The sequence below is a fragment of the Hemibagrus wyckioides genome, linkage group LG02 (genome assembly GCF_019097595.1).
Source record: "Hemibagrus wyckioides isolate EC202008001 linkage group LG02, SWU_Hwy_1.0, whole genome shotgun sequence".
Classification (NCBI taxonomy): domain Eukaryota; kingdom Metazoa; phylum Chordata; class Actinopteri; order Siluriformes; family Bagridae; genus Hemibagrus; species Hemibagrus wyckioides.
The window spans coordinates 12,768,115-12,840,203 of record NC_080711.1 but is presented as its reverse complement, the minus strand read 5'-3'; the positions used below and the strand labels follow the sequence as shown (position 1 = coordinate 12,840,203).

Genomic DNA, 72,089 nt, shown 5'->3' with positions numbered 1-72,089 from the left:
TAGAGGTCATTCATGCACTTTCTCTCAGAGTACTTCCTCAGGAAATTACAGCATGGTAAATTGTTCTAAATTTATTCATTTGCACTCTGCATACGCTCTCTATCCAGTTTATTAGGAACACTATACATCTGCACTATCATGCAGTTATCTAATTAGACCATTATCTGGCAGCAGTGCAATAAGAAATGTGCTGTTAAATGTTCAGATCAAACATCAGAATATAGAAAAAGTGTGATCTCTGTGAATCTAATTGTGCATGAATGTTGGTACCAGATGGGCTGGTTTGAGTTTCAGAAATTGCTGATTTCTAGATTTCTTGTTAAACAGAATGGTGTGACCCTAAAACATTGAGTGTGTGAGATATGGTGAGTAGAAAAGCATCTGAGGTCAACTAAGGGAATCTGAGGCTATCATGGACACAGACTCACCCGAAGTGGACAGTGGAGGCAAGGTGATGCTCTGAGCACTGGTCTTCTGGGAAAGCCTCGGTCCTGGCATTTAAGTGGGTGTTTATTTGACACCCATCACCTACCTAAACGTCAGCTCAAGATCCTTCATGACAGCTGTATTCCCTAAAGGAAATGGTTTGAGGAAGAGTTCAAGGTGTTGACTTAGCCTCCAAATTTCCCAGATCTCAGTCAATCGAGCGTCTGTGAGATCTGCCTCGACAAACAAGTCTGATCCATGGAGGCTTTATAGGACTTAAAAGATCTGCTGTTAAAGTCTTTGTTTAAGCATGGACTCTTGGACTGGCCTGCAGCTTACCAGCCCCATAGACATCAAGCTGTGATGCACTGTGTGATCTAACACCTTTCTATCGTAGAGCCAGCATTAAAATCTTTAGCATTTTTATGCTACAGTAGCACTCTTGTTGGATCAGACAAGATAGGTGAGTCTTCTCTCCCCATACGCATCAGTGAGTTTGCTCAGTGTGCTCATGGCCCTGTCACCTGTTCACAGGTTGACCTTCTTTGGACCACAAGATCTGTTGTTTTAGAGATCCTGTGGTCTAATCATCAAAAATTTGCCCTTGTCAAAGTCACTCAGACACTTACCCTTGCCCATTTTTATATATAGCCTATACATGACTTCCAACCAAAAATTATGGTTGTGAGGACAAACCCAAAAAACATGATAGTAGTTGTTAGTTGATGCTGGTCATTGTAGACATGTTTTACTTTGGCCCTTAAAGTGCAGTTGAAAGGTTTTCCTGTTGCATTAACTGACTACCTTTCAATTGTTCTTAGAAAGCAGGATTAGAAGCAGTTTAAAAATACCCATCATATATTTAACACTAAAGCCCCCTCTAGTGGCAATAAAGATGGTTTACACGCGCGCACACTCAAATTAATACCTATTTTATCTTTACAAGAAAATTAATAAAATGACACAATTAAAATGTAATAGTAGTGTTCCCACCGGTGCATTTTTCTCACAATAGCAGCTGCCAATATTAGCAGCACCACTGTTTTCCACCCAAATTATTACTATTTTTTTTTTCTAAAGGAAAGATACATCACAGCACCATTGGACATGTAGCTAGCAGCTCCTTTTCAAGTCATGCCTGTCTGCACAAAGAACAAAGATTTTCCTCCACCACACAGAGAGCTGGCTGTCACGACTTCCTCCAAATGAATATTCCTGCAGCAGGAAACAAGGGAGAGAAAGAGCTCAATGCGCCTTTCATGAAAGCCTGTATGCAATTAAGGCCAGTACATCTGAATTGTTAACACACCACATAGTTTCACCTCTAGAAATATTACCATTCTTAATGACAGGGAGCTGAAATACTTCAAAGAATAACGTGGGTGACATTCTGAGCTGAAACATCTAATATTTTTTAACATATTGGAGTTGGTTATATTGGAAAATGTTAACCTGAATTATAAAACCATTCAAGATTCAAGGCTTGAGCACAGACAGACCACTCTTATGTGTCTCATTAGTCACATAAGGCATTTTGCTGTATCTCTCACTTGCATTACTGAGTCTGGGTACATGTTGTCTGGGTTTTCCAGCCCTTTACCTCATGGTAGTCATTATGTATTTAATTAAAAAAACAAACAAACATTTTATTAAGAATATGGATAAGCTTTGGATCTCACTAGTTTACTGTTTAATGCATCCTGTCAACTGGTTGTAATTGAAAGGTTAAGCATGTTACACAATCATTTTAGAAGTTTTGCTGTTTCATGCTACGTGCTATTTGCTAAGAAATAAATCAATGAGCTGTAAAAGACCAAAAGACATTCAAACGTTAATCATTCAAAGTCAATAGCAAATGAACTACGTAAGGAAAGAAACATAGGCTCTCATAGCAAACCAATCAATAAAGAGGTGGTAGGCCATGTTACCATGCATAAAAGTGCATTATTTTCCAATAATAGCTTAAATTGCTGGTGTTAATAAATACAATTTTATGTTCATTAAAGTACTACACATTATATGTAAAACAAAACCAAAACCAGTTATTATCAATTTAGGTTTAATGTTGTGAAAATTCACAAAACAAGTTTATAACGTAACATAATAGAAGATATAAAGTCAATCCTTCACCACAGTCAAATTTTTTCCACTCTCCTGAAGTTAATAAACAGAAATTGCAGTTTTTGTTACCGAGTATCCACAATGTCGTGCATTATGGAGGTTCCCATGTCAGAAAATGTACACTTAAACAGCTGAATAATCATAAGTACATGCAAAACATCACCATATTAACTATTACTGTATGTGGATGTGCTCCCTGTGTAAACTCTTTTTATAAAAATTATAACATATTAGAGGGAGTGCATTAATATGAGGCTGACACTAATGTCAGAGCTATTGTCTATAGATTTTTTATATAATATAACTGCCTAAATATGTACTATAGGGACAAATATATTGTCAAAAAAAAGTAAGATAAATGTCAAGCAACTGTTCCATGTGGAAAATGTGAAATAAAATAATACATAAATTAGTAATCTAAGAGACACAAAGTGCTTCCAAGTATCATGTGCAATCAGTGAAATTGTTTTGAGACCCTAAATAATTTCTTTAGGTAGTCGGGACTGCATTCTGGTTCCTGCCACTGGATGGTGCTGTAGTCTAACTCATTATATTTAATAAACCAGAGATATGAAATCCATGCAAATCCAAAAGCTCTATTACATGAAACTTGAACAACTGAACAATTCATGAAACAAAAAATAAAGACCTTTCAAAATGAAATGAATTGTCGGTCACAGTTCATGATGCATTATGTCCACCTTGTGGCATATCGTCCTTTTTTGAGAACACCATATAGACTGTTCTGTGCAGTGACCCAGTGTGCCCTGTAGAGCTGAGAGTTCATTAAGGCTATCCCATTGCTCTGAGTGTGACGAAGCCAGGGTCACATTAGGGTCACATCTAACATGGACCACCCAGGTCTTTGGATGTCATCTATTCAAAAGAACATATGGTGCAAAGAGGGCCAGAGTAAAATATGTGTGATAAAGAAGGGTAAAATAGTCGTACGGCTGTAGCAGACACAGGAGCCTTTTGACAGTGGGCTGAATGACAGTTTTCAGGGGGTTTTCATATATTGACCTCTAAATGTGCACTGCCATAGGAAGCCTAACTGTAAGTGGACTTGTACAACAAAGAAAGACTTTCAACTAAGGGAGATCTATAGTTTAGGATACCCCTTTGTGTAGGGAGGACACACCGAGTCAGACAGAGACGTTATCAGACACTTCACCATTCAACTATGCAGTACCAATAGCTTGGAATGTTTTAACCCCATTAAATCATGTGGAAATATTTTCTCTTGTCTGTACAGTAGCAATAGCTTTATTAGCCAAGCATGTTTTCACATGCAAGGAATTTGCCCTGGCAAGTGCTCACACAAAGATATTACACATGCTAGAATTAAACATAGAAGTTTATAAATTTGGAGTCAAAAAATGGATATATGTAAGTCTTTGAAGCTGAAGATGACAATGTGAAATATGTAATAGTTAACTTTATACGATGTTTAAAAGAAATCCTTCAGCAAGCTTGATAAAAGATATAAATGCTATTAATTATATACAGTATATGCTATTTATATGTACTTGGAGCTCACTAACTGGATGCATTCTCCTCAGGGGGTCAGTGTTCTGACAGAAATGGCTTAAAGAGCATTCCAGTACTGCTTTAGTCACAGGGTAATATGTAGTTTGTTGGCACAAGGTTGCAGATTTACCTGCAGCAATGAAATTGTTTGGGGTAGATGTGATTGAACTTGCAGTCTATCACCTAATGCGTAACTATAGCCTGTATCTAAAACTCATCTTGTGCGGTTGCAGTTCTGGGAGTTAATTTAATAATGCATATTTCAAGTAGATAGGTAATTAATTCTGGATATTTTGACTTGCCTATGACTTCTAATCATGAAGAAAAATAGGCAGCATACAATTGAAAAGATGATCTGCTGAAGCTGTTAAAATAGAATGTATTTTATATTGCCACAGTTACAAAAATACTCAGAGACAGCCCTAAAACAAATTTCCTTTATTAATTGATATAAAAAGATGGATGGTAAAACTACTAAATAATAATAATAATAATAATAATAATAATAATAATAATAATAATAATAACTCACTGGAGACATTCGTCATCTTGGTATTTTGGCATGTAATTATACAATATATTTTTAAAATTATGTGGACATCTGACCATATTTGCTTGTTCTCCCCTGTTAAAATAACCACCACTCTTCTAAGAAGGTTTCCCAGAGTGTGGGGATGTATGGATTTGTGTTTATTCAGCTACAGGAGCATTACTGAGGTCAGGCACTGATATTGATCAAGAAGTCCTCGTGTGCAGTCAGTGTTCCAGTTCATCCTGAATCTGTTCAGTGGGGTTGAGGTCAGGACTAGAATTCTTCCACACCAAACTTGTCCACGTATGGCTTTAAAAACCTCGCTCTGTGCACAGGGGCATTGTCATGCTGGAACACGTTTGGCCCTCTTAGAGCCTCTGAATGAAAATCTTAATGCTACAGGATATAAAGATATTCTCGTGGTTCCACCATTTTCGCAACAATTTGGTTGGTGTGACGTGATAGTCAGATGTCCACATACCACTGCCTATACAGTGTATGTTACACCCTTCTTAAAATCTTTTTTTCTTAAAGTAGACAGCATCATACTATGCATCATATGGAAGTGAATCAAATTAGAGATATCCTTTCCAGGAAATAGAATAAAAACACTGAGAAACAAGATAAGCTTTCAGCTTGATGATGGTCACAGAAAATGTACACAAGGAAAGCCCTTCATTCTCATCCCCAGACTCTGAGGTATTCCCTCATGCGTGTGCGCTAATTCTCATTAGGAACGTAATTCATTCCACCAGCTGCAGGATGTAGACAAAACATAAGCCCTGAAAATGAGTAATTGTGACTAAGTGAGAGATGAGTGACTAATAACACAGGAATTAAGTTGGTAAGCCATCATTTGTAATGAGCCTTAACAGACAGCAGGTTTAATATGCGGCTCTGTGTGGTCAGATTGCAGGGCTGTTGTTTTAAGCTTGAGCTTTTGTGTTTCTATTGAGGTGTTCTGCAAAAGTACTCTCATATATTAGATTAGCCCAGAATCAAATGGATTTGTAAACCGCAATTATTTGTGGTCTGCGCAGTCCTGACTTGCTTATGTGAGTGGATTTCGGGCCAGAACACACAGATGGAGCATAATCATGAAGGGAATTGACTCTGTGTTTTTCTATCTGATTACTGTTTTCATTCAATTATTTATTTATTTACTTATTTATTTGAAATGTGTGCTCCTAAAATAAGATACAGTGCAATTTTTTTTTTGGTCCCTATGGCCCACATAGACTTACGTCCATATTTAAGACTGTTTAAAAAGACACATGAAAAATGTCGGATTTGAACATTATTTCATCATCTTTAGCTTCTCTTTGGTCAAATGTTCATACTTGAAGGATCTGCATTAGCGAAGAGTTGGCAGTAGTGTTTGATGGAGGGTTTACAGGCACTAAAATCTCTTTAAAAAACAGCCAGTGAGAACAAGACTCAGAAATTTAAGGCAATGTCAGACTTGCAGTTGTGATCAAGTGTGTCCAGCCAAGAGGTGCAGGCTAGATATTTTGGCAAAAGACTAACCAAAAACTAAAAGTCCCAAAAGTAACAATGATTTTATCAGTTCTGATCAACAGTTTTACTGTTTTTTTTTATTTATTTTTTTTATGATCAAGTCATATTAAAAAAAGCCAGGACTATAGTATGCTGTTTAGAAACAGAACCATTGGCTTAATAAATCTCAGAAGGTTATTAATTGAATAAACATTTAATCTTTATAATCCCAAGTAAATGAAGGCTGTTGGAGTCATGAGAACTTGTGTTAACTGGTCCTGAAACCACAGGAGAGGAAAGAGATGATGATTATGATTGTGATGATGATGATGATGATGATGATTACGATTGTGATTATCCTGATGGTGGTTGTGGTAATTTCAAAGGTGTGTTATATTTTCCCAATTGTTGTCATAGAGATAATGAAGCATGTCGTTCCAGCAAAACAAAAATGAATTTAGACTTTTCATCATGTTGCCATTTGCTTAATGCGATATGATTTACACAAGACCTTTAGGCTCTATTTAAACTTGATTTCAAGAGGACATTTAGCTAATTTGGTTGGGCAGAAGCCAAATCTTTATCTCACCCAGTTGGTATTTGTATTATCTTGAAGGGTGTCTTGAATATACTGCTGATATGTGTTTCCTTCAGTGACAAACATTTCTATTACATTATATGTAATATAAAATCTGAACTTTTGAAGAAAGACCGGTGCCTCAGCAGCTGAATTTCTGTGCTATTAGGTTATAGCAGGAAGTTATAGAAAGCAAGTCGTCTGTTTCTGCACAACCACTGTTAAACAAGACTGAACACTTTTACCATTTATATGTTTCTTTGATTGCATTTTGTATCACTTGTATGTCTCTAAAAGCAAATTAGTTTTGTTGATATTTTCATCCATCTTAGGCCCTGACTGTAAGAAATTAAAAATGGCACAAATTCAAACTAGTGCATTTCAAATAAATGGTACAAGAAACGAACCCTGCCCCAAGCCTTTGTAAATTTTCATATAAAATAAATCATACAAATGATGGTAACATGGCATCATTATGAGTTGACTAAAAGATTATGAGTTGTAGGAGGTGAAAGATTGATAGCAGTGAATTCACGGTAGAAGTTCAACCTTTCTTCCTTTGCTCCTGCCATTTCTTCCTCTTCCTCCTGCCATTACAACATTACAGCTTCCCCAGATGAAATTACAGACACCAATTCAATCCTCACAGCATGAAATTAGATCAAAGCTTTTTCTTCTTTTTTCTTTCTTTTTCTTTCTTTCTTTTTTTTTAACTATCAATGTTATGACATACAGGGTGGAGAGAAAATGGTGGCAATTACAGATTCCAGAAACCGTAAGTCATTGAGAATGTCTAATCTTAAGGCAATGTACAATACATGTGTTACTTATTATTATTATTTTTTTTTTTTAGTAATTTATTATTAATGAAAGCTATATGTTTCTAATGTGAAATTGTGAAGAGTCATTATGAAGTTAAAAAAAACATAGTATAGATGTTTCTGGGCACCTGACTTTTCAAAAAAGAGGAAGAATGTAACTGACTCAAGAGATATGTCCATAATGATTCATGAACAAATTGATGTTTTAGGAAAAACTGACAGCATTAAGTGACTTAACCTCTCTGGACATAAAGATGTATCATTAACTTCACAAAGCAGTAATTTATGTCATTTTCTTAATTATGGAGGTTTGAAAGCATTCTGAAACATGTTGGATTTGAACATTATTTCATTATTATCTTTAGCTTCTCTTTGGGCAAATGCTCATACTTGAAGGATCTGCACTAGGGAAGAGTTGGCAGTAGGGTTTGATGGAGGGTTTACAGGCACGAAAATCTCTTAAAAAAACAGCTAAAACTGCCAATGAGAACAAGAATCAGAAAGTTAAAGCAATGTCAGATTTGCAGTTGTGATCAAGTGTGTCCAGCCAAGAGGTGCCTCATGTTTTCAGTTATATTACATGCTTTAACATGATAGTCAATCTGTCCTGCTGTTCCTGAACACACGTCAGTTGAACTACTCTTATAAATCCACATCCTCCTAGACCTTTCAGCCGTGTTTAACCCAGTCCATCACAAGACTCTCCTGCCCATCCTTCTGGAATTCATATTGTCATAACAGGTGACATGGAAGAGATCCACATCTGTTCCATGCAGACTCTCACAATGCTTAGTGCTTGGTCATCTTCTGTTCTCCCTTTATACCCACTCTCTTGGTGAGGTCACATCCTCCCATGGGTTTTCATACTGCTGCTATGCTGATGACAGGGATGGCAGCTCATCATCTGAGATTTAATCCCGTCAAAACTGAGCTGCTCTACATCCCTGGAGTTTCACCCCCATGTTAAGATCTTTGTAATCTTCCTGGACAACTCACAGAACTCATTATCCGACACTGCAGGCAACCTTGTGGTAACCACGGACAATCAACTGTCCTTCTCGCCTCACATCGCTAAAATGACACGCTCATGCTGGCTTGTCCTCTACAACATTAGGAAGAACAGGGCAATTTATATCAACAGAAGCTTGTTCAGTCTCTTCTCATTTTGAGTATGGATTACTGAAACTCACATCTAGGATGACTTTCTCAGCATGCCTGTATGCAGCTGCATAAATTCTTTTCAAGTTCTCCCACACTACCTGAGTACTTTAGGGTACTTTTCACACCTCATGCTGCACCGCATTGGGTCAGATCCAACATCTCTCAGAATACAAGTACGACATGCATTAAGGTTCTCTGTTCTGGCACTTAAAATTCATAGTGCAATTCCCCAGCCTCTCTTCTGGCTGCCTTCAAAGGACAACTAAATTCCTACCTCTTCATGAAGAATGTAAATAAGCACTTTATTATTCATTTTTCCTCTACTAAACTAACCTTTTACAATGATAGCACTCTTAGACCTTGATCTAGTAAACCAGTATGCAGATGCATTTATTGATACACACTTCAAAGCATTTCTGTGTGTCTGCCAAATGCCATGAATGTAAATAAATGCAAATGTCAAAGACTGGGCGAAAATTAACATTCGTTGGATTTGTACATTTTGACAGATCCAACCTACGAATGAGACAGAATATAATCCACGCATAAACAATTTTAATGGGCTGACACTGGTCACAGCTGACATAAGTGCTTCCACCACTGGATTAGACACAAATGCAAGATTGTTGAAAGAAGAAAAGAGAAGATCACAACTAATCAGTACACTAGAGGATTGGAATATATGCCAGTACTCAAGTGTGCTTACTTTAAAGTCACTTCACAGTCAGAAAGTAGTTAGTCAAACTCCATATGATATAATCTTAGTCAAAAAACTGGCAAAAGTTCTCAGAACACCCAGAAAACATGATGAATGAAACATTATTTGAACCAAAAATGAAACTTTTCCTAGAAAATGCCTTACTAACCTAAACTTGTAAGTAACGTAGATAGATCTATACACATGCACTCACATTCTTTGTGAGACTTCAAGTCTTTCTTGGCGGAATCTGCTCGAATGAAAGTGGCCAATTCATTACACCACATCACTGTAGAACCAACCGTGAAAAGAATCTTGATTCAGAATTAGAAACCTGATAACGGGCAAATAATGCGAGTGAGATCATTCAGAGGAAACCGAGGTGCTTCGTTTTTCAGCGAACAAGAAAGTCCACAGTTAATATCTGCAAAAATTAGGGCTACAGTTTCAGTCTGTTTACATAAAATATCCTATAACGGATGAAGTCACCTTACACTTCCTTTCTCAGAATCATACAAATGTACTACATGCCTCACTAGCCTTCTCATGAATTTACCCACTTTGTGAGAATGAACATGACCTGTGCCCATATTTGAATTTTTTGTATGGTTTATGAACAGGATTGTTGATTATGCTGAGCTACAAGTGGATCTGGTAAAGGAGGAGAAGCAGACAACCTGCTGGAAACATAACTGCTGTTTCCTTAATGTGTTTGGGTCTGGAGAATATAGTTCGAGTACACTGACAGGGATATGACCCAGACTGCACCACACTTCATTCTCAAATCGCTACATTTCTGTTTGCCCTTTCAGTCACTTTACCGCACGCTCATGACGTGCCACACACATGACTTTGTGTTGTACTGGAGATATTGCCCAGACTTCTGTCATATAGTAAAAAAAAGGATGCAAGCCTTAATAAGGTAATGACAGGAGCAGTGATAATATTGTTACCAGTTCAATTTTTACTGGCCTGTACAATTCAGCTGTAGATGCTGTGATGAAAACTTAACTTCATTTAAACAGAGCACTGTTGAATTTCTGGAAGTTGATTAGTCAGGTGTTGAATACATTTCTATTACACACTGACAGCCCTGACCCGATGAGGCATGGACTCCACTAAATCCCTGAAGGTGTGCTGAGGTATCTGGGGCCAAGATGTTAGCAGCAGATCCTTTAAGTCCTCTAAGATGTGAGGTGGGGCCTCCATGGATCGGACTTGTTTGTCCAGCTCATCCCACAGATGCTTGATTGGACTCAGAAATTTAGGTGAGTTGCGCACAGACTCCATTGCTCTGGACCACGGAGATGCTCACGTGCCCATTGTTGCCACTTTCAGTGGTGCACAGGGGTCAGTATGGGCACCCTCACTGGTCTGTGGCTATATAGCCCCATACACAACAAACTGTGATTTACACAACAAACAGCATTAACTCTTTTTTTTTTTTTTTTTTTTTTTTTTTTAGCAATTTGAGCAACAGCAACTTGTCTGTTGGATCAGACCACAAGGGCCAGCCTTCAGCCTTCTATTTGCTCCCAATGTGCATCAATGAACCTTGGCTCTCCATGACCGGTTCAACACTGTTCATTCCTTGGACCACTTTTGATAGATACTGACCAAGCAGATTGGGAACAACCCACAAGAGCTGCAGTTTTGGAGATGCTCTGATCCTGTCATCTAGCCATCACAATTTGGCCCTTGTCAAATTTCCTAACGTTATGGCTGAACATTATATATATATATATATATATATACTCTCTATATACAAATATATATATATATATATATATATATATATATATATATATATATATATATATATATTTGAAGGCTGCTACCAGAACCTACATTATGTTTTTAAAGGGTAATATCATTTGCATAGTCATTATTATGAGAACTGAAATCAGAGAACCAAATTTTGTGGAAGAAAGAGCACTGGAAGCATACAAATAAGACAAGCTTAATGAAAAAAACTATCCAACACATCAACTCTTGGCCAGAAAAGTAACCCACTCAGCTCCAAGAGCACTATGTCTCCCAATGCTCATACTTATTCTTTGGTTACATAATTCACATTTTGGCTTCTCCTTACTCCTCCTCCCGGGTGAGAGGGCAACGGGAGGCGTATCTGCCAGGCATCTTGAACCATGTAATCTGCTGCTGTTATTTTTACACCCAGGAGCCACACAGGTCTCTAAATCAGCAGGCTTTCTTCTCCAAAGCCTATTCTGGCTACTGCCCTTCATCTGACTGGATTTATCGTCCATATGGACTGGGTTTGGTGTGTTAACACACACTGAGAAGGTGATGGGAGAGGTGCAGATATGTGGGTGTCTGAAATATACATCAGAGACAAAGGTTAGGGTGTCACTGATGACAGCAATGGTGTAGGTGATGAAGAATAATGTAGGGTGTATGCAGTAGTGATTAAGATGCTCACAGTGGCTCTGGTGGGAGTGATTAAGACAAGCAATTGTGATGTAAATGAGTGCTGTGTGATCAGTGATTATAATTACGATCTCATGCTGTTTCTGCTGCTGAGGACACTAAAGTTTCTGTTAGTAATATACATGCATTAAGGTTTTATGTAGACGTATCAGTTTTCCGTAGGTGATTTGACTGAACGATGCAAATGTTCAAGTTCTCTCTTTTCGTCCATTTTTATATATCTGTCCTACGTGCTGTATTTCTGAGAGCGACTGGCAGAGAGACAAGCCATAATGAATGTGAGGTGAGTGGAGTCGTCTCTGCCAAAGAAACAGTGCCTGCCTGGCATGTTTCAGCCTCTGATGTCATCACAAGGTCTAATAGTCATCTTGTGTTTTGTTCACTTTTGTTACATGCGATACTTTGACAAACGGCACATGGTTTAGCCAGCACCTGACTAGCCAAAGGCACTGAGCCATGTTTATCAAGCTTTTCAGAGTAACAGAGCTGTTCAGTTTCTCGCCTAATCAAACAGAAATAAAAAAACTTTCTTAAAACATTCAATAAGTAGTCGACATGTAACAACAATAAAAAAAAACATCCTGCAAACTTCTAAAAACATCTCCTGTAATGATTAGTTTGATTTCAAATATGATTATATAAACATTTCTGTAATATTATATATTATTATTTCTCGCACATAGTTCCCAGTTTGGACGAAAACATTATGCATAGAAAGGTTAGTGTTAATATTCCTGTAGCTAGGAATGTTTTTAGCAGTGCTGTGGGAATCAACTGGCAGTCCATGAAACTCACTAGAAAAAAATACTGCAGTGAAGCCGATAACGGCACGAAACAAACTGACTGTAGTTCAGTGACTCTTGTTTTCTAAATATGAACCAGCTCAACTTGTATCCAATCAAAGTCATATATATATATATATATATATATATATATATATATATATATATATATATATATATATATATATATATATATATATTTACAGTATTTAGCTGATGGTAGCTATTCAGACCCGAAATCTATAGATCTCGGTACAGGGCTAGAGACATGAGGCTAGAAATGAAAGCACTTTTATAGACTTTCATCGATTTTTCACTTGATTTCCCCTCTCTGATTCCACTGACAGTGTGGCTTGTTTAAAGCAAAGTCAAGGACGGAATGAGAATTCTGTGCTTTATTCTGCTTCAAAATGAATGTCTTTCATCTGTTCAGAGTCCACAGGATTAGTCAAAAGTAACACGAAGCAGCACTACTAAACACAACATTAACACTTTGGATTGTTAATTATTGCCATAAACTAATTACCAGCGGTTACGGATTGCAAGGTAACTGCTGTCATCGTTCAGTCATAAAAAAGTTTATTATCTAGTAACGGCCCCTGTGCAATTTTTTTCTTGATTATCCCTGTTATAAACAACTGATATACCAAATAAAAGTTGACTATATGGCTCGCAAAGCACTTTTTGCTATTTTCTTGGTATACACTATTAATTTTTTTCTTATTTTAAGAAAGGCTTTTTAAAACAAAGGTTCCTAGAACTCAAACATTCAGAACCGTCTGCCAATCTATTTATTTAAACTGGAAAGTACCGTTTAAAACAGATGAATATTGTAAATACTTAAAAGCAGTAGGACTGTTCCAAGATTAGCACTTTAGGAGATTGGTGAGTACATGATCACCTTTGCAACCTGTAAAAAAACCCCAACTGCTCTGTAGCCAACTGGTGAGAGATGGAATCTTGGCCTATTTTGACTGAGCCACTGGACTGAGTTTTATGCGATGAAAGAAGATGACTGTGTCCTGAAATCAGTTTCTGTTCTTTTTTTCGCCCGGCTAAGTTAGTTCTGTTGCCATTCTCTGTAACCTTATAGTATGTGTTGTCATGTCTAGACAACGTTAATGCACAGGTGGCTGTGATTGGCTTTTCCAGCATTATATCAGCTACTTATTAAAGGAAACCTGTATTCTTTGTTATATGAGGAGGAAAATGTGGTCTGTATCTCTGTACCTTCCCATCCCGTTTGCATCTAACATGTAATGAATGAGCAAGACTTAAAACAAATCTGTTGAGACTGTTAGGATTAGAGGATGAGTCCATTCATCACTGCATGGCTGAGACACAAGAATGAAGACAGACAGAGACTAATAGCTTTGTCACTCACCATATCTGTCACACTGTCTCAGGGATGGTGGTAGCGTGCTGTTAAAACAATCTACATGCAAGATTTAATAAAGTGGGTCTTTCCTTATCAAGGCACTTCAAGACAGGACATTTCAACATTACCTTTTAGGAATTTTGGCACTCTGTGAACTTGTCATAGCATAACCCAAGTTGTTGTGCCTTCACAGTGTGTAATATAGGTTTAGATTCTTGCAAGCTTGTATTATTGGTTTCGTATGCACTAGTGCGGACTAATATATTGACTAGTCATCGCTCTTGGGATCTTGACTTGTCAGGGCATAGCAGGTAAGATGCAGGCGGAGGGTAAAGAAAGAAGGCTAAATGTACTTTGAAAATATTTCAGTCTTGGTGAATCCAGCTCTACAGGGAATATTTCTTGTTTTTTGTCCTTTAAAGCTAAATAAAATAATAATTCCATTGTGGCCAGTGCTGGGTAAGCCACAAGATGCTCATCGCTCTCCAATCCCACTCAATTTAGAGTCGGATCAAAAAGTAGCATGCTCATCTTGCCAGAGTTTAACATGGCAGAAAAGCCTCTCAGGCACTGCTATAGACACCACATCCTCCGTGCATGATTAAGCTATAAGGAATTTCCTTATAACTGCTCAAATAAAAATAAATAGCGAGCCCAGAAACAGCTTTTGCTTTAATGTCAAGTCAACTAGTAAAATGAGTAGCTGTGCTACCCCTTGTCTGTATACACAACGTTTCTTGTTTGATTCATAGCATGATGAGTGTGGTTCATGTTTACAATTGTAAAAGTTTATATAAATGCTATAATTCTCATGTCATTCCCTATACATGTTTTTATCGTGAGAGAGAGGCAGAGTCAGTATGTGTAGGTCAAACCCCAATTTCCTCTAGTGAGCGAGGGTTTTATTGCAAGGGCATTGTACCCAAACATTTTCTTTGGCCCCAGATTTTAGATTCACCACAAACAACCTCTTGTTGCCAGCCTCAGTGTTTCCTCAGCTGGAGGATAACCTCTGCTACCTCACATCCCCCCACCTCTTTTCTGTCTCAGTACTTACATCTCCCTCTACCCTTGTCCTCCTCTTTCATAACCTTCTCCCCCGAACTCATTTCTGGTTTTCTTTTGACAGCTCCCGGCTTGCAGCCTTTTCCACTTTCATCCATACTCCTCTACTACCTTCTTTCTTCACGTCTCCGTCTCCATCTCCTCTGCATTCCTCTTTCTATTTTTCTTTCTTTTCTTTCCGATTCTTTCCTTTTGCCTGAAGTGTCCTCGTCTTCTTTCTGCTAATCTCGGCAAAGTTCATGCTGAATTGCAAATTGAAAGTAAATAAATTAATCAGCTGGCTCAATCAGGGTATTCAAGAAATCATTCATGTAGAACTGCGTATCAGCAATTTGGCTGTAATCAGTGTTTTTCAAGTTGTATTAAATAGCCTTTTTACCATTCCACAGGGGATTCATTTAAAACAAAAATATAAAACAAGTGAAACATTTTGAAATTCGTTTGAACAGCAAACCAAGAGAAAATAAAAGGTTTCAGACAAAACAGGAGGGGAACAGAGTGGGGTTGGGTTGGGCAGGGACTGCAGGCCTCTGGCTTTTGGATAGTTCTGGATAGTTTCACAGAACCTTCTAACATGTGCCAAAGACAAATCTACTCACACAGAAATATGGCCACACACTCAACATCTTTGCTGGTTAAAACCACCACAGCAGTGCATGAGAAAAAAAAAATCATACATTTTGTGAGCAATGTATATTTGAACAGGTTGCTTGGCCTCGGTTGGACTTGGCTGCATATCAAACACAGTCTTGGCTTGAAGAAGGTTAAAGGTCAGAAGTACTTAACCTGTACAGCAGCTTTTCTACCACACACACACACAGTTTGTATGTTGTAAGCCACTACATTTACATATAAGTCATTACTATGCAAATAAGGACAGTGGAATGATGATGATGCTTTCCATGCAGATGATCAGAATAATATACAGTTTCAAATTTCCATCTGGACAAATTGATTGTGCAGGCTTGTGATGTTGTGGTTACAACTGTGCTGTTCCACCTGACCTCTGTAAGAACTCTTTGGTCTTTCTTTTCAAGAAAATTGAGTTGCTCCACTGTGAGTTATTTAGCTGTGAAACTTACAGCGACCGATGGATGGAAGGTTTACGGTAAAAGCAGCAGATGCTGGACTAACACTTTGGCACTGCCTCGCCTCCAGTTTTCCCCTCACTAAAGTTCAGTTTCCTGTTCTAGCACCTCACTGACTCTTTCTTCAAAGCCAATCATTATTTCTCACTCCGTCATTCTTCCTTTCTCTCTCCCTCACCTCCTCTTATGAGTATAGGGAGTGCTATGTGGCCGGACAGGAAGGCAATAGCAGTAGTGCAGAGGGTGATGAGCAATATGGGGCTTTGAAGTGCTTTCTAAAGAATGGGTGGTTTGGGGGGTGTTGTGAGGAGTGGGGGGGTACGGGGGGAGAAATTACTTGCCATAAAGAACAGCCGAGGTGTGAGTAAGCAGCAAACTATTCGTTCTGGTTCTGGTGCTGGTGTGGTTATGAGTCCCTGGGGAGACTCTGAGGACCCCACCAGGCACCTGAGAGGGAACAGATCAGCAGGATCAGGGCCGGGCCTTGCTGGAGGTGGAACTAATGGGTCCATATGTGTGCAGACACTTCTGAAGACCAGATGCGCGATGGAGAAGGGTGCTGGAATTTTCACACTATGGCTATATCTCTGGAAAGAGAGAGAGAGAAAGAGAGAGAGAAAGAGAAAAAGAGAGAGAGAGAGAGAGAGAGTCTAATGTCTTATTCATGAAACATCAGACCTTGTGCACATGTTAGATATACTCCTAGATTCCTTTTCTCTTTTGAACAAACTCTTATGCCATCTCAGACGTTTCCTAAAACAACAAGGAAATTCCAGTCTATCTTTTATTTATCTGCTCTGCGAGGTGAGCTGTTCCAATAAATTTAGTTCAGACCAAAATATATCTGTTCCATATGATGTGCTTACCCCTGTAAAAGTCACATACAGACCCCAGTGCTTTGGCGGCATTGTATTATTGATGGGACTCTGACCCTATAACATCTTATTCAGTCTGCCTAATAATTACCTTCCAGCATGCAGAGTCATAAATCATATCAAAGATTGTGGATAGAAAGCAACCCGAGGGCTATTTTTTTTTTTTTTTTAAAACACATTCACGAATGAGTCAGGTAATGTTCTTACCTCTTTCTATTGTAGAACATCAGATCAAAGAAAAACGTCTCTTGTCCGCAACCGACGGCGTATCATGCGCTGTTTTCATGTGAGAAACATGGTGATCGAATGTGAACGTCTTATGTGGAAACAAATTCAAGGCTTGGGTTGATCTCAATCAAACTGAATGTGCTTTTGGCTCTGATGCAAGGCTCTACATGGGAACTGCTTCTGCTATGACATCCTTATGCTTTCCATCAGTTCTGTTCCACTTTGTCTCGCCTGCACTAATAATTCTTTCGGGTTTGTTTTTATCCCTTTTGTACCTTGTGGACTGCTTTCCCTTTTGTTCTCTCTGGCTAAAATCAAAGCGTACTTTGGATTAAGGCAATAGCCAGCTGCTGTAATCTCAGATATGTTATGGTGGCAAGTATTCCAGGGCAGAACGTGTAACTAAACCACACTCTAAACTGGCTGGATTGCCCTACTTTCCTTTTTCTTTATAGACAGGATTAATGTGACTTTTGCGAGTGCAGACCACACCTTCAATTAATGACTGTGGTTTCAAGAGCGATTGCAAAACAGTAGAAGGAGAAAAGAACTCACAGAACTTGGGCTGGAGCTCTGGGCAAATTCTGCTTTGCGGTAGAAGGCAGAATTCCCTTTGCTAGAGATCCAACAGGAGTGTAGAAGTCATGGAGGGCAGGGAAGAGCTGGTGAGGTGGTGGGGAAGGAAAAGCCATCATGGGGAACAGTAGCAGTGAGCAGGGAAAATGTTACCTAATAGGCAGGAATTTCAGGTGTAGTAGTAGTTCTCCCAAAGTTCAGCTGTTGCGTAACCACACTGTAACTCACTCGTTTGTTCTTTTCATGTCTCGAGAATGAATCTGTTTGGCTACACATTCAGAAGTCAGCATTTCCACACAAAGGCAAGCCTCTTACGCTCCGGGGTTGGCCCATATTTTAGACCATACTTTTGGGATTTTGTAGCTGTTGCACGCAGTTGGGTTATAATCTGCGGCTAAAGGCGTTTAGTGCCTTACTTATAACACTTCGCCAGTGCAGACTTCTGCTCTATTAAACAAGTCCAAATGGGAGGAAATGAGTGAAAACAAACCTTCATATAATTAATAAGTAGTAGCTATTAACTGACTTATAAATGCGTCCCAAGAGATCTGCCCTAGGATTAAGCGGGAGAAGGAAGCTTAATGTGTGTTTTTGCAATGAAATCCATTTCCTGCTGTGAGCCAGTGGACAGTGGACCGAGCCAGGAAGAAATACACTTAATGCCATCTAGCAAGAGGAACTGGAATATTCCAGGGCTTCCAGAAAGCCCTGACTGACTGCAAGGCTAGCCAAGTCTCATGGTACAGCATGGAGACAGTGACACCACCCTTTTCCTATCTGCCAGCATTCATCGAGATCACTTCTTCCAGGTCACAACTGGATCAAAGCTGAAGGAGGCGTCACACTCTTCCTCACAAAGCTCTAGAGAGCAGTGTCTCACACTCTATTGATTTCTCATCCCTTTTCTCCTTCACCTTGTCAGTGTCTGTCTTTCATTTCTCGTGGATGAAAAGCATGTGCGTTACCCCGTACATTCTCCAAAGAAGCTGTCAGATTCGGACTCTCAACAAACTCAACAAGCTCTGGGTCATTTGGTTCAATGTGAGAGAGTGTGATAACATGGTGAAACACATTGCTCTGATGGCTGTGTGTCACACATACACACCCACACAGGAAAAGGGGTCAGAGTGCAATGCAAAAGCCCATTTATGGAATTTTATTTAATAGGGTAAAGACACTAAAACGATTCCATGCGCAGGCAGTTTACCATTTGGATGACAAGCTTGTGATGACTCTGCCTGTTTTTTTTCCATGTTCCACTAGGATGTGTTTCTCTCTAAAGTATGTGAGTTTCGATGTCAGTATCAGTGCCAGGCCATAATGCAATCAAGACACTTTGTCTCCTCGAAAAGATTTTTGTTATTCATACTATAATCTAAGCAACCTATATGTCTCAGTGGATTTGTACACATTCATACTAAACAAGGAGCTGGGTGTCTGACTAAAGCAGATAGGAATTGTGTAGATTAGTAGACTGGCAGTGTAGAAATACACTCATATACACATATGCATATGGTATATATAAGTGGTTGCATGGAGCAGTGGAGCCCTGTCACCCTTGCTGGAGTGACATGACAGAGTCTTAAATGCTTTCATCAACAATCTCTGCTAACTGTCCGCTGACAGAGCTGCTCACCACCCATTAGGTTACGTGTTTACCCGAGCATGTCGCCTGCCACATCTGAGCCAAAACCAACTGGATACTATTATTGCACCTCTCATACTATTGCTTTTTCCTATTCCTCCGTCTCGCTCAGCTCTCGTGTTGTTCGTCCTCTTTCCCTTCTCACGTTTCTTCTCACCGTCTAGTCATGCATGTAGGTACTGTAATGATGGGGCTGCATGTCCGCTCACCAGTTGTGCATTTAAAGCAGAAGCTTCCTGCCAACTATGTAGATGGAATCCATACGAGACAGGGAGCTCTGGGTTGGGTTAAACAATAAAATCACACTTACTGTGGAAGCTGGAAGGGAAGAGAATCCATGTGAGGAGGTTTTCCATAGATGGTCCATGTGGAAAACAGAAAACAGATTGAGCTATCATGAAAAATTTGCCTCAGGTTTTGTCAAAGGCTAGTGTAGATTAGAGTTATGGATAGTATCTGTTATATAGGGATATTAGAGTAGTGCAGAACGCTGGTTCTCAGAGGCCCAAGGGGATTTTACAGACATATAAAGGGACAAATTTAGCATGCTTATTGATTCTGAGAAACCTCTAAAAAGCACATTGTCCTTCAAGAGAAACCAATTACCAGTGTTTTGATTACATACAATTCCCCAAATCGTTATTTCCCAGACTTGTTTTCATCTGTGGGAAATATCTCTGTTTGGCCATAATGAATCTGGTGCAAGGGGAAATTGATTGTACTTGAGTGTCAATGACCCAAACTTTCAGTTATTCAGAGTGTATTTTTTCTTTTATTTTTGGCAATACAGGCTCTCTCTCTCTCTCTCTCTCTTTCTCTCTCTCTCTCTCTCTCTCTCACACACACACACACACACACCTCAACGGCATAGGAACAGACACATACTCTTACAGTAAAACCATAGTGGATATAGCAAAACACACTTTTTGAGCAAGGAAACATCACAAAATTTTGAGATGTCTATCTATCTATCTATCTATCTATCTATCTATCTATCTATCTATCTATCTATCTATCTATCTATCTATCTATCTATCTATCTATCTATCTATCTATCTATCCTCATTTTCTAGCACGATTCAGATTTCCTCACATGTCCTTACAGACCAATTTCATCTCTTTCAGTGATGCTGAAGATGTCTCATTTTCATTCAATCGTTACCGTAAAGATTATAGCAGCTTTTAAAGACATTCAACAGCAACGTGTTCATGAAGGTTTGTTCTTTGGAGTTGACTATACATCATACATCATAGCTCATAAAGAATGTTAAAAAGGCAGAATTACAAAAGGGATTGTTAATCAAATAATTCTGATTGGCTGAACCATTTACAAAACCAGTTTAAAATTCTCAATGTACACACACGTGATCTAATCACAAGAACTGATTTCTTTATTAACCCGTCAAGTGTTCTTAGTTTTGTTTGTCTGTTATTTTGCTTAGAAACTAAAGCTTACGGTTAAAAGGCTTTGTTGTGTGGCAGAACAATCAATTATAGTGGATAGAATTAATTATCAATGGATTTATAACAATGGTCTTTTTTTAAATCTGGTGTAATTTGTAGAATTTCTAAATGGTCTCATGGACGTTCCTATGGACGTTCTCCTGCATGGATTCAAACTTCCTCTGCTCCCAGTGTGTTTTCTTGTTACATTACCTTGATAATGAGATGAGAAGTCCTTGACAAGCTATATTTTACTAAAAATTCCAAAACTATGAATTACTAGATTTTATATAAAAATGATTACTTGCTATTACACACAGCTGGATAATTGTCCTGTAGACTTAGGCTATGACAATGGCCATCTTGAATTTGCAGTAATTCATGTCAAGTTTCTGAATAGTTTTCAAATGGAATCCATGCAAGCATATTAAAGATAATTACACCTCCACAAAAAGCCCATGACTGATTCCACACATTTAACAAAGTCCTCACGCTTGTAACATTACCTTAAAGTCATATGGTTTGGAAATATAAATAAGGACAAGCGATCTAAAATGATCTAACACCTTAAACACATTATTTCAAGATTAGGTTGTCAAACCACCACAATACAGAAATAGCTTACGTTTGCATATGAAGGCATTTAATCTGGGATATCACTGTCCAACTATGAGGCAATCTGGCTTTGCTTCCAAATTGCCCACAAGTAAACAGGCTGCTAACAAGCAAGCCCACTCACTCTTACTGGCCACACTAGTCTCTCATACCAGCAGTGGTAGCAGAGGTGAAGAAAGCAGCATGAGAGCAAAAGATAAAGCGAGCAAGTGATGTCGGAATGTGGGAAGGAGAAAAGCCTCTTTTGGCAGAATCAGGTCTTGTTTGCTCAGCAAACGCGGCAGTCCTGCGCATGGCTGCTGGGGGGGAAATGCCCACATTGTTGGGCTGGGGGACCCTGGTTACAGGGAAGCGAGGGCCCCCCGGTAGCCAGGTTTGGAGAAACAACAGGATGAAGGTCGGCTAATATTGCGGTTAATTCCTCTTCCCAGTCGCCATGACTCCCAGCAGGGGTTTATTTGAAGATCCCAGACGTCAAAGTCACTGAACACTTTGTTGGACCGATGAGCACTACAAGTCGGTGCCAATCCTCAGGGAAATTAATGTATTCTGATGAAATGGGGCCGACAGGCATTGGATGGAAAAATCCACCCTCTTACCGCACTGTTGTGTTTCTCTCACTACACTTGTTCTTTGGTCATTTGTCTACATTCCTCTAGGATCTGTAGCTAGACTAAATTTGATTGGACAGTGGCATGTAAATAAGGCCCATTTAGAGCTTGATGCTCTTTAAGTTGTGATATACTTACAGACATTCCTACAAACTAGTCTAGAATCTTCCCATGATTCCAAAGAAAGCCTTTATGACAATGAGTCAAAATGGTAGTGGCCCAATTTGACAGGTCTATTATCTTTGTCACATAAAGGATTTTACCTTTCTGATCCCCATCCACTGTGGAAGATTGTGTGAAGTGTGCAGACTCTAAAGCCTTTTAGAAAGAACACCATTAACACCAGTGGAAATCAAGACAAATTAACAAATTCTCTTGGCCTTTGTTTATTTTCAACCTTAGAATATAGATAGCATTGAAATGGGAGCGAGCTATAACTCACAAATCCCTCCTGGTGAAGTGGATTAACCCTTTATGGAGATGTTAATGAGAGAAAAAGAGAACTGAACCTCACGTTCCTTTTGAGTGCTGATTAGTCTTGGGCCGCACTTATGCATATGAGAGATGTCTTTGTCACCCTGTCTCGTGAGCAAGAAATTAGTGCTGAAAGAGAGAAAGAAATGTGGAGAATAGCTGAAAGGATGAAAGAAAAAAAAATGGACCGGGGGAGATACTGAAGGTGTTGGGTGTTAAATGGCCTGGGATTTGTCTGTGTGTGTGTGTGTGTGTGTGTGTGTGTGCGTGTACTCTTCTCTGAATCCTAAAGTGATTTAGACTCCATTAAGTCATGAGGGCATTTATGTTTAGGCGGCAATTTTCAAGGTGTCCAGGACAGGGAAAGGGTTTGGGGGAAAAGGAAAAGAAGAGGGTGATGATAGAGGAGGCTTTCAGGCCTGCAAGGAGGACCTAAAAATTGCATTAGTTTTGATTTTAAACTACTGACATATAGAAGACAACGATTGCAGAAATAGCCTTATGATAGACAAAGAGATTAAAGGGTACTATAATGTATAAAAAGCTTAGCTTAGCTACTTAAGTAATATTAAAGATAGTTTAATTTAAGATTAATTTAATTTAAGATTGTTACCACTAGCTATGACATCAGTAGCCAGATGAATCTCTGCTCAAGTGAGTGCAATGTCAATCATGTGCACTTCCTTTCAAACTCTAGCAACTCAAATGATTATAAACAATGAAGAAAGCTCCACTTTCCACCATGCCAAATAGGCTAATTAGGCTAATTTTTCTGTAAGGAAACGTTTTTAACTGTTTTCCTTCATCCAATATACCAGTATTAATTCTGTTCATTCTTGTATATATAAATGATATTTTTGAGGTGGGGGAGGGGGCTAAACTGCCCCTTAGAGAACCACACAAATGTTCAGAAAAGGACCTTTTAAATGGTAGATTTATAAAATGGTCCAAATAGCCAAGGTTTATATACAGAATAAACAATATACCCAGGATTTGTGGGATATGCAATAAGCCTGTATGACTTTCTGAGCATTTCAGATCAGAGGTGTACAGTGCACTGTTGTTATTGTTATCAGTGTACTATAATCTAAGCAATAATTATTTAATATATGAAAAATAAGATGTCAGGAACTGAAGTATACATTTAAAATGGCTATACAAGTTTTCTACAAGCTTTCTACATGTGAAAATGTCTGATACACCCTCATGAGGTACCCCTTGACAAGTGCCTTTTGACAAACACACTAGCTCGGGTGAGAAAACAGCACAGATGGTTGTTCTCATGAAAATTAGCAGCTCCAGGGCAAACAAAACAGCATCCGAGATGGCAGGAGTTTGATTTACAGAGGGTTAATGCTGCAGATGAGGGGCCCAAGAACTCGCATCACTGAAAAGGATCTCAATACCACATAGCATAGAGGCAGAGAGAGAGAGAGAGAGAGAGAGGAAGAGAGGGAGAGGGAGAGAGACCCCCACCCAAATACACCACACAAAACCTAGCTTTGGCATCCCTCTGTTTTCACAGAATGAAAGTCATCAAATTAGCGTTGGATTCTAGACATAAAGAAGTTAAATGTAGTCTCTCATGGAGTTACTTCCCACCAAGGCGCAGGGTGAGAAAGCCAGAGACGAGCTCTCAGGGTAAATTAACAGTCTTCTTGTGTAGCTTCTAGAAGAGGGGAGGGAGTGGAGGTGCTTGAAGAGGTTCTCAGTGAAGGACTCGAACAGGGTCACGAGGGTTCTTCTCACCAGAATCTCATCTTAGCTGCCAGTTGCAGCCAAGCCAAGGAACCCATCATGGGTCCCCATGGTGGTGTGAAGCTCAAGTGGTGCTGCACTTTGTTTTTTAAGGTGATATACAGGGTTGAGAATGATGCCAGTCTCTCCTTGCACAGAGAGGCCATTGAAAAGGGAAATCGAGAGGAGAATGTAAGAGCGACATTCATTTTATACATTGGGCTAATTAGGTTCACTGGTGATTATGTATGACAAAATGGCTAGAGAAGTTATAGCAGTACCATTAAAGAATTAAAGCTCATTGTAAATATATTGGTGCTGTGAGCTTCCTGGACCCTTTTTTTTTTTGCCTGTCCATAGAGCACTTCCCTACACCCTTACACACAACCGGAAAATATTTTAGGAGTTGCCTGATGTGTGTTAACAGAAGTACAATAGTGGGAGTGTGGCTGGAGTAAATGCTTCGGAATAGACTCTGTCCAAGTATAGTGTGTGTGTGTGTGTGTCCATGCCACACTGTATCCTGGATATGGTAATAGACAAAAGCTTTACATTTTTTTCTAAATGTCAGATGTTTTTTAAGCAACTATCACAAAGTCATCATCTATCATCCAAATCAAGCTTAGCAACTGATGCTCATAGCTCTGAGATGTGTACAAGCATAAACTGAACCCTAGCACTGTTTCTCTAAAGGTCTCCTGGTTCTCTTAAAGATTTAACTGCTCAATTTACACTGGCTGTCTATTAAGTTTCGTATCGACTATAAACTTTTACTAATGGTGTATAAAGCTCTAAATGGTTACAGTGGGGTCTGTGACCACTAGTGAAAATGCTTCTATTTTGCATTATTTTCTTCTTTAATACAAATATTTTCATTACAAATGAAACTGCTTGCACTAACTCAAGGGAAAATTAAAATCTTAGAAATATTTTTATGGATTTTAGAAATTCTTTGTAATAATTAAGTATGTCCCAACTTTATGACATTCTTCCCTCAAGCTGTCATGCTCTCCACAAATTTGTCTAACACATGACGATTCATGTTAGATCAAATGTGTGATCATGTGCTTCAGTAGACAGTTAAACAGTTAACACTGTCAGTATAACAAACTGGTTCAACTTTAAATAGTGACCTCAGAAATATAATAAATAAACAGAATATCTAACAGAGTAAACATTTTTCTTTCCATTTTTCCTAAAAATCGTTTAAATGATAAAACATCCATTAAAAAAAATCTAAAAAAAGAAGAGTCTTAAATATTAGAGATGAATGTTTGGAATGGAATTTAGGTTTTATAAATGCTGTTAAATCATGAACCTATTCATAGTCCCTGTAGTTCACACTGTAATGTATTGAGCTAATATTTCTAAATGTATTAACATAATTTGCTATTTATCATTATGTAATTCTTTGTTTTTAATTTATTTGAGTGAAAAAGTTTTTTTTATTTGTTTCATTTCTTCTATCCATATATTTATTATATATTGCTTTTTTTCACCTAAGAAAAACCTTTAATAATGATAATAATAATAATAATACTAATAATAACAACAACAACAATAATAATAATTATTATTATTGTTATTATTATTTTATATAATATAATATAATATAATATAATATAATATAATATAATATAATATAATATAATATAATATAATTATTATAAATTATTATTGTTGTTATTGCACCTCCACTCCCTCCCCTCTTAAACATCATTGATGGTATGCTAATCACAGCACACCATCCAAACACATTCACTCTTAAGGGCAATTTAGACAAGCCAGTAAACACATACCAGCATGTTTTAGGGCAGTTGGACCCAGAGGCACCCAGTGGAACAGGACAGGGGGAGAACATATAAAAGTCCACACAGACAATAACCCGAGCTCAGGATTAAACTGGGAAGCTTGTAGCTGTGAGGTGGCAATGCTACCTGCCACCCTATAGAGTTACATATTTACAAAATTCAGAGGACTGAAAACCTTCTGAAGGAACATGTCTCAGCTTCCAAAGTCACAGTGGACCAAGATTTTGTAGCAATCAGTCTGGCATCCTCACCTTACCTAAACCAGCACGTCTTCTCAGCTTCCACAGTTTATAGAACCGGACGAAACAGCAGATTTTAAAAGCTGGCTTGTGTGCGATATTCATCCCTGAGCACCGGCAGTGTGTGTTTGCAGAAAGCTATGTGAGTGACATTAACAGTGTGCTCACATCTCACCGACTTACCTCTAACTCCACACACAACTCCTCACAGTTTATAACTTATCCTGGATGCTATGCATTTTTATAGAGGTGACTAGAGCCAAAGTAAATGATGATCCAGCAAGGCATGGGGTTTGTTACAAAAAGGAAAAGGTCTGCGATTTCTTTTTTTTTTTTCTTTGCAAATGACATTTACGGTTCACACAGAATCCTTCGTCATGTCTTTAACAAGTCTCTCACTTGGCACTTGTGATAATGTTTAACTTGGCCCTAGTGAGGAATCCTGGGGTGTAATTAATGTTATTTATTTATTTATTTTTCCAGAGTAAATTCCATTGTGTGCAGTGGTTAGAGATGGTTTTGGAGAACAAAGATATTTAGGCTGCATGAATTTGCAGCAGCTTTTAAAGCATCTGTGTACAATCTTAGCAAACGAGAGTGGTAGGTGGGCTAAATCAATATTCAGTTCTTCTTGGCCTGGTGCCCTTTCAAACAACATGAACTGACTGTGTGCCTATCGGCATCCGACTGCACCGACTGCGGATATTTAGATTTCTGCATATCTACAGGAACTGACTACATGCACATCATGGTTGAGTAAGACATAATTAGATACATATTTTTTTTCTTCCAATAATGTAATCACATATAGAAAACTGGGGGTTTATGGGGTGTTTATTGAAAACAATCTCCATTTGCTCACTATCTGTACGTTCAATGGTTACAACGTCACAAGATCATCTCATGGTAGCAACAATAATAAAAACAAAGGCATGTCAATTCCGGTATCATTAAATAGATTCATTTTATGAGAACCATTATATATTAGTATGCATTATAAGACAAAATAAAAAATACAGCTAAATGTCATTTACAGGTAGACCATAAACAATGGCTAGGTCTTCACCCAAAACCTGGTTCGGAAAATGAATTCTCCAAATAGTCGAAGAAATAGTCAAAATGTTTCTGTTTCTAAATGTAGAATAGATCCCGTGCGCCCATTTGTGACTGTTCTAACTGACAATTAATATTCAGCTCTAAGCCACTGTCAGAGGTCAAAGATTAACAGTAACTTAAGCATGGACTGTGTGTATGCAAGTGTGTGTGTGTGTGTGTGTGTGTGTTCGAATATGCCTTTCTCATGACAGACACTGTACAACTTCTCTATTTGATCAATCGATGTAAACAAACACAAACACTCTTTACTCCTGGGTTGAAATATTACATTTATGGTTCTAAACACTCTGGTTAATAATTGTGAATATAATCTAGTTAGTGTTATATAAAAGATACTATACAACTATACAAATAACAATAACACGACAAAACCTTCCACAAAGTACCAAGCAAATTATAGGGCTATGTTTTATGACACAAGGAGAAAAAAATAGTCTTCAAAATGGTCTTCAGTTTGTCAATAATATGTATTTTTCTTAACACTGCATTATACTTAAGGCTTTTTCTAACCTCACAGCTATACGTTATGGACGAGACTCTAGCGCGTGGCCGATGGGATCGCATATTAACCGTGAACGATGTTATGAAGAGCTACATAGGAGAAACTTTTGGTAAGCTGTAAGAAAATCACCCTTACATCAGAATTCATCATGAGATGAGATTTTTTGTTTCAACTGGAATTATTTAGAATTTAAAAACAAAAACAAGTTTTTGAACATTTTTAAATGATAGCTATTACAAACTAGAAGCAAGTGTAATCAGGAATCATGTGTTAAAGCTGACGCTGTCTTTATACATACATATTGTGTGGTAGTAAGGCCAAGTATGTTATACTGTACATTGCAAACAAAATGACATTCAACTTAAATGAGCAGTGGTTCATTTTCCCACTAAGTGAGGCATATATTTTTCCATGAACACGCTTGATCTGAAACAATGAGGTATTGTCCATAATGCTTTACTTGAGAGTCGGGTTCATAGAGCTTGTTAGTTCACTCTGTTAGTTCACTCTTTGAACTTGCAAATTCAACAACAAGAACAACAACAACAAAAAAATGATAAAATAAAATCAACAACCCCACAAAGATCACTTTAGTGTTGCCGTAACTAAGCCAGGAAGTGGTTCGCTCAAATAGAACGGTACACTCTAACACAAGCTTGGTGAAAAAAAAAAAAAAAAGATATTCTCGATCCAGAAATGCGAGACAGTAGCTAATATCAGTAAAAAGGGGCAGGGGAATGTCAAGCTATATAAAAAGAAAAAAATAGAGTGAGGGACACCAAACTGATCACTCGAAAAATGACTTTACATACTGTATATGTAAAATTAGGTGCAAACTCTGCAAAATCCACAATTTTAAAAAATAAAATTGGAAAGAAAACTGGAAAAAAAAACGGCTGAAGACAACTGTGACATCCGAATTCCTTCACAACTGTTTCTACCAGAGGCTAGCAATATCAGTCTGCTTAGCAGCGCTCGGTCCTTCCTCCAATCCTTCCTTTTCTCCCTCCTTCCTGTGCGGAATGCTGTAGCTAGCTGCTTTAGCACTTGCCCCTCTTGTCACGCTGCTGGAACTTGCGGAGACGACGGGCCCACTGGTCCTTCCAGGGGACGAGCAGGCTGGCCTTGTCGGCCACGACACCGCTCTGGCCACGCGAGTCCTCATCGTCTGAGCCCAGCAACAGGTACTTCCTGCCTGGCTTGATCTTGGGGCATTTGCAGGCCACGTCCTTGGCACGCACCCACAGCAGCTGGTCGCCGCGTCGGATGCGGTGCTCGCCCTGCTTGTACACCGAGATGATGTTAATGGTGAACTTCCACCACTCGCCTGCCTTGTCACCCTTCAGCACGTGCACTTGGACAGCTGGAAAGAAGAATCCACAAGAGATCTTAATGGTTTTGCAATCACTATTGATATTTGTTCAAGTCATATTGTCATACATGTATGATGTATTTAATACCAGTGCATGTGAACACAAAGTATGAGCTGTGAAAAAGTATAAGCCTACACAGGGTCACAGGGAACCTGGAGTCTATCCCAGAGACTCCGAACACATGGGTGCCAACCCATCACATGACAGAATATCTCACACACTCACTCCCTATGGACAATTTAGAGATTTAGCACTGAATTCTATTTTACAAAAAGAAAAAGATGGCTTAATCTTAATGCTTAATCATGTGCCTCATTCTTCATTGAGATCCGTTATGTAGTGACGTTTATTCAATTTAATTTAGTTTTATTGTGTTTTTAACAATGGACATTATCCCAAAGCAGCTTTACAGGAATATATGCTGTAAATTCAGAACACTAATGTTTATAGCAACTGATTTCGTGAAGCTGGACAATGAAGTGAAAAAAAATCCATTCACATAACAGACATACACAAAGAGAATTATTTTTAATTATTTTATAATCTAGTGTCACCCAGATGAGGATGGGTTTTCTTTTGCATCTGCTTCCACCTTCTTCTTCATAACTTCTCATACTGTCTTTCCTCACCACCGATAACTCTGGCTTGCTCATTATGGATGAAATTTAAATGTAAAAAATGTAGACTTTCTGAATTTATATATCTCATATATTAGCTGCTTTGTGACAATGCCCACTGTTAAAATCACTATAGAAATAAAACTTAAATAAACTGAATTGAATACACTGACAGGGTTTTGCATATATGCATCATTTTACAAAATTCAGAAAGTCCTTTTATACAGACTTTTACTGAGTATTATCTGGCAAATATATTCCACCCAACATTTTCTAATACACCTTAAAAAAATGTTATTATCAGGATACGACAGCATACATCATGTTAGATATTCAACACATTCAGAAAGAGTTTTAACTTGCGTTCTCTATGCGTTCTATATATTCCCGCAAGTTTAAAAAGCAGGCTAACTTGCTCTTTCTGGACCGCTCCCCTCCCTCTCTCCTCACACCCTGACCCCTGACCTTTCCTTGTTGTCCTGGGCCACATGCTCCGTATTGCAGCAACAGTTGCCATAGCACTCACAGCCAAAAGACAATGTGTGCCCACCGAGAGCATGCAAACGCCTCCTCCCCTCTCCTGCGGGACCTGCTGTAATGTTGCACTACAGTGAATGGAGCCTTGGAAACACTCAGCTTTCCTCCATCAAGATTTATAGAAGGAGACCGTGTAAACTACCTGTTTCATTTTTCACTTCTTTGCTTAGTTTTGGGCAAAATATTGAAAATATCGCTTCAAAATATATACAGAGAAAACACCAGAAGACTGGAAGTTATTTATAACCACTAGAATCAAAATAGGTAAAGATGGCAAGAGGTTAAAAAACAAAAAACATCACTGAATCTTTAGAATATACAACTGTATATTACAGCGTCAAAAAAATCCGACCTAATGGTGCAAAGCTACGCCAGCGTCACATCATTCTGCACACACAGAGTCCGAGCTCATGAGCTAATCTGTGCTCATGATGAAGTGGTTTCGTGGGGGAATGTTCCAGAAAGGCCCAGAGGGCCCAGAGGGGGCCTAGCTAAGAGTCCTTATTTCACAATTAGGGAAAATTGACCTCGTTTGGAAGTGAGACCATGCTTTGTGGTGTGAACCTCGCAAATCCTCCAAGAAGGGAAATGTTAATAAAAAACAAACAATACATGCTTGCAAAATGAGTGATGCTGACCCACCTGTTAACTAAAGGTGAATCATGTTTGAGAAATACGCCATCAGGGCCATTATGTAAAACTGACACGGGAAGTGCTCAATTTCTTTTCTTTTTCCTCCCACTGTTGCACTCTTTAGTGACAGGGGCATGAATCGTCCCCTCTAACACAGTGGAATGTCCTGGCTTGGCAGCGGGGGGCCTGCTGTGAGCAAATTGCACCCAATTTGAGAGAAGAAAAGAGCAGTGTCGGTGTAAGGAGAGTGCACTCCCACGGGCCCGCCATTCATTCCTGCTGGCTCTCTGGGCTCGAGCCCACGCTTGCGGCCAAAGACAGAGCGAGAGATAAAAAGAATAGAGAAGAGTGTGGTGAGGTTTGGCGCTTCTGGATGGGAAACCACTATTTATCTTCCCAGCCACAGAGAAGATTCTAGTAGAATTGAGCAAAAGTGTTCCCGACCTCATCGGCTCGCTGGGCCTGCGGGGTCCAAGCGCCTGGTTCAAGAGCACCGTGAGAATCTGATCTAGGAGCTTCATTACAGCTCTGCAGGAGCCACTGATGAGCCACGCATGAGCTCATAGGCAGCACTGTGAGAAGTAAGTGTGCAGTTGGAGGAATCACCAAAGCATTCAGAGAGCTAGAAATGCATGCTAGTGGGGCACTGTGCCAACAGATCAGTGGAAATAAAGGCAGGTTGATGAGCGCTGCCAGCTCCTGTGTGTGTTTGGGCGGTGTGCTGGGCCGTGACCCACTCGCCCCACACAAGCCCAAGGCTAATCTAATTAGTGCGCTTGATTAGCAGCATGAAGCTCATGCTCACACCCCCGCTGGGCCACCCTACGCCCAGACGCTTATCACCATACTGACTGCTGGCCCTGTCACGAGTGTGTGTGGCACGGTTCGGGGCCCACATGTACACTAACACGCTGTCACACACACACGGCGCTTTGATTCATTGTGCGTCGCTCCCAGTCCGGGACCGAGGGGTTGGCGGCTGAAAATGCAGCTCTTTATGCTTGCTGTCTCCGTAGAGACAGAGGACAAAAGAGGATGAGCAGCAGATATTTCTTTCTACCTCCGTCTTATTGTCAGTAGAGGGCAGATTTAGCACCTGATGTCAGCTGGCGACGGAGCGTTGAGGCGGACTGGGCTCTGTTTAAACTGGGCCATGGACACCCACCGAACACAAACAGAGACAAAGGATGTTTTAGGGTCTGCAAACACACGACCACACAAAGAGACGTGACTAAAACTCTTAGGCTCAGATTTAACCATGAAAAGTTTAGAAAAGAGCGGCTCTTCAGGAGACAAAAAGAATGATGTTCGCAAGGCGAGATGGCAGAAATTATTTTCAGTCCCCCATAAAGGTCTACGTGAAAAATAGCTTTGCACACATTAAAAAATCATTAAGAGAATGAATATGACAACTTGTTTTTTTCCTCTGTCAAGTTGTTTCATACGGATCACATTTTCTCCTTCGCATTTTATTGCCTTATGAATGAGGAAAACAGAAGATATATTTCCATGCTTATTTGGACGCGTTTGAAAGCGCTCGTGACTGTTTCTCCTCCCCGGCTTTGATTGATGAATTGTGAAGCTTTCTGGGCGGCTGACAGCCCTGTATAGGAATAGCATGGTCCATTTGCTGCATGTGATGCGTCTCGAAAAATCACCCAGCTGCCCAGAGCGCATGCTGAGGAACCCGAATAAGTCTGTGGAAGTTTTTCACTTTGTCTTACTGCTTTGTTTTGGTCAAAAACAAAAGGGAAGCCACTGCTTTTATTTATGCTTGTTAACTGCTGAGTGAAGGAGATCAGAATGGTAAGGAAAGCCAAAAAAATAATAATAATAATTTGACTTTACATTAATACTAGAGAGAACTTTGAACAGAACGTGTCATTTAAATGATTAGCTTTGAACTGTTTCAAATTATGCAGTAAGGAAATTTATGTCAGCCAGCCAAAGCGTTCCTCTAGAGGACTGGCATGGTATCATGGACACTATATCAAATGATGGATTGATACATTGATTCGTGCCAGAATCTCACTTGGGAGTGAGATTTTATTGCTTAAAGAAAGGGAACTTCGTCAGGACTCTCAAACACACATCCACTGAAGAACCCTGTAACCAGAGCCAGATTGAGAGCTGAGCCCACACACTGCTGCATCGTTTTTGCTCATGCTGCATTTCCTCCACTTTATCAACCATAAAAAGGTCCCTTAAAGAGAATAAATGCAAAAAGAATGAACAGCAGAGAACTAATGAATCCATAGTTTCAGGTTTGAATGATTACAGCGGACATATATAACCACGGACGGACATTAACAGCTCCCTCCAGCTCTCCTTCCATCGCTGTATTTTTTCTGTTCAACTAAAAGCAATAAATGAATAAATTTAATTTTACACGGCAGTAGAACAATCAGGAGAGCAGTACAAATAAAGAGACAGCTGTGGGCTGATTTTAAATGGCTGATTAAAACTAATCAGAGGCAATGAGACATTAATATTGATATGATGCTACTGATCTAAAGACGAGATGCATGGCCTGAGGGGCTGCTGTGTGTTTTTTCGGTGTTTTTAATCCAGCGCTTCTTTTATGCTTTTGTTTTATGTCTGGATTGTATTTGGATATTCAGGTGATGATATTAATTTATGTAATCATCATTATTGTTGTTTTTGTCATCCAACACTCAATAATAATAATAATAATAATAATACACACATTGACAAAATTGTTGGCATCCTTCAATTAAAGAAAGAAAAAAAATTACTGAAAATTGACTAATGAAAATCAGACAATGTTTTTCTTCCAACAGGAAAATGCCCCAAAACACAGAGCTAAAAACACATCGAAGAATGGCTAAGAACAAAACATTGATCTAAATCCTATTTAATATCTGTGGAAAGAGCTGAAACATGCAGTCTGGAGAAGGCAGCCTTCAGAGCTGAGACAGCTAAAGCAGTTTGCTCCTGAGGAGTGGGCTTTTGGGAAGTGCAGAAGTCTCATTGAGAATTACAGTCACTAAACAATCGCTTGATTGCAGTGATTGCCTCAAAAGGTTGTGCAACCAAATATTAGGTTAAGGGTACCACCATTTTTGTCCAGGTCAATTTCATTAGTGTGTTATTTTAAATGCTTCTGTCGAACCACAATTCAAAAGCATTGTCCTATTTTCATTAGTCAGTTTTCAGTCATTTTTTTAAATTTATTATTACTTTTGTCAGTTTCAGGTTATTTCAGTGACCGTTGTGGGTTTTTCTTTCTTCAGTGGAAGGGTACCAACAGTTTTGACCATGTGTGTAATAATAATAATAATATTAATAATAATAATAATAATAATAATGTATTTTAATAACTAAAGCACTGTAAAGCACTTTAAATAAATCTCTTGAAATATATAAATATGCTTTGCTGTGATTTGATTGGTGTTTTTTTATTTTTTTTCGAAGTAGATGTCTGTATAGTCTTTTTTCATCATCATCATCATCATCATCATCATCATCATCATCATCTCTTCCTGATCTCTGTACAAAATTTCCGGTATAAAATTACTCTACATCAGTCATCAGTCATCGACCATCAGAATAATATTTTGAAAAATACTCTAATAACCCTCATTATACGGGTTCTTTTTTTTTCTTCAAATATTGGCCAGATAAAACTGCTGAAATCAGTAAAACCGTGTAAAACTGCGTTAATCTATTATTTAAACCACTATTTCATTCAGGAATATATTTATTATGCACATTTAATTTGTTCTCTTGCTACATTTTTTAGTACTGGCTTTTCATGTCTTAGCATTCTACAGCAATTTTTATGTAATTCTTAGGTATCCAGAATGGTCTGTCTGCATGTGTTGTCCTTTAAAAAGAGAATCAGAGCATCTACAGTATATCAGTAGTAAAGAAATCTAGGCAGGCTGTTGGGTATTGCAGCTAATATTTAGCCACACATTTTTTACTAATCGTAGTTAAAATCACAATAAAACAAGATAAGCCAGTATATATATTAGAGCTTTTCTATATTAGCTATACTCCATGTGGTGGTCATAAATTTACATAGATCAAACTAAAAAACCTTTAAGGAACATAGATCAGTTTCCAGTACTGGGGTCTGTGTTGGTTTATGAGATATGGCTTGACAGGAGTGATGGTGTTTTTATGATGCTTATAAATCCTTTAACCTTTATCAATAAGTATGTGAGAGTTTGTGCTCTTGAACTGCCTGCAACGTCTGGGATTCCAACAGGAACCAGCTGTCCCCTTTGTCCTCCGCAGCCAGTGAGACAGTGTGAGTACGTGCATCAGGTGAGTCGTGCTGCGCCATAAGCTTTGATGCTACAAATTTCAACCCAGATCCCATGAATAAAGCGTCGGTTATATAGACGAGAAACTGATAGAGGTTAGGAAGTGGATATAATTCACTTGTGTTATTCACATCAGATACAACCGTGAATGATTGATTTCAGGTTGATTTTTATCCCACCTGTTGTCGCTATGTGCTTTGCTCAGTGACATTTCAGTAATATTCAGTAAATGTCATTTTAATAGTTTACTGTGTAAGGAATTCTTAGGAAAGTTTCCTTTAAGCCTGAGCAAAACATCATCATTAATACGCTTTATATAACTACACTGTACAACACTGTATTTTTTAATAATGAAAGTCAATACACAATGTGCAGGCCATATCACTGACCAAAATGATAATTTGAGTTTGTGAAAATGAACTGGTAAAATTCAGAAGTGATGCTGAATAACAAGCTCTGATATTTACAGCGAACAGAGCTGAGCACAAACAAGCTGTTGCTAATTTATGTTGATTTATTTGTAGTCATGGGCTGTAGCCCTTTAAACACAGTTTATTAACTTGCTTTGCATTTTTTTTAAACATTACTCGGTTCATTAATTCAGAAGTTCATGATTGGTTAATGTTGACTAATGCAAAAGATAATGTTTGCTAAGTAAGCACTAATATACTTTAGTACAATGCTTACAAAAACCTCAGTTTCAGAGACTCTCACAAGCCCCTACAATGCAATGCCCATAACTTAGAAAGAGATGATATCAGTCACTCACCAAAGTCTTTCTTGCAGTACTTCTTCATGGTGACCTTCATTTTTCCCTTGGATGCCTTGCAATGAGAGTCACAGTCTGTGGAAAGAAAGAGGTGAAGAAAATAAATCAGGTGGACATTTGTGTAAAAGACAACATGAGATCTGAGGTTTAGATTATAAGACTTCCATCTTCTGTAACCAGTTTCTTTCTGGTGAGGCATGATGGATTCAGAAATATTGGTCATGAGACGGGAATACACTTGATGGGACCAGATCATGTGTATCAAACTCAAGTGCCAGGCATTGAATCCAGTTTCTCAAGGGATTTAATATGAGCCTTGAGAATGTTGCACCTTTAAGTGCATCTCAGCTGCCTGAATTTCGTTTTGTTCATATTGTTTTATGCTCTGTTTCTTGGCCCTGCTTTTTTTAACACAGCTGCACAGTGTTGTTTTTCCATGCCCAGATGGTGTCCAGTATTGTGCAATCCATACATCCCATACACCAATGAGTGCCACATTAGATCAGACTGAGGCTTAAATTCGACTATTCAGTTCTTTTCTCACTGTTATTATTCAGTCCAGCTTCTCCATCCCCCCGCTCTGTCCCAGGCTCAATATTAACGATGTCAGTGCTGGAGGTAAAGAGGTCATTTAAACTCAAAGGAAGGCCATTGAGAGGATTGGGAAGCACTGCTGAGAGAGCTCTTCCCTCCAAGGCCCGTAATTTAATTCAAATCAGCAGAATTAAATTAGGCTACACTCCTTTTCAGTTGTAGAACCTGGTCTAGAGATGACATGGTAGAGTGAATCTTGGGCTGCATTAATCAGACTCCAGGCTCTATGATTAATACCACCTGAAGTTAGCGTTTCTTTCGGAAAGTGTCCTGAGCTCTGGAACATAGCACAAGGCCTTAGTGATGACCGCTGCCTCGTTGAGGCAAAGCGAGGCACCTTTTGGACAGACGCCGAGCTCCATCGAGGCCAGACTGAGCAGGAAAATGACTCCTCTGACGTCTCTCTACTGACTGACACAAATTGGAACCAGAAAGTCTCCCGGTGTGGCTACCTCACATAGCGGTAATAACCCGGAGGTTTCTCGTTTTCTGAGCAGGACAGAGGTGGTGGGGGTGCAGTGAAGGGTGGAGGAGGAGGAGGAGGAAAAGGAGAGAGGGAAATGGGAGAAAGGGGACCTTTCAGCTTTCGCCTGAATATGGACAAACTTCATTATTTTCTCCAGGCCTCCGTTTAGCCCTCCCTTTTCACGGCCCTTTCTATTCCGTGTGAATGAGGTTGCCTGGGCAATGGTGGGGCGGGAAAAAAACGCCACACCAAAAAGAACTTTAAAGGGGGAGGACGAGGGGGTTGGGGGCTGGAATGGGAGTAAGAAATAGAGAATACAACGTATAGAGAGACTCAGATGAGGAGCGGTGAGACACGATAAAAAATGTCTTATGACATATGTATAGCATTTGGTATATTAGAAAATTGCTTGGTAGGAAATCAGTGAGGGGGAATAACATGGAAACATGGGAGGGAAATCCGAAAAGTAAATGAATTTGATGAGACCACATCGACCACGCCTCATTTTCATGTAAATGTAGTGCAGAGGAATGGGATGGCTTTGTGAGCCCGTGAGCCCCGTCCGCCCCCGTCCTGCCTCTCTTTGATACACCCAGGCTGCCATTAGCGAAGCAACACAAAGCCTAGCGCTGCCCATCACACCCACAGGCCTCATTAACACCCGGCCCCTGCTGCGAGACAAATGCCCGCTTTGTGGAAGCTCTCGACAGAGGCCATGTTACAGTCTGCTGCTCCACCAGGGGACCACACCAGAGGTTGATTCACTACAAGTTTCTGCTGCCATAATGACTGAACGGTCTTAGTCTCCCTACTGCACGACAAATCCCACTTTTCTAAATATCCGCTGATGCATTAATGTCTCAACCTGTCTCAAATATATACTTCACAGTATATATTTAGTGTCACGTAGCAATTTCTCTGAAAATTCTAGGTCTTTGTATCATCTATAGTTGGTCTGGTTGATATAATGACCATAACTAGGCTCCTGTGGATCTGACAGTGACCAGCCTGATGAGATAATAAGGTGTGAAAAGGAGCACGAGAGCATTGTGTCCTGGGAAAAGTGTGACTGAGAAACAAACCCACGCAAACGAAGCATGTAATCAGATTAAGAATCTGTCTGCCTTTTGTCCAACAGCAGACAGAGATTTGCTTAAAAAGAACGACAAAAGAAGCCACAAGTTATCATTTACTAAGTGTCAGAATTATGTAGACAAATGAGAATGACTTGTCATATATGAATACGAATGGATTTCATGAAAAGTCACCGTGTGGAATGTACTTTGGTAAGGATCGGCCCCTTGTTCGGTATGCAGGTTGCATTTTCCGTTGTGGAAAACAAATGGGAATGAAAACCATGTACAGCTGCCGCTGTGAAGCTTTGTACAAGGGGGGAAAAATCCTGAGAATCACTTTTTGGCATGCTTTCCATGTCCTGCTATGGTTATGGTTTTAAGTTTAAGTCAGGACGAAGATGAAAGTACAAGAAGAAGAGGCGGAAAAAGAAGAAAAAGAAGAAAAGGCAAAACAATGACCAGCAAGCTAGTTAAATAAATGCAAATGAGATTGTGCTAAAATGTTCCACATGGTTTTGCCAGTATTCGTCATGTTAGTATCTTAGATGTAGCGTCCCAGTTTTTCTCCAACTGCAGAGACTTTGTGAAAGATTTTAAATGATTTTTTGTTTATTTTTACTCACCCGTTGGTTCTTCAGAACTGGTGTAGGTTGCAGTGGGGGACGCGACTGGAATTTCTGTAAACATGTAAACAAAACATGACTAATGAAAATAACCAATAAAAAAATTGCTCAATGCCAAATTACTTTTCTTTTAGCTTGAGGTTTCTTTTTTTCAAATGAACTGCAAAAGAATTGCTCAAGTGAAGAGTAGAATATATTGTGCAATGATTTATTAAGACTCAGGGAGTCTCAAGGCCTTTTTTAATAGCCATGTTATTGATCGCTGATAAAATAGCATGAATTTGGTTTTAATAGGTTTTGCTTCTCAAAGCACACACTTTACATTTCTACATTGTTCGCTTTTAAGAAATACACCACCAGGGACTCTAGCCACAGTAAAGCCGCAGCTGGCAAAACGTTCGATATCAGTATTATTTTTTATCAACCTATTAAAACTAAAACACATTATCTCACAAAATATATAAGAAACCAAATCTTTGCAGCTCTAGTGCTAGGGTCTTGCTCCTGAGGTTTTACAGTAGATTTGTTACTCTCTTAGTAAAATGAAGGAAAACCTAATTCCACAGGGTCCACGAGTTTCATTTCGTTTTATTGAAACCTTGCCAAACATATCAGAACCGTTCCATATTCCAGATAGCTTTGTCTACAGACCTAAATTCACCCACTCTGACAATAACCTGCATTAGAATATAGACGAAGAGTAGAAATGAACGTTAACAGCTTTGCATTGTGCTGTCCCTGCTACTACGTTATCGGGTCATGCCAGCTAAGGAGGGATGACTGCCAATCACCCCTCCATCTCCTCCCCCCGCTGCTGTCTGTTGTGTGGTCCTGCTGTTTATCACCACGGAGACGGAATCTGCAGCCTTGTTGATACTGCCAATAAACATATCACCAATCATGGCTGTAGAACGGACCATTAGATTCATGGCTTTGACGAGCCATCGCTAAGAACGCACTAGGCCCACTGCTGTCAGCTAGTCCTGTATGGACTGTTTGCTTTAGTGCAGGTCAAACAGCACAATGTCTCGCCAAAGAACTGGAGAAGGGGCACACAGCCGGAAATGAAAAGGCCATGAATTCATGAATAGTAAGTGTTTAGGTAAACTTTCTTTAGGGTTTCGTCCACTACATTCCCGTGGGAGTGCTCAGTTACAGCTTGTTGGACAAACAGATGCTGTACAAATAGAACTGCGATGTATTTTAAGTTAAAGCCATTAACTGGCAACAGACATGTTAATGCTTTTGACACCTGTGCAGAGCATTTCAGGTGCTATTAAAAAGACAACAGATACTTAATTCTTAGTTAATGGCTGTCATTTAATATTTATTAGAATATTTATTAGAATATATATTCTTTCAGTCTGTCAAGTCAGTAAGATGTAATGCTACCCCTGAGAAGCTTTCTCATAATTTAACATGAGTTTATCTTTTAATATCAGGCATTAGACCTCTCTAAAGTAGCACTATGATTTGTTACTCCTCTTTATGCAAGCTTGTTACTGGGTGATTCCCAGCAGCATGAGAGAGAGAGAGAGAGAGAGAGAGAGAAAGATAGTGAGAGGGAGAGAGAAGAGAGGGAGAGAAATAGAGACAGACAGTGCAAGAAAGTGAGAGAAAGAGAGAAAGGAGAGAGAGAGAGAGAGAGAGAGACAGTGGGAGAGAGAAAGATAGGTTCACTTACTAATGCAGGGGGCGATGGGTGAGCGACTCTGCTGGTAGCCTTTAGCACAGCGGTTGCAGGTAATACCAGTCACACCATCCTTGCACGGACACTGGCCTGTGGTCTGGTTACAGGTTTTACCTGCAGCACCGACTGGGTGACAGTCACATGCTGAAAGAGAAGAAGAAATAATTACTAAATAAAAAAAACAGCAACATTTCTTTTACAATGCACCAATCTCAGTGAAAACATTTCATTTCAAACATTTGATTACAATAATAATAAAAAAAACAAAAACATTTCAAGTGTGGAATCGATTCAAATAATTAAATTAATTAATTATTAATGCATAGGTCCACATTAAAAACCACAGATGTGTTTTAACCTGCTGAATCTTATAAATAAAGTACTATGTATATATATAATATATAATATATAGCAATACCTAGAGCTAGCACATCTAAAGTAAAAATACTGAACCTGAATAATCTAATTCTGGCAGTAACATCATCTTAAAGATCAGTACATAACTTTTTCTAATAATTTTCATTAATATTCCTTTTATATGAATGTATAAGAAAATCATTTGCTATTTCATATTTTGTCATAAACATACAGATCCTATTACTGTTGATGTGTGTATATACTGTTAACTGATCATTTATGACTATGACCGGTGTTTACAAATCAGATCATGTAGCTGTTCATGTGAGTTCTATAGTATATGTTTCTTCAAAAATATTGCACAATGTGGGGGACCAAAGAACACATCACATCACATGGCACAATCACACACACCCATTCACACACTATATCTTTACAATTTAGAGATGCCAATCAGCCGACAACTCATGTCTATGGCCTGGGGAGGAAATGAGAGTACTGAAACTCCCAGAGCAGAGGGAGAGCATGCAGACTCCACACACACACACACACACACGCACACACACACACACACATGGAGTGAAGGTGGCATTCCCCCCAATATCATGATATCAAACTGATTGGAGGCAGCTAGTGTGTTATAAATTGATTTTGCTCTTAAATGTGTCTAAAACATTTACAATTTTACTTTCTTTGATAAGTATTTTAATAATAAATAAAAATGCTAATTTATTAACAGAAAAATGATCAAACCTTGCCTTTAAATATGCAACACTACTGTGTGAGCTAATCTATATACCATGACACATATCATGTATTATGAGCGCTTTTCCGGATGTGATATGTTTCACCCTGGGTATAAAAAACCAGGTCCTTAACCTAAATCCTAACACAAGCACTCATTAGGTACAGATCATTTTACAGTGCGTACTCTAAAGCTGAAGTGTTTTTATGTGCACAATTATTTGGTAAACATTTACATTACACACTTCGTCAGTTAATCTAGACTAGCTCAAGATCATAAGATCTTTTTATTATAAAATGCTGCAAACAAAATTTGCTCAACAGGCCTGACCTCATCATTTATCTCAAATAAAACATATTTTGCAATGGTTTACATATTTTACAACATTTACAAGCTACGCTTCTTCTCGCCATGGCAACCTGGACGGCACTACAGAAAAGAAGCAATTAAAGCCAAAACACTCTGCCTTAAATCAATTATTTAGCCAAGACAGCCGTAACAGATGTTAATGTAGATTACTGTAGTTCAAGCTCATGTTGTCCCTGTGTATGAGCTGTTTACTATAGAAACAAGAACCAGCTCTTTAATATAAACTGTTTGTTCTTGTTAAAGCCGAAAATACATCTGATCTGTGTCATCCAACATTAACACACACCTTTCGTCCAATCAGACTAGAGAATTCAGCTGTGATGTGCAACAACTAATAATTTGTTCACATTAAGAAATGCTAGCTATGATCGTTATTACTGCGGTGGAAACCGCACTGCACTTTATGAGTGCACATATTGCTGTGTAGGCTGTGTAACCTCACCGAGCGACATGCCCTCTGAACTGGTGTACAGTCTGGAACTTTATTTGGAGAACCCACTAAACAGAAATCTCCATTTCAGCAGAGCCGGGTGAACAGTTATAGCCTGCACCTGTGAGCAGTTGAGTGTAGGCAAGTTCATCTGGTAAGGGTCTGTCAAAATTATGGTGGGTGGGTTGGTGTGTGTGTAAGAGAGAGAGAGAGAGAGAGAGAGAGAGAGAGGGAGAGAGCGGGTATAGAACAAATACCCCCATGAGAATAGATATATCTGACAGCTTTGACAGCTTGTAGGGACATTTTCACTGATCCCCATATTAAGCTGTGTAAATGATTATATCAATGAAAGTGTGTGTGTGAGAGAGGGTGTGTGCATTTTTTGTCTTTCCTACTTGCATGTGTAAGGCCTACACACTGTGTGTGGGTTGCACGTTGTCACTGTGACTGATCTTTGCATATGTGCATGTGTGTGTGTGAGTATGTGTGTTTTAAAACCCTTTGTGCTTCACTGTAGGTTTGTGATCTGCCATGTAGACTGCTCACAGCCCACTCTGATTGAGTTTCCAACGTAAAGGCTCTTGGCAGGCACAGCCGCTGCAAATAAAGCCTGAATAACATTCACCATTAATGGGCCGGCGCGGCGCACTTCAAAGCCGCTCTGCTTAAGCCGTTAGTTAGGAGGATCGGACATTAAAAGTGAGAATTTCGTTGCGTGCTCGTGCTGCCAAACGTTTACCATAAAGTTGCATGTTTGAAGTTCTGGCCCAGATCTCTTCATCAGGCCGGTAGGTTTTTATAGAGCTGAGAAGTAATTTGAAAACAGCTTGAGGCGAGCCAGTCTCAGGAAATCTGTCAAGCAATTAGTGAGGACTGGGAGGAACCCGTGAAGATCAGACATCACTCAGGGAATTAAAGAAGACAATATTCTGACATTGTTTGGGTACAGTGAAGAGTCTGAGGGATGTGTTTGTTAAACTGTACAATGACACTCTTATTTTATCTCTTACTTCTGTGCAGGGTTGTACTAAATAACAAAAAAAACAACAAAAAAATCACACTTTCCATGCTAAATTAAACCCAGTCTGTTACTGTACAACTATGACTTCATGAAATAGGCATTGTTTTTTCCCCACTGTTGCCCTTTCCAGCATGAACATAAATTATGTTTCTCAGACTTACTCTGACGTGAAAATGCTGTCTGAGTAGAAGCAGAACCAGTGTTAAGTAATATAGGACAATTACAAATTAAATGGGATGAGAAACAATGGGATGGAAACATTACTTAAACCACACTAGTGGCTAGTCTGTTTTGGAATCTCCTCTGGAGAAGAAGGCATTTTAAAAACAGCAGGACATATTGGATAAACCAACCCAGATTTAAGGTCTTTTAGTCATTCGTTTCCAGAATAAAAGTCTACCACTTTTTGACCGTGGTCATAAACAATTTGTTTCCCCTGTTCCAGCTGAACCAATCAAGTGATCAGATGTGATTAGAGTACACTTCAGAGTATCAGTGATAACTGGAGGTGGTGGAACTTTGAGCCAAGGTGTTTGGAATTTCAATGTACACTTGATGTAGACACTTCATATTAGTCATTGCTGGATTTGTGTACTTGAGCCACCCACCAGCGAGCCTACCTACTCTTATATTAAAGCACTTCCACCCCCACACAGCCCACCACAGAGCACTTCAGACCTCAGTCCAAAGCAGAAGTACTAATGAAGGCTGAAAGTGGGGTGTAAGGAGCTGTTGGCTAGGCAGTGAAGTGTGGTCAAAAATGTTCCAGCGAAGCTGAAAACATGCCGTAACACACAGAAAAAGAGAAGTTGACATGTTGTGATATAGGTAAGGTAGAAGGGAGAGAGTGAAAGAAATCGAGAGAGATGCGGAAATGAAAACAAAAGGGTAAAGCTGTGGAAAGTGACATGCTGTTTACATTGCTCTTGATGAGAGATGAAGTCGTCGATCAGGGAAATAAAGCATGAGGCATTCCACACTGCCGCTGGAGGGGGATTTGGTTCTGAACCATATTCCCTGCTCGGTCTTTCGTGGACAGCCGCATACGCCACGTTTGCGGGAACGCGTTCCCGATTTTCTTCTGAGCGCCTCTGGCATGATGACCCGTTTCCCATCCAAAACAAGCATGTCGAGATGGTTGGCTGACTCCAACAATAAATACCGACGTCACGAGTGCAGAGTTTGTCACCGGAGGAGAGTGCGGCAATCAGGCTGTTTACCTTTTGGTCCCCTCGGTCCACAGCTAAACAAATGAAAGTGAAGGACTGGAAGCTGTCATGCCTCCTATTAACAGCTGCTGCTTTATGGCAGCTTTATGTTAAGCTCATTATGAGAGGTAAGGAACGCTGTAACTAGCATAGCCCCTTCCCTTCTGCCCTCTGAGCATCCCAAATATAGCTTGTGTAAATGTTTGGGCTGGCAGGAGTGACTCGACATTGCTGAAAACCATTTGGAACCTCCTTATGAATCAGCGGCATTCCTCCGGTGAGAATATAAAGCGTTGACAGTGAAGCATGTGGCCGTACTGGCCATCAATTAAAATCTGGGGTCTGGGATTGAACAAGCAAGGAAAATTAAGCTATCCTAGTGACTGCGTAAGCAACTGCTTATATCAGTTACATTAAAGTTTTTTTGATGCTTTCAGCCAATCCAAGGTCCATTAGCCAAAGTGAAGAGGGAATAAAGCTTCTGCCCTTGGTGTGTGTGTGTGTGTGTGTGTGTGTGTGTGGTGAGGGTTAACAAGATAGCAGGCAGAAGGGCACAGTTGGATTGAAAATGTGGAATCCAGCTCAGGGCCAGATGGAATGCAAACATGGCGGTGGATAAAAACCACACTGCGGTTTGTTCACAAAGTCTTCAGCAGCTGCACTTACTAAAAATATGTGATGGATCCAATGGGCGAATGGTAAATAAGTTTGACAAGATCTCTTGCTTGAAAGTTTAGCAAGTTTATAATGTCCTTTTTTCGTTGCGAGTTGGAATCCCTTCAATCAGATACAGCTTTCCACTTGATTAAAGATTTTGTCTTCCTCATAAACCTCAAAAACACAGCAGTTCACTCGAGAGGATAGACTACAAATAGGAAATATCACTTTTTCACACATGCTCTAGTCAGATAAAGGTTTTTCTTTAAAGAAAGAATTACCATATTGTTTAGGAGGTGATTGCTAACATACCCTTTTGTTCAGAATTGTATGCGTCCCTTCTCCTTTTTCCTGCTTTACACACGTCACGTTGGGCTCACATGCGGTTTATATCCTTTATCCTTCTCCAAGTTAAATGAATACGATCCAATAAAATAATACAGAGCCTAGTTGCTTGAGACGTGACTATTACAACTTTTTTCTCTTTTAATGATGGAATTTTTAATGCTTAAATTCTGCATGAATGCACTTAAAGATGGCTGTAATATATAATAAGAACTCGGTTGGCTTCCTCTGGGTTTTCTGGTTTCCTCCAAAAACAACATTTTGAGTGATGGAGTTGCTGCTCTACATTGCTACCTTGCTCCTAGGTGTGATAAATGTGTGAATGTGTGTGTGCTTCATGCCCTGAGATGGACTGACATCCCATCAAACACATTCAGTGTTCTCATATCCACCATGACCCTGCCCAGCATAAGGTGCTTACTGAAGATAAATGAACAAATGAATTCTGGGAAAAGCTCGGAAAAGCTAATATTTAACAGCTCTGTCAGAAAAAGCTCATCAGAACTAATAATGATTACCTCATGCGAATATGGTTTAACTCAATCCCACCATTTGCTGCTGTGTGTGTGTGTGTCTGTGTGGGTGTGTGTGTGTTCATGTGCAGGTGCAGCATGAACAGGAAGTGTGTAGGCTACACATAAAGATAATTTCACACTAGCCTTTGATTGGCTTTACTTTGTGTTATCTGACACTCAGTCCACTATACGGTTAAGTGGAATGGTGCAGGTGGGCATGAGATAACTTAGCTGTATTTCAGCTGCTTTTTTACTCACACCTTATAGAAATTAGTCAGTAGACCATGTTTCCTTTGAATATTTATGAATTATGTCTTTCAGCCACCTTTAATGAACCAAATTCCACTCAAATAAGCTTTTCTCATATAGTAGGACTCAGAGTTATGAGCACACAATCAAGAAGATTGAAAATATACCAAAAATCTTTACTTAGATATTATTTAAGTACTTTATATTTTAATAATAATAAAAAAAACTAAAAAAAAGGTAAAATAAATCCTTATAATAATGATAAGAAAGGCAAAAAAAAAAATAATAATAATATTTTTTTTGTATTTTAATTAAGTATTCTTAATAAAACCAGGCCTCACTATCCTCTCTAATTTCTCTCTCTCCCTTAATATGTTAATAAATTAATATGAACATGGATATAATTTGTCGTGTTACAGAGAAAGCCGAAAGCACAATCTCCTCTGTCCTGAATAATAATAATAATAATATTAATATTAAATAAATGTCCTCTAACAGCAAACAGATATTTTGCATATGTTAATACATATATTGAAAACGTTGATGCTTATATGCTTTTCTTTGTTGAATAAAATGATACTGTTTCTAGATTTTGATTACGTGGTCCACAAGATCTGTTTCTATAATGTTATGTTAATATATAGCTTATATCATTTATACACTACTATCAGAGCTGCTGTATACTGCACAGGGGTATAAATGAACACATAACTAACACGTATCACACCTCCTGCTAGAGGACTATTAAATATTTCCATCAAACACTGGATTCTGACTCAATTACTGTGGTTTATTTTACATTTTGTGTCATGTTGCCGAATATTTTTTCCAAAACTGCGAAAAAGTAAGTGAAGATCTTCAAGAGAACTAAGACATTTTGACCTCTGGTTGTCATCTGGATTGAGTCCTGATAAGATTTTCACCACATGCATCTACACTTGTAGGCCAATATGTTTCCAGTTAAGCAGAGAGCAGAGTGAAATCTGACTGATGTATGGTGTGTAATGTGAAAAGCAGCACATCGCACATTTCGAGTTGTTTCAGTCACGTCAAAACACACACAATGTCTATTTTTCATTTTCTTAAAGATTTACAAGGCGCATGTGTTATGACGTGAAGTATTTTTGTCGAACATGGCTGTGTTTATGCTGGTGTAATGTCTAACTAAAATGTCTGAATACCTGCTGAGAGTTGAATGAGCTGCATGAAGTTGGTTTTTGGGATGCATTAAGTTCTGCAGTTTTATGTGGTCATCATACTGATTTTCGGTAAAGCAACATAGAGGTTGGATTAGCGTTTCGATGCTACGAGTGAGAATTTAAACTTGAGGCTTGTCTTGGCGATTTGCAGACACGTCTGAAGGATAGGTAGAGATTCCTGTCACTTTGTGTGACTCTGAGTTTACATTGTTTGTATAATAATCACGTTAGCTAGCTAAACTATTCCTTACCTCAATCTTTAACTAGCTTATGCTTAGCGTTATGGTTAAAGTTTTCGGACAGTCTGGTTTTGCCTGTCTCTGTTGTGTGGTGTCCTGTTGGTATTGCTGACTGTGAGGAGATAAAATGTCATTCTAACCATGTCATTATCTCTCTCTCTCTCTCTCTCTCTCTCTCTCACACACAGACAGCATGTTTTGTGCTGGTGTAAGGTATAATCCACCAATCACAAGTGATTTATGTATATCACCTCTTGCATGGTGCGCCTGTGTCTCAAACCGCTTAGAGTGTGCCAAATTAAAACAGCATGTTAAATTACTGCACTACCATCCAGTACCGCAATGCTATTGTAAACATTTAGTACAGTAATATGTGGGATTAGAGACAGTCTATATGTAGGCATGTAGGCTACATTATGTTGGGGTTTGAGATTGAAGTAGTAAAAAGCTAAGTTAACCCTTTGGATGCATTATGATCGTGTAATATTGGTGATTGTTGGATGCTTGCTGAACTCCTTCTTTAACATACATACCCTCTCACCCCCAGTTTTACCCTGTCTTCGGCTTGTCTGTGTTTTTTGACACAGTTTTGTCTCTGTTTGGTATCCATATTTCTCACTTTTTCAAAGCCATAGCAATTGTTCTCAATACTCTGTGTATAAAGTGTATTTTTCTTCTTGTACAAATTCATAGGCTTTGCTTAAATTCGCCAGATTGACCCTGATTGGTTCCTGGGAAATTGCTTTACTCCGAATGTAAATGTATTAGCGTGAATATAACTTTGCCCTGTTTATTTTTTGTGTGTTTAAAACATCTCTGCTTACCTTTGCAGGCACGTCTGTGTGAGATGGGTTTAGTCATGTCTCTGTAGTAGCCCTCTTTGCAGTAGTGACAGTGGCGTCCGGCGGTGTTGTGTCTGCAGTTGAGGCAAACTCCACCGCTCCTGCGTCCTGACAGCTTATACAGCTCCATGTTGAAGCGACAGCGGCGTGCGTGTAGGTTACAATGACAAGCTAAAGAGTAGAGAAGGAAAGAAAAAATAATCAGACTTCTTAAAGCGAGGTTCACGGCTACCCAGAATGAATAATAACAGAGCTACTGAACAGTTTATAACCCTAAATAGTACAGCTAGCCCAAATTTCGTAATTCCTGCTACGCTTCAACATTAATCAAACCTCTCAACGTAGCTGCTTTTGGCGCAACAATACCTCTAATTGGTTTTTCAACAGCTACGGCATAAAGCTGCTCTCCCTGGAGCCAAATCACAATGACACAATGACATGTTTCACCGAGCTGAGCTGGCCTGAGAAAAGTTCCTACTGACTCCACAGGTCCCAGTAAAGAATAGAAACAACAGGAGAAAGCAGTACGAATAGAGACGTGTCCTGGTGTCCTGAGAAAGCTCTGTTATTTTCATGACTTCACTGGATCTTTGGGATTTCATCCATTCCAGCAATTTATTAAAAGACAAATGCTTCATAAAATGAATGGGCAGGAGTACAAGAAACAAGTATATTACTTTCTCTGGATCTTGCTTTGTCTCACACACACACACCTGCTCATGGATTTGACCCATGAACTTTCCTAGCCACTGACGTCAGGCATGAAATTGAGATTTTTTTCCCTCTAGAGATCTCAACCTTGTATGGAAGCTATAATGAAAAATTTTGATATCCTTTAAGCAGAGCCACATTCCTGTAACCTAGTAAATCACTAATCCATATAATACATGCTTAATAAATATTTCTTATTAAAAGATATCACTCTGAATATTTTAGATTTTGAACATCATTTGTTTGAGAGAAGGTCTGTGATGCAATTGGATTAGCGCTATGTTTTTAAAAAAAAAAATTCATGGCAGAGCGGTACAAAATTGGAGTAATGTCTGAGCAGCATATTTTCCCCCTAAAAGAAAAAGCTGAGTGAAACGTGGCGTATGGCGCACAGACAGCGAGCATGTGTTCTACTAGGAAAGCATTCATCAGATGGAAATATGGCCAGTTTTATAATTCAGTGCATGGCTCTTAAATGGAAATTCATTCAAAAGTACTGAAATGCAATCACAGGACGTTACAAGACAGTGTAATCTTTCAGATTATGTTACAGATAACTGTTTCGGGCAGATCCCCAATAATATGAAACCTTCTTCGAAAGGGAAACAGAATGACTGTGTTTCTGCAGAAAAAAATTCCAGGTTTTTGTAGTTCTGCTTCAGTGATTATTTATGAGGCTGTCTTTCACGCCGCAGAACCAACTCATGTGCGTGCAGGTGCGGAGGAGAAAGGCCCTCATCACGGCTCATTCTCTTTTAACCTCTCCATCTGTGGCTTTGGCTTTGAGGTTACTGCTCCAAGATGGAAGCGATAGACTAAAACGCTACATGCCACAAAAACACACTGTTCAGCCCATATAATGCACAGTGCTCTGGTCCAGCTCATACCTGCTTCAGAAGGCAGGCGGCAGTTACTCACTGCATGGGGGTCATTACACAGGCATAAAAACGTAGGCGCGCACACACACACACACATACACAGGAAGAAGGTGTGAGGCAGCTGTCAAGTTTTTTATCCACACACACCTCGAGCACTTGGACCACTCAGCACGTCCACAGTATACAAAATCCAGGCTTTTATCTTACGCTCTTTGTCTCGCCCTCTGATATTAGACACCATTCAGTTCCACTCTCAGTCTTTTTGTGCGAATGAGAAAAAGGCTCACTATGTTCCAGAGCAATTGTACTTAAGAGTAAAGTGCTGGCTTTGTTTTTACAACTGTTTGAATGAAAGAAAGCCGATGCCGCGTCTTAACAGTCGGGATAAATTTACCAACACTATTCTAAAAACATATTCGAACAACACGATGCTGAAAGCTCGATTCTGATTGGTCGGTGTAGTTTCGTTCTTTATAATAATTTTTCTAAAGTAATTATTAATTAACAGACTTGGCACAAGTCATGCTCCTAACAAAAAAACGTATGAAATCATTGACAGAATGAAACTTACAGTGATTAGGTATTTATTTTTGGAAGGAGTCATTAGTGTCAGTGCTAAGCTGTAACTTTATATTTTCCAACATGGGAAAGTCTTCATGACTGAAGGCTTTGTGGTTTCTTGCTAGCATGACGTGTTAGATTTTCTGTCTTATTAACTTGAAGACTGCATTATCTGTTTTATCACAAGCTGAACACAATCTTAGTGAGTAACGCAAGTTTTGATGTATTAATATTCCTGTGTATTTGTGTGTGAATACTGAAACAGTGATTATTGAAGCATTATCACAGCAGCTGGCCAGAGCCCCTCTTAATGAGGACTGTGCTATCTCTCACACACTGCAACCATACTGCAATGCTGTTTATCTCCAGCTAATTGTCTCTCAGCGCCGATAAGCTGGCGCTCCGATAAGCCGTATTTAGAGCAACAGGCCAAAAATGTCTCCCTCTGTGCCTTTAGCTTTGAGTCACAGAACCCTGGATGACCACAGGGGCAGAGAAGGCGGATGTTTTTGCTTGCTAAAATATCCCGGTCAAAAAGCTTTGACTGCTATGTCATAATGTGTTTGTTTAAGTTTTGGCAGGTTTCCGTTGCTGCCAGTTGAATGAAATTGAATTACAAATAGGAAGTCTAACAGCCAAATTCTACTTTGCAGTCATTTTTGCATCAACTTCATGGTCAATAGGTTAAACATTGTCACTTTTTATTCAGAGTAAATGCCCATGTTTATACCTTCAGGCATCACATATTTATGCTTTTAAGGTTTTTTCATCTATAACATTCATACTGCCATAATATGTATTTATTTATCTCTCTCTATTATCTACACACACACACACGGGTTTACTCTATTTTCAGCTTTAATTCTTTCCTTATACAGCAGTGCTAGTGAATTATCCATTCAGAAGCTGTTTATTACTTTTCTATTATTACTGTATAATAGCATGCAAATGTCTGAATACCTGCTGTATATTAATACAAAAATACCTGAGTTGGTGTATATTTTGACATCATATGGATTTAGATTGCATTTATAATGTAAACGCATTTTCCCTGTCTAGTTTCTGTTCATCTGAACCCTTATAGCTATTAAACTACATGACTGATCTTTGTTAGCTGACATCTCCTCTCACATTTTTCATTAGCACTGACTGATGTTTACCAACCACAGGAATATCAGATTTTCCTCCTCATCCAGCTTATGATTATCACATAGTTCCACCACTGTAACTCGCACCATCTACCAGCTTACAGTCTTCAACTACCTAACATGATCCAAATTATAAACCAAAATAGACAACACACCAAAAATGTGCATATAGCAGCTTTATTTATCTATTACCACTCTCCAAAGTTGCTGCACATGAATTTCGAGTCCTTGACATTATGCAGATTCACCCACCTCAGACAGCTCCATACTGTCTGAAAGTCTAAAAGATCTCCCCATTTTTTGACTCAATCAAATGCCGGGATTATTTTATGAATTCCTGATGTCCTAAATTTTAAAAAAATAAAAACTAATTATTTTAAATCATATTTACATATACTACTATAGCACTGATATTAGCATACTAGTTATATAAGTCCTGCTCCATGACTAATGTTCCTATGCCCCAGGGCTTAAAATCACCATTGTGTTTAGTTGCTACTCACATATGTTTTTGCTCTAAATATCTTATACTTGCCTCTGGTTAGTTGTTCATTCTATTTTATTGGCTCATTTCCTCCCCAATTTGGTCATCTGGCAAATACCACTCACCAGCCAGTTCTCCCATAACACACTACAGCTACCAACCAAGAAGGATGATTCTTCTGAAACCATGTGCTTCCTCTGAGACACGTGAATTCAGCCAACTGTGTCTAGCCGCTCTCTTCCACACACATATGAGATCACAGACATCCATGACTGGCTAGTGTCATTATGACTAACAGACGAGAGAGACTGCTGTCCTTCCCCTCCAAAGAGCATGGATTATATTGCTCTCTAGAGCTCCTGGCTAAAGATGGCTGTTGTATTGGGATTTATTTTTTTCCCTAAAACAACAGTTCTCAAATTTTTTAGCTTTAAGAAAAAAAAAACAGGTATAAATCTATATACATGCTGAGCACACCTTTATTATAGAAGTGATTCTGAAAATTCTGGATAAATGTTGTAGATTTTTATTTCTAAACTTTGTAATTACAGAATACAACAATACTTGTTTTGTCAGTTACTAAGGTACAGTAAGATATGAACCCATTTAATTTAAGAGGCCAGTCCATCCATCTATCCATCTATCCATCCATCTATCCATCCATCCATCCATCCATTCATTTTCTGTACCAGTTATCTGACACAGGGTCATGGGAAAGCAAGAGTCTATCCCAGGGGACTTGGGCCACAACCTAGACAAGAGACAACCTAGAGAGGGGGCCAGTCCAACACAGGGCACAACCACAAACACACACACACACACCCTTTCACACACTATGGGCAATTTAGAGTTGCCAATAAGCCAATAACACATGTTTTTGGACTAGTAGATGAAACCAGAGTACTCAGAAAAAAAACCAAAATCACAGGGATAAAATGCAAACCCCCACCCATGAAAGTGCGATATGCTTTCCCCCAACTGACCAGTTAAACTGGCTAATAACTATAAGGTATTAACTTATATGGTAATGGTGGGTTGCGATTTCCTTCACTGTAGTGGTGGTGCTCTTGACTATGCCTCACAAACCCCTGGTTCCCAGACCTCGGTGTTCCAAAGCACTTGCGTTAATATCAACTCTACAAGCAAAGCATATGATTGGATTATAAACTGGCTCGAATGCAAGTCACTCAGATGACTTGAGTGGCTGACAAATTAATGTAAATATTTATGACTGTATCTGTATCCTGTTACACCTACAGGTGTTCTCTGATTCAGCCACAGACAGACAAAAGTCTCTCTCTCCAAAAAGTTTGGGCAAAGAAAGGCATTCCTCTGAAATAGCTGTTTATCCCAGATCAATTAACCTCTCACTGCCTGAAGTCCGTAATTACCGTTGGCCCATTATGGTCGTGTGGTGAGTGCCAAGTTAAACAAAACGCTCATCTCCTTGACACACCATGATGATGAGAGACTGACATTTCAATTCACTCTGGATTAACACATGTGTCAGAAACACTCTCCCGCATCCTGGAGCTCACTTTCACTCTGTTGCAATGCTTAATCGCGTTTGCAATTTCAAAATCTGTTTGCTTTTATCATTTTTTAGCTACCTCGTTGTGCTTACTGTAAGCAGTTTTAGGGCCACAAATCTCCCTTTGTATTTGGTGTTCGGATAAGGGAGGGGGTGGGCTTTGGGTGAGGTTGTGCTATGTCTGGTTCAGCTGGCAGGTGAGATCTTGTCTAACCCTGTCTGAGTGTCCCGTCTGGGGTACATCTCTGAATTTCCCTGCTGGAAGAAGAATTGCATGAGCGCGGCAGGCTGTCAACAGGTTTTGTATCAGCATCCTGGGTAGAACAAATGCCAGTGTGTGGCATTAGCGTTAAACATATAAACTGGTACGAGTGAAGAATAAAAAAAACATTCGAAGCAGAACTTTATTGGAACCGTTTATTCTAAAGCCCACACAAAGCACTTGTATGACTTGCATAATATAATTCAAGAGTACGATGTGGGTGATGCATCTATTTAAATTCTGAGAGCAGGCATTAAATCATCAACCCTTTATGTTACATAGGAACGCACAGCGGCAAGTCAACAATTATTATATTTTAAATAACAAGTGCATCCTTGTACTGCCTGATTAGAATTTTATTTGGTTGCAGAGACATTTAATGACAATTAAAATAACAATCCTGAAAGTGAGTCAAATATTAATAAAAAAAAAAAAGAAGTGCAGGATGAAACATTTGGAAATTATTTAGATCCTCTTTTTTTGGGAAAAAAAAACTTTCAGATACTGTCAACACATTTCAAAAGCAGCAGCTGCTTCATTGGCAGCAGGAATTACAACAACAGCTTGGGCATAGTGACATCAACACAATTAATTTGCTTTACAACTTCGTGGAATGCTTTTGATGGCAATTGTAAAAAAAAAAAGAAACATATTGGCTTGCTGTGAGCAGACTGAATTATTAGATTATTTTTTGTTTCATGGACATGCCTTTGGCGCAGCATCACCTTGGCATTTTATGAAACAATTAAAGATGAAGGGAACGGGGTAGTGATAGATGCAGGGATTTTTTCCCCCCCTGTGTACTTGATTCACTCTGGCTTTTAGGAGGGATGAGTGATTTAGTAATTCGGTATGTTTGGAAGTAGAGCATTTGCACATTTACAGGCTTTATATTGCTATAGATTTCAGTGGAACATTACCACATACTGTTGATAGACAGGTGAGTGTACACATAGCAAGCCCACAAGCTGGCACTCATCCAGAAAGTGTTGATAATTAAATGCACACATTAGAACCGAAGGAAATGTCCTGAGCACCTTATACTGAATCAGTCATTACTCCATTCAGTGATGGTGAACTTTTTCATTAAACCCTGCCTGTGTGGTTGCTCTGTTTCAGCTTGCTGTGAAAAATCCCTGAAGGTGACAGGGATATGAGCAAAGTTGTGAATCTCTTTAGTACAGCTAACGCAAAGGTATTCCTCCTATAGCCTTTGGGGATATACCGCAGTAGCGTTGCTTTCAAAGATTAAATGATCAATTCCTAATCTGACTTCTAGCTCTGTTTAATACCTGTCCAACACTAACCTGAGTGCATTTTGTGCTGGGAGACAAGATTAAAGATTAAAAGATAAAAAGGGGGTAATGAGCAAGAAAGCACCTCGGACTGAATGTTGTAGCAACACGGAGATCTGTTTGTGCTACTTTTGACTTGACAGCACGCAAAGCTTAGTAGCCAAATGCTTCTGTTCGGTGATACTTCATCTAGGTCATAATATGTTGCGTTTCGACGTCTTTCTGAAACTAGCAATAGCCATGGCGGCCTGAGAGGTTTGTTTCTCGCTTGGCCCAGTATGCCGTGATGTAATGGGGTAGAGGGGCATTGGATTTTACAAGGCCCGCTCTGTGATCTCTTGCCGACACCAATTAGCTGAGCAATCAGACCTCCCTGCTTTTGTGTGAGTAACCGCTCGTAAACGCCGCAGTTGCCTAGAGAAAGTGAGATGCAACGTCTCAACAAATGCAATTACTCGGAAACCAGACTGAGGTTTAACCAAAGACAGGGGTGGGGTGGTGGGTAGGGGGTAGGGGGTAGGGGGGGCTACCTGGAGAATTTCTTTTCCTGGTTCGTACATAAATAGTTGTAAAAGTGTCATTCCTGGACGTGTGCAGGCAAGTGAACCTTCTTATCCCTTTGCTTACTTTTTGCACATGGTTCAAGGGGGACCGCAGTATTCATTTCTCAACATTTCATTGGATACATAAACAAAATTAATCTTTCAAACCCTTGCCTCGGGAAAGAAACACAATGCTGGTGTTAATCACTATAATTTTTCTCTCTGATGAGCTCATCTAGATGTATTTGCGCAGGTTATAGCATTTTATTCTCTGCTTGTTTAGTCTTACTTCAAGAATAACTGGGAATCCAAAAGAGAAACTTTACTTTTTTTGCATTGCATTTTTTAAGAGAGTGTGAACAAAAGTGTTGCGCCTGGAAACCCATCATCGTTAAGCCTTCTGAGGTAATGGTAGGTTTAATACCACTACTCACTACTTCATTTGTCATGCCATTTAAATTTTGAGAATAGCCCAAAGAGACAGTTTAATGCCTCATTGAGTTCAGAATCCGTGTCATTTTTTGCAGCTTCTCCAAAAGCTCTGTAGTTGTTTCCTCTTTACTTACATTACACTTTGTTTTTTATAGCACAATGAGCTTGTTCTGTGGTATGGTTATAAGCAAAAAGCTATAAATACCTACAGTAAGAGCAATTTGCTTTCTCCTAACTGAGGCCACTGAGGGATGGTGATAGGCTATAAATTTTCCAATTAAACTTTCCGCTTGAGTTCCTGGGGGGGTTACCAAAAATAAACTAATCCGGGTCGTGTGTCAGAAAGATCTGCCATTACCTATTCTGTAGCAAAATTACACAACAAATTTGTTTGGCAAATGTAATTATATATATATATGTCTGTGTATTTTGGCTTTTCCAGTCCTTTCTCTAGAAACACTTCTTGATTCAGTGTACAACAAACGTAATCATAAACTGCTGAGATAGATCAGGTGCATTCAAAGCAGAAAGGACACAAGCTTTAGATATTAAACTTCAATATTCTTAATATTCTAATATCAACTGAGGTTCCTTCCAATAGAAATCTAAAATATAAATAAATAAAAATAGGTTTTAAGTTAACTCCAGACCATGCTCCCCTGGTAAAACCATTAAAGGTTCCACAAAAAAAAAACTCACACCAGTGTGTTCCCCGAATCGAAGAAGGTTCCAAATTAAAATCTTTTTTACTCTTACTTATACAAAGATCTTTTGAGGAACCCTTGCTTCTAAGTTTGTGTAAATTCCTCTTAAATCGGTCTCTAGACGGAAAGTGTATAGCATTTTTGGCACAGGAAATAAAAGGCTCAGATACAAAAGGGCTAAGCTTGAATCAGTAATATTCTTAAGAAGAAAAAATTAAATCTACTTTTTGCTAAATGTGTTTCATTTGACCCTTAGAGCAAATAAGCTTCCAAATGTCAGTGGACATTGTGAAACCTGATGTTTATCTCCGCATAAAGTGTACGGTAATTTCAAAAAATATATTGCTGCAAAATGGTTACATATGTACACGATATTTTTAAATGACCTAAGACATTACTTAACACACCAGGCAAATTCAGATGCTGCAGAATTTGGCATGAATGGACAGGTCATAAATAATATCTGGACCTGCGGAAGGGTGCAGGGGCACAGCGTAGGCTCTTCCTTTCCCAGCCTGCATTCCTGCTTCTCTCCGGCCCGGAGTAAATCAGCCCTTTGACAGGTCAGTCTGCAGATGTGTGGCCCATCAGCTCCATTTTTCTACAACATTTTTTTACTACATCACCATATTCAGAGCTCAGCACTGCAATGATCTGTAAATAGGAATTTCCCTCTGTTTCGCCTATGCCATAAGTGACGCATTATAGAGGCATTCTGGGGGCTAGTGGACGTGGCAGTGGACTGACTCGTCTCTGCTGCAGGTGTCACCAGTCCATGACACCTACAGCCTTGTTCTCTCATTCTAGACAAGATTTACAACCCCTGAAGGGCAGTAAGAAGCCTCATTGATGCTTCTTTATTGGAACGTGACCTTTTGCAGCTGGAGAGGGCTTCTTTGGTAAGGTTTACTAGGCGTGAAGTTGACTTGGGTGGTTGCAGTACCGGTTTGGTGCAGAGGGCCTTATATGCTTCAGATACACTTCGGAATGAAGCGTGAGGCTCTTCTGCATATAAGGAGCTTGTGGGAATTCAGAGGTTAAATTGAGCCATTTGCTTTTATTGGCAGAGTTAAGCCAGGGGCAATTCAATTAAGAACCAAGTTGGACCAGTAAGAGCTGGAAGAGAGGCGAGAGTGACGTGCCACAGAGTTATTTTCTTGGGCTAGTGTGTTAATTTTGCACTTCATTTTGGCTTCTAAGTCATCTTAGGAAAGTCTTGTTCTCCACCCCCAGGATAAGACTAATCTAAGACTAAAATGTACTGTCAGTGAATTCCTTTAAAAAAGCAAAACATTTTCTTGTACTAGTTCTGGACTATTCTTGAATACTGGCAAAAGTTCCAGAAGTGCATTCCATCTTAAATCTTGTCACTTTGTGTATATACTGAAAACTAACTTTTGGAAAAATACCAGATCTTGTTTCTACCCTTTACCTGTCTAGCTTTGTGTGCCCAAATTCCTGTTCCTCACTGACATAATTGGAACACAATGCCATCTTTTACTTGTAGCCCATCTGATTATACATTTGAAATCCTCAATCCTGAGATGCTTTTCTGCTCACCATGGTCATACAGAGTGATTATCTGAATTACCATAGCCTTTCTGTCAGCTCAGACTAGTCTGGCCATTTTCCTCTGACCTCTCTCATCAAAAAGGCATTTCCACCCACAGAACTGCAACACTGGATGTGTTGGATGTGAACATTACCTAACTCTCTTGACCTGTATCTGCATGATTTTATGCATTGTGCAACTGATTGAATGGATAATTGCATTGAGCGTTTTTTTCTATTAAAATGCACAGTAAAAGTTTATATATTATTTAATCCTGTACTGCATTATGACAAGAAATCTGACTTGACATTACAGTTAGGTTCTAGCTTCTAGAGTACCTGTGGTTCTTGAGGGCCTCCAGCATGTTTACGAAGCTAATAGTGAATAAACACTTTGGCTGGAGGTGTTTTTCTGAGGCTCAGCATGGAGGAGCGACAGTGGGCTAAGTTCCAGCATTTCCCCGCTGATGTGCCACACGCGCCGGCTGCAGTCTAGCCCTCAGCGGACGGGGAGTGCAACAGGAAGCGGCCGAGTTGTAAATTACTAACACCAGGTGACCATCCATCCTCAGTGTGGCGTCTTTATTGTACCTTTTCGCCAAGCTTGTCACAGGAATGTCATATATAACCGAACAAAATCCCTCCTCGTGATATGAATCTTCTCTGTAACAGCGAGGAGGGGAGAAAGTTTCCTCTGAAGTTTCAAAGGCAATGTAAGTCATTTTTATGGCAAATTTAAAAAATGACTAATTGGTAGATGAAAGTGTGTGTAGATGAAAGTGTGTGTTAGGAGAATTGTATAAAGAAAGCAAGGGGACTATTGTATAACTCCATATATGTGTGCTTATTTTCCTTTTTGCCACATACCTCCCATAACAGTCCCAAACAACCTTGTAGCTAGGTGGCTTTCAGCAACTGGGCAGGACAGGAAGAGGGTGAGAACTTCCTGTGGCAGACCAAAACTGAGTTGTGCCTGGAAACAGCCTTAAGCTAACTACTACCTAACCCAATAAGCACAGAGAAAAATTAGACTTTAAATACAACTGATGTAGACACTCCAATGAGTCTACACCTACTCCTCATTTCGATTAATATATATATTAAAATATAATATTATTTTTTTATACTTTTAGCTAACTACTATATAAAATAGCACTACAATCTTTGTTCTTTGAATAATTACGGCTTCTTAGCTTAGTTTTACTCAGAATCCTCTCTGATAGGTGAAGATTTCTACACAAGACCTCTGATGGATTAGAGATAAAAAGGGTTCTACATTTGAGTGTTTCTTTTAAAAGAATGCTTCTAACCTATCAGTTTAAGATCCTCAATAAATATCCTAAACATCATTCAGAAGACCTGATTTTTTTTCGCACTTCTACCAGCTATTAATTCATTATTCTTTATTAATTCACAGAATAATTCATTTCAATCTCTCACCTTTGATCTAACTTTTTGAGTTTGCTGTATAATGTGTTTTCGAAAAAAGCATAGATTTTTATTAATTCAATTTCTTATAGTTTAAACCCAGAAATGAAGGTCACATCATGTCTAAAATTCAGTACGTTCTTAAAAATGATCATATTCTGAAATGGTGTTGTTATAATGCTGGAGAAACATACAACTATAACTCCATGCTTAATGCTGGCCTAAACCTGGGTCGGTTTGTTAACAGGTTATTCTGGTTCCCACGTGCATATGTAAATACTCAAAAGCATATCCTGAGGAAATAGAGCTTGGCATCTGCACAAAAAAGCTCTCATTATATGAAAGCCAAGTCTTCATTAAGGATTTTTGACTGGTGTTCACCCTGTTACACAACTTACATCACTTTTGGTGCACATGCTCATGACAAAACACAATTAAATGCACTATGTAAAGAATCTAAAGCTACACTGGGCAAAGGCTTGACAAAACTCAAAGCCAGTTGAATATTGGAAAAAACGTCACCCTGAACTTTTCCAATCCGTTTCAGTTTCGGTGAACATTTCTGTGCCCACTGTAGCCTGATTCTGTTCTTGGCTCACAGGAGTGGACTAAACGTGGCGTTCTGCTGTTGTAACCCCACTGCCTCAAGGTTCATTTCAACATGTTGCGTGTTCTGAGATGCTTTTCTGCTCACCCTAGTTGTAAAGAGTGGATATTTAGTTAGCGTAGTGTTCCTGCCTGCCCATTCTCCTGTAACCTCTCTCATCAACAAAGCATTTTTTACCAGAACTAGATGTTTGTTTTTTTTTGTTTTTTTTTGCATCATTGTATAATCTCTAGAGACTGTTACGAATAAAAATCCCAGGATATCAGCAGTTTCTAAACTATTGAAAGCAGCCCATCTTTCCAGCAACAAGCACACATTGGGCAAAGTCCCTGAGATCCCTGAGTATGATTTTATCCATTTTGTTTCCACCATGTGATTGATTTTGTTTCCACCACATGAATATAAATTTGCCTAAATTTGCAAATGTACAGCTGTTCCTAATATACAGGACATTGAATGTATAATCATACTTTTAACATGTTACTGCAATGGTTAGAATGAAGAGGTTTAATTGCTAAATGAGATCAGTTCCTGACTTTGACAGAGAAATCATAGTAGCCATGCTGATGACATGATGTGTCTAGACTTTATCACAGTGAGACAGGATTAAAGGCTTACCCCTCCCCCCCCAAACACACACACACATACACACACACCCACACACACATTTTCTTCCAGCCACACTGCCTTCAAGAGATGAATGGATCCCCTGCTTCTGCTTCCCTCTCTAAGACCGACACAGCCAATGATATTTACAGGTCTTCTGGGGACCAGGTTAAGTTCTCTCTCTCTTCCTTATGGACCTCCTCTCAAGATCTCCTGCTTTTCTTCTCTCCCATATCAATTCCATCAAGAGGCTTTGGACTTTCTGGTGGATTAATTAGTTACCAGACAGTGATTGAGCTCTTCAGTGCAGTGATTTATGAAAATTCTGACTAGATTAGGGAATAATGTCTAAATCAGTTAGCTGAATTGCTTTTTTTGCACTGGGAAAATTATTTTTTTTCAGTAAGCATTTTCCTGGTCAGATCTGGAGCCTATCCTGGGAACACTGGGTTTGAGTCAGGAATACACACTGGATAGAACACCAGTCCAACACATACATCCTCAGACTCTTTCACACCTAGGGGGCAATTTAGTGTAGCTGAAGGTGAGGTGAAGTGGCAGCATTACTTTTTGCACGACTGTGACACTCGCATCAGGAAGATCAGTTACACAACAGTTAAAGTTAATATGCTACAAGGTAATGATTTAATGACTTAAGTATATGACACAGATGCAAGAAACCCTCATTCTTCTATGTGTAAACTGTATGACAGAAAGGTAACTACAAAGTAAGCACATAAGACTTGATGTCTCACTGACACATTAGATCTATTATAATCTTATGACTGTGGAGTTGTGTTATTTACTAATGATATTATGTAATGTAGAAAATATCTGTGCAAATAATAATAATAATAATAATAATAATAATAATAATAATAATAATAATAATACTCTTCAGTCTAAATAATATTCAAATAGGTGCGTAACTCCCTTCATTTGGGAATACTTCTGCTTGCAGGTGTGAGATCATATAAACCATGGAAGGAAGACGACAGGGGCTAAAATCAAGGGTTTTCTTTTATTATTCAGCAAAACTGAGCCAAGCAAATAAACCTCTATGTTGGAAATTTTTTTATGTGTTTTTCCTTGCAGTAAATGGGTCATAATGATTTAGCACTACGAGGTTATCTATCTATCTATCTATCTATCTATCTATCTATCTATCTATCTATCTATCTATCTATCTATCTGTCTGTCTGTCTGTCTGTCTGTCTGTCTATCTGTCTGTCTGTCTGTCTGTCTGTCTATCTAGCTAGCTAGCTAGCTAGCTAGAAAGTAGAAAAGTGTTTCCCAAATCAGAAAAGGTTCTTAGTAGAACATTTTTTTGGAAGCCCGGAACACTAAATTATCCAATGAACTCTTTTTATATAACAGTGAGCATATACAAGCTGAAATAACCTTTGACCAAATGTTTCCATCTTAAAGGAAAATTCCGATATGGGACGGGATTTACATTCTATGATACACGGAAGAGTCACTGTCTCTTAATCATCTCCTCCACAGCCAGTAAACCTGTCAGTAAATAGAGATGTGCAGGAACACCCACTGGACTCACTGCTCATGCTTCACTGATCTCCCACCATCAGTTTGGCTCACGCAGAGTTGGTGGAGTTTTCTGCGCTGAGCAACAGGAATGAAGAAATTCTCAAGATGATAACATCTACTGTCTTTCACTGTACTCAAGTGAGAGACAAATTTCAAACCATAATATATCCACTGACAACTGTGTGTGGGCGATAATCACAGCTGGCAACTGGTTAGTTAGAAAGTTATGTTCGATATGTATGTCAGTAGTCACAAAAAAGCCGGCTGATTGGTGTTAATGGCAAAATGGTGTAGCATAAAACAAGAGATATTTAAAAGTTTGGGTTAATAAGGTAAGATACAAAACAAAAACAGATCAATGAGGGTTATTATTAGCACAACTGTGAATCTTGTTTTCTATAGTGATTATAGATTATAGATATAGATGATACATGATCTAATAATGATTCTTTAATACGGCGTAAATACAGGAGCAGCTTATGACCATGGATTTGAGTGGAGCTAGCTAGAAGAGTGTAGCTCAATCTTGCTAATCCTATCCTTTCTAATTAAAACAAGGACTCAGTATTACTGTGAATGATTTGAAAGAAATTCAAATAATTCGTATTCCATATAGCAGCTGCAGATCTCTTCACCACTGTTGAAGTATGTGTGTCAAACACAGAATTGGTATATAAATCTTCCTCCTGTCTCACCCCATTCTCCCATAAGAGAAAGCACAGGGCAGTGTGATACCTGCCCCAATGGACCTGTAAGTGCTTGCGTCCATTTTGACAGCTAGGTGCAATAATATGTCTAATGAGCTAAACAGAGTGCGAAGTGTGCTGCCCTACAACTGTACAACATCAAGAAAGTTGAGCAGATCAATTGAACTGTCAGTTTATAGACAGTTTACCGTTTATATCTTTCAACTAGTAACATTCTTTACTGGGTGGTGGCTCAAAATGTATGGAGTTGTGAATGAAGGCTTTAGAAAGATTAACATTCGTTAATCTCGGCTGATGTATATAGTTGTGCTCAGCCCCACCTGCCCCTCTGGATGAGCTGCCGTCATTCAAATGGTATTTCACAGTTTATCGTGTGCATTTACAGCACGCTGCATTTACTGGGTTTGTAAATTCCCGATGGTGCTCCAGTGCTGTTTCCGTACGTTTAGATTAGCTCTTTAAACCCTTAATGCACGAATTTTGACGTATGTTTGGATTTTACTACCCCTATTTTTAACTGTCACCCAAATTTAACTGTATTCAAAGCCCTGAGTGGATGGCATTCATCTAAAAATGTCGGTAAATACACTATGTACATCTGCTGTGTATGGATGTGTGTGTATATTGTCTCTGGCAAAAGCAGTTGGGAAACACAGCAGGAGACCCAGCAAGAGGTCTGTAGTGTTGAGGAGAGTGATGAAGTGTGTACTATGTGTGTGTGCTCGAGCTTGTGTGTGTGTGTGATTGTGCATGTGCGTGCATGAAATATGTCAGCTCACTTAACCATTAATCATTTCCCAATCTTCCTTTTACACTAGCAGGCACACAAACCCACACGCACACAGGGTGGTCCTATCAGCAGCTATACGACTGCCACTAAGACACACACACACACACACACACAGCACCAGACACAGCACATAAATGTCTAAGCACAGAAGTGAGCATGAATCATCTCTTTCATTTTACTATCTTCTCACATAAACCTACTCACCACAAACCCCAACTTTCTTCTTTCACTTTTCTTTCCGTTGATAATGTGATCACTTAACTCCACTTATACCACTGAAAGTGTGTGAAATACACAAATAATAATCTCCCAAAGTCAAAAAGGACATAAAAACCTTAAGAAGTAATTTTTATTATTTTTTGTTTTGTTTTTTTTCCTTCAAGAATCTGACGGGTTTTCCCAAACCCCCACGCATTCATGACTGGCTGCCATTTCCTTAATGTACGTTATTTAATCTGTCTTCACAATCAGCTCAAAGGTGTGCCATGCTCATACCTTTTGTTTATATGTTCAAAGACAAAAATATAAACTGCTTCACACAACTGACATCTGATAAAGAACAAGTAAAGCGATACTTTTTAATAAGAAGAATCTGGTGAATGCAGGACAACGTGAGCAGCCAGATAAAGCTCCTAAAACATACAGCGATCGCACACACAATACGAAATACAGACTGACTGCGAGTATTAGACAGCTAAGCAACTTCCAACATCAAAGTGTAAAACTCGAGCATTTCTCCGGAAGGACATGGACCATCCCTCTTGACCGCACTTCAAAAACGCAGGATTGCTGTTTAAAGACGCAGCAAAGCCGGTTGGCTTGTACGTCGTGTCTGTGTTGAATTATGAGCTCAGCAAACCAAAATCGCAAAAACACGCAGCTCTTTGCCCGGAGAACTCTCGGTTCCACCTGGGTTTAGATTTGGAAATCCCGAAATACATCTCTTTTGCATTTTTTTCCCCCTCTTCATATTTTCCTTGTGTGTTCTCAGGCCCAGAGCTTGGTGACAGTAAACAGTTCTTTCTAAATCAATATTATGGGGAGGCAGAACCCTAAAACAAAGCCTGTGGTTAGCTTATAAATTCAGACTATTCTCAGTTTATTTTGAATGCTAATGTGAAAACACAGTCCAGTGTGCTTTATTCAATGCCCAGCTTGCAACCAAACCGAAACACAGAGAAAGGTCCTTGCTGAAACCCTTGTAGCTGTCTTGTATATTTAAGTGTCGGCTTGCAGTATTATAGCTGTCTCAGCCATTCAAGCTCTCAATACCCCAAACGCTGAGTACATGTTTTCTCCCTTAGCCTGCTAATGTGCTCATGTTCTCCAGTGGCTGGATCACTCGCCCCGAGCCACTCTGCCAGGAAGTCAGTGCGCAGTCTTTGCTGGCAGTAAAGGCCTGATAGGGTATTACTAGGTGTCTAAATTTCCATGTGGCCAAGAATCGCCAAATCTGTGTCAGAATTTACTCCCCAAAAAGCTGACCAGAAAGCCACCTGCTTCCGATTAACAACTCAAGAGAGTGTTTGACTCTCTCTCTCTCTCTCTCTCTCGTTCCTCCTACCATCCCTTTTCTCCCGGCTCAGTATGTTTGTTTTCATTTTTGTGCTTTTTCCCCCTTTCATACGGGCCCATTTTCTTTTCATGTCGAGACAGTGTTCAAGGATGACAGGGAGGCATTTTTAAGTCAATTTGCTAAATTTCATTTCCTGTTTTTATGCAACGCTGAAAGATTTTTTTTTTTTGAGTCATGTTGTCGGGTAGAAAATACACTGCCACAGCAGATTTTTCAGTCTCATTGAGTGTATTGTGATTGCACTGTAAAACAACAGGCAGCAGTTTAAAAAAAAGAGAGAATTTGCCAATGTAATGCATGCAGTTTGTGAATATGCCATGAGAACATCTGTAAATCTAATACAGATAGCTTGCTGTCCACGTGCAAACACACACTGAAACACACGAAGGACTGCACTAAATTTAACGTCTGGCAGTGGAAAGCTGTTATCCTGGAGAGTTTCGGATCCACGTGGTCCTGATGTCATCTTTCTACAAAATTCTTTCAGCCGCCTTGTGATCCAATATCAGCACGATGAAACCCACAGATGCTCCACAGACCCGCAATTCCCAGTGAGCTGATCCAGATTTAGTAGAAATCCCTCACATTTCAGTTGCTTCAATAAAATAAGCACACTGGTTCAGTTTACATACACATAAACTGCAGTTTCTGAAGGCCTGAGAAACGATTACTTTCTATTCCCCCAAAATACATTCATTTTCAATTATATAAATGTAATTTGTGTCTTTTTTTCTCTTTTTCTTTTACAAAACAGTGGTGTATTTCACTGTAACCGCAGTCTACAAGCAGAACAACTGTGGATTAATGCCAATTAAGAGTTTACAATGGCAAAAAAAACAAGACAAAATCTGAAGACCACCGTGTCTGGTATCTATTTTTAGGGCTTTGCACTGAGCACAATGCTGGTTTGACTGGGAGAAAAGCCAATTTGCTACTGATATAATCACTGGCCCTTCAAAACTCCACTGCTTGCTGTGGACATGTTTGTGCACACGGAGGGAGACTTCTGTTTAAGTTGATGGTAACCAAACGTTCTCTCAAATAAACACGACGATAAGGATGCAGAGGCCCAGAGTTTGAAAAGTTTTGCTTTCTGAGAGAACGGATTTAGAATGATTCATGCTTATATATCCTGACAAATTGTTGCTATTTCCCTCCTCTCTGAACTCATATGGAGGCCGACAGACATGATCTCTGTATGGGCTAAATTATTTTCCTTTGTGTAAGACTGAGGGACAAATTTATCAGGCACAAAGGCGCCTGCAGCTCTATTTACCCCGGGGTGGTAAGCTGAGAAAGCATACAGGTTGAGCCAGGCATGTGGGTGATGTAGTTGGCTGATCGTCCCTCGTTCTGGCACTGATAGTGTGTATACAGACAGAGTGCCGTTCACTGAATGACCTGTCTCTGGCTCAGGAGCATACAAACATGTCTATGAAATGGTGAACTATGCCGGTGGTATTTGCTCTACTGAGTGCTCATACTGTAATATCGACTATAATAGCCCACAGAACAGAGTCAAAAGAGGTCAAGATCATCGTGGGGTATAGTTACAGGGGGAAAAACCTCTATACGTAATAAAAAGCTAAAAGTTATAATCCCACAAGCTATATTAAAATCAACTGTAGACTAATAATAATCAGAATTATAATAATTGACGACATTGGTCTGTTAAAAAATATCCAGTTCTAGTTCATGTAAGGAATAAAACACTACAAGGATATACAGTTATTGAAAAGGAATCCATATAACAGTGGTGAATCAGTTGTTTGCTAATGAACCTATAACATATTAGGCAAGGCTCATTAATATAAACCTAATTTGATATATAGCTGGCAGCATGCCGTTACAGAAACTTCACCAGCACCTTCTGACCAATCAGATTTAACAATTTAGGAGCTGTAGGATAAATCCCTATAAACCCTAAAAACCAAGCAAACTACATTTTATTGCTTATATGGCTACAGTTATGAGTTAATCTTTTCAGATGACAGAAAGCTCTAGAAATCTGTTAGATAAAAACAGAGTCCACATGCTTAAAGCAAGCTCTAACACTGATACATAATTATGGGTTTATGTGTCCCTGGAGAAACATACTGCACCCTGTGCCATTCTTCAGTCAAGTATTTGGGAATAATAACCACACTAAATTGATATTTTGCAAGACCTTTATTAATGTTTTAATGTTCCAAATGCTCACTATATCTTTTTACCTTTACTTTATCTTTACTACCTTTTTATTGACCAATCAACTCTGTTTGAGTCCACAACATTGCGTGCAAATCCCAGGCTGGAATGTTGGTCACCACACAGCTCTGCAAATAAAGGTGCCCCCATATGCCAGTTCACGGGAATCTTACTTTGTTATCCTCACGCTCATACCTGCAGCTCTCCTGACGAGAGACACTGACACATTTGCCTCCGATGCAGAGAAGGAACCCATTCACTCTTTTATATCTAATCACTGGACTGTAGCAGCCTTCAGTCTTCCAGCTGGGTCTTATTCTCTCTCTCTCTCTCTCTCTCTGTCTCTGTCTCTCTCTCTCTCTCTCTTACACACACACACACACACACACACCTGGTTACAAGATCATCTGTGATAGCAAACCTGATTCTAGATGGCACCTGACCAAGATACACTGTAGATCCTAATGGTGACAAGGTAAAGTGGGAAAAGTTCAAAGACCGATGGACAAAAACAGATACAGGTCTTAGTTAAATAGTCTCAGGGCTGACCTGACAACAACAAGCTCAGTATTGATGTCAGTAATGTAACTTGTCAATAATGTGTAATTTTCTAAAATCCCAGTCCTATCAGCAACACACAACAGTGGAGCTATTAACAGTCTATTCTGCATCCTTGCCTAGAACATGTTATACATTTGATCAGAAAAATCAACAAACCTTCATTAATTCCTCTCCTTCATAGATATTATCTCACTTCTTATCAGGAAACACAGCATTTTTTCCCCCCAGTGTAATTTATTTGGCAGAAAGTAGCAGTTTATTCCTTGCATGCCAAAAATGTCAGCAAAGCTGATTTAATCTCGGCTTCGATCTGATAAAGACACCTGCCATGGAATAACATGACACGCATGAGTCCCTGTGAAAACCTCTGTGGTGTGAAGGTTTCCTTCCTTAAGAAATGGTGCAGACTAAACTTAAAGTCTTACAGCAGCTGACAGTGGTGATGAATGAAAGAACTTCCTGCGTTTTTTAATTGCCACCTTTGTGTCAGTCATTATTTAACAGTGTAGGCCAACAAGCAGGATAATGGCAATATCAAATGTATAGCACAGCAGTGATTTGTCATCCAGCTCTGCAATGGTGGTACAGACACCACAACGCAAAACTTTATGTAATATTCATTCACTTGCAATTTCTGTTGTTTACTCTGCATCTAAATCTAAAATGGACTATATTTTTAACTTTATATGATTTCAGTTGAATACCTGGATTTAAAGTCATTTATTTTTTTTAAATTGTTGTGTGTGTGTGTGTGTGTCTTACAGGAAATGGCTTTTATTTAAACTTGCTCGTACTATTATTCTTTTCAGTGAGTTAATTTTTTAATGTATTGGTTTTGGCAGTATAAATGCTGCTGTCTAGCTAGACGCTGTGTTTGGACCAAAACGTTCCCTCAAAAGGACATGAGAATGCTTTACATATGTTTATGCGCATTGGTCTCATTTCTGTGCTCTCCCTATTTTTTTTTTAATTCTTTTTTTCTTGTTAAATTTGTGCATATTGCATTACTTGAGACAAATGAACCATATACCATATACCAAGTCTATTTGGTTTAACAGATCACCATTAGTATAAATTGGGCTTAATCGATTTTTTTTTATCCCTGATAAGACTGAGGTGAACTTACCGACGCACTCGTTGGCTTCTCTGGCCGTTGCGCGCTGCCATGGCCGGTCATAGTGGAAGGGTTTGCACCTGTCGCACTCGGGTCCCGCAGTGTTGTGTTTGCACTCACACACCAGGTTGCCGTCGCGGTCGCGCACACACTTCGACGCGTGCCCGTTACATTTGCAGCGGCCACCCACCTGCAGATCGGACACGGAGTAGAAGTACGAGTCCCTGGCCAGCTCCGAGTCGTCTTCGTTCTCGTCGCCGAACGTGTGCAAGCGGCTGAACGTCACCTTGATATCAGTGGCCGTGACCCAGTCCTGCAGCACGGGGGAATTATCGAAATCATGCGCCGACGGCCGGCCGTCCAGAGTGCTGAAAGCGATGAGGCCGCCTGCGAGCGGTTGCATGTCCGTGTGCGAGTCCGTGCAGATGGCCTCCTGCTCGTTCTGCTTGGTGATAGCCGCGCGACTCGGTCGGTTGTACATCTTCTTACACTGCGTTGAGTAGAACTGGAACGGCGTCCATGTCTTACCGTAGTCCATCGACTTGTAGATGGCCATGGACTCGGGCCGCGGCGAGCAGAACTGCAGACTCACGTAGGTCACCTCGAACTTTTTGCCCAGCGAGAGCGTGAGAGTGACGTTCTGCGGGTGCTGCACGTAGCTCTCGGACTGCCAGCACGTGAGGTTATGCGGGTTGTTGAGGTCTGTGAGGTACGCGGCCGGATGCGCCTTCTTCGGGTCGGTCGCGTCGCACGTGTGGCAGTCGCGCGTCCTCTCGTCGCCCTTCTCGCTCACCACGCAGTAGCGCGCCGCCGGGGTGCCGCACGTGCTGGACGCGCGCACATCCTTACCGAAAGCCGCGTTCACGAAGTCGGGGATGCAGCGGCGGGGGTTGCCGTTCTCGTCGTAGCACGGGTCGGGCGGCGAGGACTGCGCGGCGAACATGCTCATGCCGTAACCACCGCCGCCGCCACCGCGCGCTCCCTCCACCATCACGCACAGCGCTACCAGAGTGCTCCAAGCCACGAACAGCCGCAGCATCGTCCCACAGGAGTCCGGTTTGCTCTAAATGCACGGCCTTTTGCGAAGAAAGAGAAGTTTTGCTTCTCCGCGCGCGCTTTCAAACTCCAGACGGATCAGATCCTCTGCGCGCGGGCATGCAATCAGGAGATGAGAGCAGGCTTGTCACTTTAGGGCACGTGTTTTCTACATTAAAAAAGAACACCAGGATGTCTTATAACAGCATAAGAACTTATTCCAAATGAAATTGGAGTCTTAATTCTCAGTTTTCTGAGACCTAAACCTTGCCAATACACTCGATGGAACGAAACCAACGTAGAAACGTGCACACAATTGCTGTGTGCTAACAAACAACCGAAATCTTCCGAGTCGAGCGAGGAAATGTTCACTCGGAGAAACAGCTTTAACCGGGCTGAGGAGTATGGCCAACGGCTTAAAGAAATTACAGGGTACGCTCCCTTTTCTTTTCACTCTCTTACTCACTTTCGCCCGGATATGTTGTAATCACGCACTTTTCCCCCTTCAACTTAACGCCAACGATATGAAAAAGAAAACCTGCTATTACTTTTGCTAGAATTGCTTTCTCTCTTTCACTCTCCCCCCCAACTCATTCACACCACCATGTCTCTGAGTGTGTCTCTGAGTGTGTGTCTCACTCTCGCTGCTGCCGCTGTGTGAACAGAATCCAGGCATTCAGCTGAGTTTGAGCTCAGAGAATAGGCTACACGCCAAAGGGGGCATCCACGGGCAGGTGATTAGTAACACTCAACCCAATGATATCACTAATCCCCGTCCAGCTTATGTAGATTTTGATTGTGATTACTGAGATGAGTTTTGTAAACTACACCCAGAGCCCTGTTTATCTACCGAGTGTATCCCTTCTCCTTTATTTAACAAAAATATACTTTCACTGAAATAGGTATTAAACTAATCTTATTTTCCTGCCACTGTGGTACCCTCACGCGAGGAAGTGTACCTTTGAATCTTTACCTTTCATTAGTTAA

The 72,089-nt window shown here is 39.6% G+C and overlaps 1 protein-coding gene across 1 annotated transcript; it reads right to left on the bottom strand.

The window, feature by feature from the left end:
* Positions 1-28,657: 28,657 nt before the first annotated feature.
* ntn1b (netrin 1b) lies at positions 28,658-71,784 on the bottom strand. The gene is made up of 6 exons (XM_058415859.1): positions 70,080-71,784; positions 48,827-49,015; positions 40,660-40,809; positions 38,976-39,029; positions 36,217-36,291; positions 28,658-29,358 (listed from the first exon to the last, which is right to left on the bottom strand). The coding sequence occupies exons 1-6, from the start codon at positions 71,104-71,106 to the stop codon at positions 29,036-29,038; spliced, it is 1,818 nt and encodes a 605-aa protein (XP_058271842.1). The 5' UTR covers positions 71,107-71,784; the 3' UTR covers positions 28,658-29,035.
* Positions 71,785-72,089: the final 305 nt, after the last annotated feature.

What these genes read in the sequence shown, in the direction of transcription:
- ntn1b (XM_058415859.1), bottom strand. Translation starts at nt 71,106, where the DNA reads ATGCTGCGGCTGTTCGTGGCTTGGAGCACTCTGGTAGCGCTGTGCGTG. An exon ending in AGAAGCCAACGAGTGCGTCG is followed by an intron (nt 49,016 to 70,079) that starts GTAAGTTCACCT and finishes TCTACTCTTTAG; the next exon opens with CTTGTCATTGTAACCTACAC. An exon ending in ACACAGACGTGCCTGCAAAG is followed by an intron (nt 40,810 to 48,826) that starts GTAAGCAGAGAT and finishes CTTCTCTTTCAG; the next exon opens with CATGTGACTGTCACCCAGTC.